Raw genomic sequence first — 52,419 nt, forward strand, 5'->3', positions numbered from 1 at the left:
ATTAAAAAATAACATGTGGCATTGGGCCCCCAAAATTATATATAAAAAAAAAAAATTGTTTAAAATCATCTCAAACACATTTTATATCTAATTATTTTTAAAAAAAAATGAAAATGTCAACCTATTCTACCTAACTCCACCCCTACCCAACCCCATTTCATCTTCATCTTCTTCTCTAAACACATTCTTTCTCAAATCACAAAACCTAATTTATTTTCAAATAACTTGAAGATTAACTTTTCAAAAAAATATATATTTTCATACTTAGAGTGAAGAAGAAAGAAAATTTTGTCACCGGTTATTCATTTCTACATCGATGACAAAAAGAAATTGATAGCTCAAAAATTAATTCTTTCAAATTTTCGAATATCATTTGTGATAAATTTAATGGGTTTATATTTGAATTCGAGTAAAAATATTTGTTCGCAAATTGTGATAAACAAATATCGGCTAACTTTTTTTATACATAAAAATCATTTTATCTTCTTTCTTCTTCTTCATATTTGTTCCATTATTTTTATGAGATTTGAAATAAATCATACGAAAGAAAGTCTTTCTTTCAAATCTGAATCGTATGATTTCTTCAAAGTTGATTTTCATTTATCTTCAAATTTGGAAAAATAATATTCTAATTTTTTTTAATAAAAAAGAAAAAAAAATAATGTTGGAGCAAAAATGGAGAAAGTTTTGCAAACTAAATTATGAAGGAGATGACTAGTAGGCGGTGGGGGTGCTATTCTCTTTTGAAAAAAGTCTAAATGAAAGAAGAAGAAAATGCCTTCTAAGTTAATTATAGTGCCAAGTGTCAATAAAAGAAGAAAAAATTCCAAAAAAACACTATTTTGAATTGTTTCACGCGCTTCAGGGAAGTGGAAAACACAATTTTTGCCATATCAACGTTTTGAACAATTTAGATGTTCAATAGGTATAAGTCCTACTTAAGGTGTCCAAGTGAATTATGCGGACAACTTTAAGGGGCTGTCGATGACTTAAGCCTAAATAAAAGGTTCATTCTAGTAAGCATTACAAAATATCCATTGATGATAGATAATTCTATACGACAAGTGAAAATTGAAATAATATAAAAATACTCTTATATTTGTCTCAAAATTTTCAATTGCACAACTAAATTTTGGAGGGTCTTATAACCAATCGACCTCTCGCTACTTCCCCTACTCTTCTGAATAGCTATAAAATTCTTAAGCGCATCTCCTGAAAATATAAGAAAAAAAATTAGAATATATATTGATCGGTTGAATTAAATACTAGATAAAAATAGCTTGATTTAAATTCTGTTATACCTTTTCTTAAGTTGATCCAAAATATCAATAGTATATTTTTATATTAGAGACTCTTTAATTCTAATATTTTGGTTTTATTTTATTAATAGAGAACCTACCGATTTGAGAAATAAAACATTTTTCCGGATCCTTTCTTCCTTCTCACGCTTGCACTCTGCACACCAGCTAGAAAAATCGGTTTGGTACTTCCTCATTTCTCTAAACATGGAGCTGCAAAAATTATAGTAATTATAAATTCTCAATAAGATAAATGCTATTAGTGTAATATGAAAATAGTAATTAGGTATTCATAAATGCATAATCACGACATTATTCTCTTCTATTTCTTGCAATTGCGTTCATAGCTCTCTAATAATGTGATGAAATGTATTATACTACCTCCTCTTCTTTTTTTTAATGTAATGTTATTTGATCAGATACGAAATCAAGTATGAAAAGAGAATTTTTGAAGTTCGTGACATTAATACCTTCTGCACCATAGTATCAAGTTGGTCCTCCTTCCTGATGTTGTCGCTCTAGCACCATGTCTATGGCGACCACAATGTAGAATTGCATGCCCCGCAACATGAGAATAATCAAAGATCTCCTATTAAAAGAATAATTACTTTGATTAATTACTAAATACAACTTTTCACTACATTATAGAGATTCTAAAATAGTATTAATCAACTATGACAAAATAATTGAACCATTATATGTAACAATTACCTCTGGTTGTGTTTTAGTATTTACATGTTTCTCACATCGCACACCTCGAAAGAACAATTCTCCACCATCAAATTGTTTTCCCAAACACACATTCAAAGTAACTTCGGCATCATCAACATGAAAACCTGATAACTAAAGTTGTTAAGATATCAAAAGAAAACAATGTGTGAAAAGAAAAAAAATTGTTTGACTCTTAAAATCGGTGTCTAACATACATACCTAAGTCAACATCTCTATCTGTCCCATATTCAACGACAAAACCATGATGGCTATCGAGAGTTGATCCACCAACTTCAGTAAATAGAACTGCACGATTATATCAAAGAATAATTAAGATACATTTCCTTAATTAATATTTAGTTCATATAATTAATTAGTTGTAATTACCTTTTGAAATAGGACGTATAAAATCCTCCATAAATTTCTGAAGCATGGTTTGAAGGCCAAAGTCATCAAGAACTGCTCCATATTTGTTCATTGAGTTGGGACGCATGATTCTGAATTTTGTTTCACGAATCCATTTTTCAAAGTTTTCTACCTAATTAATTAACAATTAAGAAAACAGAGAAAAAAATGTTATACCTAACAAATATGTTATTTGGAGCGTTGCGTCTTTTTTTTTTTTTGGTTTCCCACCCAGTGTCCAGAGCTCACAATGGAGCTCCGACTAAATTCAGATCATGCTCTGTAGGGCCCATTCAGGAGGTGACGCTCCCAACAGGATTTTCTCCATGCCCAGGGCTCGAACCCGAGACCTCTGGTTATGGGTGAAGCACTCCCACCAGTGCACCACAACCCATGTTGGTATTGTGTTACCTCTTTCAGGTATCAAGTAGCAATGGAAAAACAAATATATAGTGCGTACCTCCTCCAACATCATCTCACAAAAACGTGGTTGAAGCATTTCAAATGTTAGAACACCCGGAGAGGGTTCAGACATTATATTTCTGAAGCTTTCTTCGGTGCTCTCAGAGATCGCCTTAAGAAATGAAGGCAGAAAGAAATTTGTTGGGTGCATGGTATATAATACCTTGTGTAGAGGCTGAAAGACAATCAAGATTGAGATTATATATTTTTTGTTGTCACAATTCAACTTGAAAATTCACAATATTTGACTATTTGTTATGTACGTACCTGATAATTTGATGTGATCTTTTGTCTATATTCTCTATGTTTATGCGTCTGCAGTAGCAACACAATTAAAAGATATAATTAGCCAAAGAAAATAAACAACTTACAATATAGTAAGAAAAATAAAATATACCGGATAAGTCAAAAATTAAACTCAAAAGGAGGAAGGGGCAATCGTTATTTACATGTATAGAGTAAATAGTGGTTTTTGTTCCTATAGTATTGCAGTTTGATTCATGTGTTAGAGCTTAAGAGCTTGTTTGGATTGAATTTTGAGTAATTTTAAGTTAAAATAACTTTCAAGTATTTGAGTAAATTTTAAAAAATGCTTATAAGCAGTTGAATTTAAGCTAAAATAATAAAAAGTTTAATACATAAATGTGCCCTTTAAGTAGACACATGATGAGTCCTACGTTACGTGTCATACGTGTGTCTTTGTGTACAGGTTTAAGTGGAAGGGCATAAATATGAGTTGATGCTAAATTAAATGACATATTTATGTATTATGCCATAGTAAAAACAAAGAACATAGAGATAAGTTGAATTTTGTCTTATAAATCAAAAATAAAAAATTAATCCAAGCATGTTCACTTTTAACCTTAAACAATTAATTAACGAATTAGCAACCTTGTCTCCCGTCACCCAGGTTGAGTAAAGTCTAGCAACAATGAAATTAATGCTAAGTAAAGTCTGGACTTAAAAATAACACGTAAAAGGTTAATTATGCTATAGATGGGTAAAACGTAAAAGTCTAGTTATATTTTGAATAACTGTAGTAATTACTTACATGATCGCGCTCAGATGGAGGAGAGTAACCAAGGAGAATTTCATTCATGTATTGAGCTTTAACGAGTCGTGATGAATTAAGGAGGTTATCTGGAAGATAACGCTCAAGAGAACTGTATAAAAGAGGATCGAATTCCAATTCTTCTTCTAAATCCTCATAGTTATCCGCCTTGTGTTCTAAACATGGCTCGACTCGCAGAGTTGACTCCTCCGATGAACCGTCGTTCCGACTCCCGTTCCCCATATTCTCATCCATGTTCTATTTGTTCTATGTTATTCCCTATATATAGGAATAGGGTATAAGGGTAGAATTCAAAAGTTTACCTTCTTTTAGTGTTTCTCTAACTCATACTTTGACACCAACTAAGCAACTACTTACCTTATATACAACAACGCTTTTTATTGTTCAAAAAAAAGGAAGAAAAATAAAATATATAACCGTTGTAGACATTGAAATTTTGTGGGACTCTACAAGACGTGTTCAATTCGAATTGTGACTCTAGAAGGTGTGTTCAGTTTCAATTCTTTCTATTCATATATATTACTAAGAAAAATGGATTTCTATAGTGTTGTAGCGTAGCAAGAAGCCCCAAGTACTAAATTTCCTTAAAAGGAATCTCGAATATTCCAAAAAAGTCATGGAATATTTATATAGATCGGGTCAAATCTAAATCATATGAGTTCGAGAAGAATAGAATTGTACCCACAATCTTGATGAATAAAATTATGTTTTTTCATATTTTATTTGTGATTGTAATTTATTTTCTGTCACTTTAAAATTTGTTGCAAACAACCATGTCGACCTACAAAAATTTATATCTTGTACCATGACTCCATGAGTAGTAATTAAAAATAGAAAATCTATTTCTAAAATTTATCATTAATCAACAACTTATGCTCTTTTTGTTCCTCTTTAATTGTTATGGTTTCTTTTTGACGTAGAGTCAAACGATGTATTTTTTATATCTTGTACCATGATCTAACATTTTACGATGTATTTTTTACATCTTGTACCATGACTTAACAACTAAAAAGGGACGGAGGGGAGGGGAGTATATGCCACCAATACTCCACTTACTCTAAAAGGATTTAAATAATTATTCAAAACTACAATATTCAGATTTTAAAAAAAATTATATTCAATTCAAAATTATAATATCGGTTGAGAATGAAGTATTCAAACTATCACTACAAAGAGAAAATTATAACATTTAGATAGATAGTTCAATATACAATTCAAAATCACAATATTCAAATAAAAAATAACAGTATTAAAAAAACTATAATTTCTGAGTATTAAAAAAATTAATTAATCAATTTTCTAATAGATATTAGAACAACTACCATATTCACTTACAAACTACGATATTTAATACTCAAATATTGAGTCTGGAAACATTGAGGAAATACAGAGGAACTAGTTAAAGGTTTTTGCCGAATTTGTTGAAAAGACATGTACGTAGTACTAGATGGCTAGAGCCCGTGCCCAACAACAATAATGTGCGGTGGATACATAAATTTCTAACATAAGCACCCTTTGTAGGAGTCCTCATTCAGGCAGTTTAACTCTTAGCTTAATCAGAAGCTTGATTTGCAAGATGGTGATAGATTACATATAGGTTATAAGTAGACATGAAGAAAATGGTAGTCAAGACATGGCTAACTTTCATATCTATTCTGTTTTCACTTCACATCCCCAAAAATAGATTAGAATGAAACAAGTGTAACCCAAGTTGGTGCCTTTATGAATACAATTCACAAACTATGTTGCATGCATAATAGTTACTGCACAGCTGCACTAACATGTGTCTAAACACCTGAACAATAAAATGAATAGAGATGAAGGGTGTGTTTGGTATGAAGGAAAATATTTTTCGAAAAATGTTTTATATTTTCCAAATCAACTCATTTTCCTCAAATTTAAGGAAAATGACATCCCTTCAAAACTTAAGGAAAACATTTTCCAACTTCAAATTACAATTACTTTTTTTGTTGAAAGAATCAATTTATTTTGTTCCTACCCTCAAATCAGCCCCCCCAACCACCCCCCCACCCCCAATAAATAAATAAATTTTAAAGCTTGTTTTTAGATTCAATATTTTTACCCCACCTTCACCCCTACCACCACCCCCTATCACCACCCCCTCCCAAAAAAATATTAAAAATTGTATTCTGATTTAGTAAGTGATTAAGTAAATATGAGATAAATATTTTTAGTAAGATGCTCATCTAAACATGGGTCATACATAGTAATTATTTCAACATTTTGTTCTCTGTTTTTTACTTTCTTGTGTTTAATTTTTGTTGAAGTTTCCTCTCTCCTCCCTCTCTCGCCTTTTTCCTCTTAATATGTATTCATTTTCATATAAATCAACTTGTATTTATATATTTTTTCTCCAAAATTCGTGAAAAAATGCACTCTCTCCTCTTTCTCCTAGATCTTGCTCATTCTTTCCTCGCTCCTCCCCTAACATTTTGTTATTATTAGTAATTAAGCAAACTATAACTATAACGTGCCTAATATTTGCTATTTATAGCCATGATCATGGTTAAAGTACTCATTTTGGAAGATTCTTGAGGTGAAACTTAGATTAGAAAGATAACCTCTATTAAACACGCTTAATAAAATAGTTTGAATCTAGTTTTTATAGAAAATTTGGAAAGAGTGTTGTTTAGACTTGCTGAAAATTGTTCGATGAGGTAAACCATCTACAAAGTTTGAAGTTATTGGAGATTTGAACTGATTTTGAATAGGAATTGCAATATTAAATTCTAGAAGGAGTTTGGCACTATAATGATCAAACTAATGATACAAAATTGAGAGGTGAGCGAGAGAGGGCAGAGAATGGAGAGAAGCTAATTGTATTTGTATATATGTCATATAATTGTGTATATATATATATACATAATTTGAATTTGTATATGTATAAAAGAGGACATGAGACGTAATTACAATTAAAATTAAGTTGTGAGTTGTAATTAATTTAAACTATAGCTATGTTAGCTAATTAACTACTATATGTTTGCTTATCCTAATTTCCGCATAAATTATTTATATAAATATTATACGAGTGTATAAATATTAATACAAAAATAATACTATTAGTTATATTGGTGTAAATAGGGGTGTTCGTGGTTTGGCTTGGATCAGTTATTGATTAAAATCAAAATCAAGCCAATCTAGTCGTTTTTTTACATTTCTAAAATCAAACCAAACGAAAAAAATAATCGTTGCTTTGGTTATTGTCGGTTTAGTTCGGTTTTTCTGGTTTTTTCGGTTTGAAAGTAATAAATTTTTTGAGGATATACGTATCTCCATAGATACAAACACATAATGCATGAACTAATGAGATATAATCAGTTGTAGTAGAGTGTAGGAGAGTTAGATAGTTAAAAGTAGTAAAGGACAATAGTGTCATTTTAGCTAAATTTGTTATAACTAACAATCAGAAGGTTAGTTACTAGAATAGTTACAAAGTGTGTGATTGTGAACTATAAATAGATGATCATACTGCTGTATTACTCAACCTTTGAGCTTAAATCAATGGAGCTTCTCTTCTTTTCAAAGCTTTACAGTTTATTTCATGGTATCAGAGCTACACACAGTGTTTAAACTGTGGCAAGCGATTTGGTTTGACGAGCAAAAGATTGTTTTTGCTGATTCGCATAAGCAATAGTTGCAGATCTAGATTCAAGTGCAGCACAATTCCATAGCTAATTGAGTGAGGTTTTGTTTTTGTTCATTCCGCAACAAAATTCTGTCAACGATTCAGTTACAATGCCAAGTGATAGATCAACTGAGGATCAGTCTCAAGGTTGCAACAATGGTGAAAATATGGGTGGATCTATGCCTGTGCATGCAATTTCAAGCATCAGTCAAGGTATTGATTACAATCACCATTTTTTTCTTAGTCCTACTGATATAAGTGGAGTTAGTCTGATTTCGTTTCAATTGCTGGGAGTTGAGAACTACACGTTATGAAGTAGATCTATGACTCTTGCTCTATTAGGAAGAAACAAAATAGGGCTAATTGATGGATCGTGTAGAAAGAAACTGTATACTGAAAGTTTGTGGGGGCAATGGGAGAGGGTTAATGCAATTGTATTATCCTGGTTGATGAATTCAGTTTCAAAGAGTCTTCTCAGTGGTATTGCATTTGCAACCAGTGCTCTACAAGTCTGGAATGACTTAAAAGAAAGATTTGACAGGGTAGATGGGTCAAGGACCTATAGTCTTTACAAAGATATTACATCTCTGCAGTAGGGCACATCCTCAGTGTCTGTGTATTACACTAATCTCAAAACCTTATGGGATGAGTTTGAAGCTTTAGTTCTTGCTCCATGCTGTAATTGTGATAAGTCAAGGGGTTTTGTAGCTCACATGAGCATGCAAAAACTCTATCAGTTTTTTATGAGACTTAATGAATCCTATCAACAAACTAGAAGCCAAATTCTGATGATGGATCCATTGCCAACCATTAATCATGCATATGCTATGATAGTAAGGGATGAAAGTCAAAAAGCAGTGGTGTCTCACACCAGCAGTATGGGGCTGAGTTCAGTAAGTATGGAATCTATGGCCATGTATTCTAAAGCTGGCACTACTTCAAGTGTTAACCAGAGGTTCAAGAAAAATTCATTGCTGATTTGTGACTTCTGTAAGTGTAAAGGTCACATCAAAGAATTTTGTTATAAAATAGTTGGCTATCCACCGGATTTCAAGTCTAAGAGAAAGATACAAAGTGCTTCTTCTGGAAATTCTGGTCAAGCTCACTTCTCTTATGGAGGTAATACTAATGTACCTGCACTAGGCTGGGTAGAGAAACTTGATATAGCTCAGCTTCAGATTGAACCTGGTGAGAGTTCAAGTCATCATAAACAACAAGCGAGTCAGGCTGAGTTGGAGGTCAAGCAGTTGCTTAAAGGTTGTACATTCACAAATGACCAATATGATCACATTCTTAGAAGTTATCAGCACAAGAAAGAGCCTGGCTACAAAACCACTATTGCTGCTCACACTGCAGGTAAAACTTTCTGTGTATCTGCAAATGATAGTGTGTGGATTATAGACACTGGTGCTACAAATCATATGATCTCTAATTTGGACATGTTCATTAAAAACTCTGTGACAAAACTAGAGATCCCTAAGACTGTATATCTGCCCAATGGTGATACCACTCAGGTGACTCATGTCGGCTCTTGTGTCCTATCAGACAACAATGTTATTTCAAATGTATTCTACCTACCAGAATTCAAGTACAACTTAATGTCTGTAAGCCAACTAACTCAGGAACTAGGTTGCTCAGTCACCTTCTTCCTTAACTTCTGTATTTTCCAGGAGCTTTATAGTGGGAAGGTGAAGGAGGTTGGTGAAGAGGAAGGATGCTTGTATACAAAGATACATGCAGTTGGTCGAAAAGATAGTGCATTAGCTGTAACTCAAATTACTTCTGATATGGAGCTATGGCATCAAAGATTAGGACATGTGTCTTCTATAGTATTAGCTAAGATCTTTGATATGAATAAACAAAGTCAGTGTGAAGTGTCTAAGTGTCTAGTCTGCCCATATGCTAAACAGACTAGACTTAGTTTTCCTTCAAGTAGTATTAAAAGTAGTGCTTGTTTTGACTTGATACATGTTGATCTTTGGGGTCCCTATAGTACAACTACATTTGATGGCAACAAGTATTTTCTCACTATTGTTGATGACTTTTCAAGAATGACCTGGTTGTTTCTACTTAAACATAAATATGATGTGTATGTGTCTTTACAAGTGTTTTTCCAGTATGTTAAGAACCAATTTGACAGATCTGTTAAAGTCATAAGAACTGACAATGGCACTGAGTTTGTCAATTCAGTATGTGATAATATGTTTAAGGAGTTGGGGATGGTCCATCAGAGAACTTGTCCATATACTTCTTAGCAAAATGGAGTTGCTGAGAGAAAACACAGACATCTTCTTGAGGTAACAAGGGCACTGAGACTTCAAGCACATATTCCTGTGAAATATTGGGGGCATTGTGTACTGGCTGCTACTTATCTCATTAACAGGGTTCCTAGCAGTGTCTTGAACTATCAAACTCCCTATGAAAGGTTGTATGGTAGTAAACCTTTGTTGTCACACTTAAGGACAATTGGATGTTTGTGCTTTGCTAAGAATCTCACTGAACATGACAAGATGATGCCTAGATCCAAGCCTGCAGTGCATATGGGTTATTCAGCAATACATAAGGGATACATTCTATTTGATATGACTACTAAGTCTTTTTTTGTGAGTAGAGATGTGATATTTCGAGATGATATGTTTCATTTTAAACAAGAGATGGTTTCTGATAAGCAGTTCTTATTCACAGACATTCTACAGGTCTCAGATGTGTGGTGTTCAGAGTTAACTACTTTAGATCATGTCTCAAACAGTAGTGATGCAGAGGCACATGATCCTATTAGTGGTTTTCAGCCCTCACAGGATACAAGAGATAATATTTGTGTTGATATTGGTTCTTCAGAGATTTCTGATTCCATAGTTTCTTCTACTGATGATCCCATTCTTGAGGAACCAGATCCTATTGTACCAGCTGCTAACAGAAGATCCACAAGGATTAAAGGTACACCCTTATGGATGAAGGATATTTTTGTATCACATAAATGAGTAAAATATCCTATGGGTAACTATCTGAGATATGACCACTTATCTCCTTCCTACGAGTGTTACATTGCTGCTACTTCTTCCATTTATGAACCTACCACATACTCAGAGGCTATTACAGATCCTAGATGGATAGAGGCCATGCAGGCTGAAATCCAAGCTCTAGAAAGCAACAAAACTTGGGAAATCACTGACTTGCCACCAGAGAAGAAACCCATTGGTTGCAGATGGATCTATAAAGTCAAGTATAAGTCTATATGTGAGGTTGAAAGGTTCAAAGCAAGGTTGGTTGCTAAGGGTTATAGTCAAGTAGAAGGTATCGATTATAAAGAGACATTTTCCCCTGTTGTTAAGATGGTAACAGTGAGGGCTATAGTGTCACTTGCCGCTTCAAAGCATTGGCATATTCATCAGATGGATGTCTTTAATGCTTTCCTTCAAGGTGATCTGGAAGATGAAATATACATGCAGCTTCCTCAGGGTTTTTTCCGTCAAGGGGAGAAAATGTGTAGACTGACAAAGTCATTATATGGCCTAAAATAAGCACCAAGACAGTGGAATCACAAACTAACTGAAGCTCTCATTCAACTCAGATTTAAACAGAGTCAATATGATCACTCCTTGTTCATTAACAAGTCAGAGGCAGGAACTATTATTGTGCTTGTATATGTAGATGATATGTTGGTTACTGGTAGCAGTCTGAAATTAAAAAAAGAAACTAAGGAGGCACTTCAAAAGGCTTTCAAGATGAAGGATCTAGGTGAACTAAAATACTTCCTAGGTATTGAGTTCACCAGGTCTGCAGATGGCATTTTAATGCATCAAAGAAAGTATATTCTAGAGCTTATAACAGATATGGGAATGTCAGCTGCCAAGCTTGCAGGAACTCCCATTGATGTGAATGTGAAACTTACTTCCAGACAATATGATGAGCAGGTGGAAAGCAAAAAGATTCCTGAGGATCCGTTAGTGGATCAGATAATGTATCAGAAGCTAGTTGGAAAGCTTTTGTAACTAAACATGACAAGGCCTGATATATCTTTTAGTACTCACACTTTGAGTCAATTTTTACAGCAGCCAAAGAAGTCACATATGGATGCTGCATTGAGAGTAGTCAGATATCTAAAAGGACAACATGGACAAGGCTTGTTATTTGGGAGTTCATCTAATAGTTTGGTTACTGCCTTTTGTGATGCTGATTGGGCTTCTTGTCCTCTTACTAGAAGATCTGTTACAAGGTATGCAGTTAAGATAAGTGAGTCTCTTGTGTCATGGAAAGCAAAAAAGCAGACCACAGTGTCTAAGAGTTAAGCTGAAGCTGAATACAGAAGCCTAGCCTCTACTGTCTCAGAATTAGTATGGCTACTTGGAATGTTAAAGAAGGTAGGAGCTGAAGTTCAACTACCAGTACAAATATATAGTGATAGCAAGGCTGCTATACAGATTGCTGCAAATCCAGTGTATCATGAGAGAACTAAACATATAGAAATTGATTGCCACTTCATAAGGGAAAGACTACAACAAGGCATGATCCTAATCAACTATATTCCTACACAAGAACAACCTGCAGATGTTCTAACAAAAGAGCTGTGTAAACTACAACATGAATACTTGCTGTCCAAGCTTGGAGTACTAGATATTTTTGCCCCTCCCAGCTTGAAAGGGAGTAATGAGATATAATCAGTTGTAGTAGAGTGTAGGAGAGTTAGATAGTTAAAAGTAGTTAAGGACAATAGTGTCATTTTAGCTAATTCTGTTATAACTAACAATCAGAAGGTTAATTACTAGATTAGTTACAAAGTGTGTGATTGTGAACTATAAATAGATGATCCTACTGCTGTATTACTCAGCCTTTGAGCTCAAATCAATGGAGCTTCTCTTCTTTTCAAAGCTTTACAGTTTATTTCATGAACAATCCACATAAAAACTATTGTTGGTCCAATTAAGCAATACTAGAGTTATCATTACACGAACAAAATGATTCAATTAAGAGAAAATGTGACTATTTTATGTGAGGTAGCGTAGGTAAAGACTAAAGTAATAAATTTCGATGGACTTGGACTTAGGATTGTAATAGTTAGGCTACAATTTAAGTATTGAGCTTGAGAAAATAGTAAAGTTAAAGATTTAAGCTAATTAAAATTTAACAAAATATATTTTTTAATTTATGAATAATATATAAATAGTTATAAATTTATATATCTAATTTATTGGTCCGGTTTGGTTATTTTTGCAGTTGTTTTTTAGTAAAACAAAAACCAAATAAAATAGTATCCGTTTTCAAAATTTAAAACCAAACCTAACCAAACCAAATCACATATCGATTTTTTAATTGATTTGGTTCGAATTACGATTCGATTTGATTTTTAACCATAACCATGAGCAACCCTAGGTGTAGATTAGAAAATATCATTACTTTGATGCATATATTATGTTGAGCTTTATATTTCTGCAAAGAGCCTGAATCACTATCTTTTGCAAAAATAGTAATTTAGCTAACGTTTGATCATAAATTTTAGGTCAAATTTTAATGATATATCTTCTAAAAATTTATTTAGTCATGAAATTTAATCAGATTTTGGAAAAATTTATTATAAATATTTTCAAATTCTGAAAAATGTGCTCTGATCAATTTTTGAGATTTTCACTCATGAAAATTATGTATATAACATACAAACGCAACTTCAAAATCTATATCAAAAGGAGAGGTTAATTACAAGTTTAACATATAACGTTTCTCTACTAGACTAGATAATAAGGCCCCCTTTTGCACCGTGTCATAATTCCTAAACCAAAGGAAAATTTCGAAGTCTTTTTCTCTGCTTCAATTCTATTTTTTTTCGAATTTCAACAAAATCATATCCAAACACTTACTTAAAATTTGCTGTTCGTAAAAAAAACAACAGATCTTAACTTTTGTGACAGTAAATTATACTTGCCATAAATAATGTTCCATTATTTGTAAATGATGAAGTTAGGACTTTACAAATAAAGGCTTGACCATTAATATATATTTAAGTGAAATAACAGTCTTTGCTAACAAAACGTTAACCTTTTCTCAAATAATATGATATTGTGTAATTATATTATAGTATAATAAACGAAAAATATAAGTTGAGCTGGAGATAGATAGGGTATTGGGTAATTAAGATTTTAAACTGATAAATCTAAAAAGTATTGTTCCAAAAAAGGAAAAAATATTATACCTAATGTAATTATATGGTACATGTGTTGAGTTGAGATTTATGTTTGTGCAAACTGCAAAGAGCCTATGGAAGAAAAAATAAATATCACTATTGTGTTTGCAAAAATAATAATTTAGCTAGCATTTAGTTATTGATTTTAAAAATTTCATCATTAAATATTTTCAAATTCTTAAAATTTAACTCTATTTATAAAATTTTATTTTTAAAAAATAAAATACATATACAAATTATAAACGTAGCTTAAAAATTTATGGTTAAACGAGAGTTTAATTATCAAAGTCTCACATATCACGTTTCTCTAGTAGACTTTACTAGATAGGCCCTTTGCGCCGTGTCCTAAAGAAAAAACCAAAAGGAAAATTCCGCAGTCTTTTTCTCTGCTTCAATTTCTTATCAAACTCGGAACGAATAATTGCAATTTGTGAATAAAAAGTTCCGTCTTCCTCCCAACCCACCAATAATTTGGAACAAAAAAGCATACTCTTAACAATCGGAATATTTTTCAATTTTGTCGGCGGACGATGGATATTGATCCTCGGCAATACGAAGATATTGTAAGTTCTTTTCTATTATTACTTTAATTTATGATTAAAGTTGTTTCCTTTTCATCTTCTATTGATGAAAGTGTTTTTGATTTTTGATTTTGGCTAAATACTATTGCAGCCTCTTTTGTTCAAATCTTTTGAATCTGTAATTGCTAATAATTGACTTTGAGAGTTCTTCTTGATAATTGACTAGTTGTATCTGTGGCATTGTTGGTTTTTATATATGGGTTATGAATTTGATGAATAGACAACAGGAAAGGGTTTTGAAACTTGTTAAATTTGGTATAGTTCTTGCTTTGGTTGAAGGAAAGGAGATTTTAAGTAGGATGAGAGTTAGAGGAGAGCTTGTTGTCTTTTACTCAATAACTACAATAAAACATTAATTATGTTACTCAATAACAACAAGAAAACATTACATAACATTCAGAAGACAAGCAATAGTAACTATAGCCGAATAATGTGATAACCGAAGCATAAGATAACATATAATAACAACAATCGTATGACAAAAAACTACGAGAGTAATGCTGCTACTACTGGTATGATCTGAGAAACAAGTAATGTGCACCAAACTACCACCAAGCCTATCCTGCAGAAAAGTGAGACAATGCTTAACTACTTATTAACCTTCTATCCTATCCACGACCTTTATATACTCCTATCTAAGGTCATGTTCTCATGTCCTTGGTAAGTTGAAGTCTTGAGGTCCTGTCTAATCACCTCTTCCTAATACATCTTCGGCCTATCCTTATCTCTCCTTAAACCCACCACATCCAACTTTCACACCTTCTCATTGGGGCATCCGGTCATCTCCTCCTCACATGCCCGAATCATCTCAATCTCGCTTCCCTCATCTTGTCCACCATAGAGGTCACTCTCACCTTGTCCTAGATATCTTCATTTTTAATCTTATCTCTCCTAGTATGCACACCATCCACCTCAACATCCTCATATACGCAACTCTCATCTTTTGAACTTGAGAGTTCTTAATTGGCCAACACTCCACCCCATATAACATAGTCGGCCTAACCACCACTCTACACACTTAACTTTAAGTTTTGGTGGTACATTCTTATCACACAATACTCCATAGGTGCTTGCCTCCTTCCAATTTTTGCTTTTGGAGGATCAATTTTATCAGTTGTTGTAGCCATCTAAGGCATGGGGTAATGTGTTTGTTGAAAATCAGACTGAGATTGAGATTATGTAGAAAGAATACTACAAGTTGCAACCTTTTCCCATTTTCAAAATAATGAGCAACTATTATACTTATAGCTGTAAGCATATGCCATAACAGTCTGTTAAAAAAATGTGTGTCACTATTATTTTATATGAACCTTTGAAGTGAGAAGTGGAAAAGGGGAGTATATTATGCATCGGGCAACAGGTGGGATATTATGATGCTCGAAGGTACTAAAAAAAGACAAGATAGACCTAAAACATGAGGTGTTGTCTCAGGATACCTATAGTCTCTTGTAATCAATGTAGGTTCAAGGGCAGAATACAATACAAGAAAATGATATATAGACGATACTAGTTAGGATTAAGATTTACTAGTTATTATTATACATGCATTAGGTCTGGTGTCTGCTAGAAGACTTGTTTGTATGTTAGTGTAGGAATAAGAGGGAGATTTAGATAACTTGTTTCAGAGATCCTCTAATTTATCCTTAAAGAAAAAATGTTTAGTATTTACGATGAAATGGGTTCAATCTGTATGAGTATGGAGGATTCAAGAAGCCGATCCCGACTAGTTTGAAATATAGCCAACTCCGTCTGATATGGGATTGAGGAGTAGTTAATTGATTGATATAGGTTTAAAAGTTGAGTGTAAGATCGATAATAAGAAAAACTGAAAATAACCTATTGTCAGAGAAGTTTGTTTTGTTTGTGGACTCTTTTTCATTGTTTTGTCTTGGAAGACTTTAAAAAATTAAATGATCTATGCTTTAAATGGATCTTGTACTGTGTCTAACTTGTGATTTGCTTATTGTGGGATTCTTCCATAGGCTGTCAATGACAATGATGTTCACAGCATTGTCATGTCATATCTCGCGCATAGCTGCTTCACAGACACATTGGAATCATTTACTACCTCCACGGGCGTGAAGCAGACTGCGAATCTGGAGGATATGGAGAAGAGAAAAAGTAAGTGATTGTATTCTTCAGGCGCAGATTGCTTCTGGAAGCTTGTTGTTTCTCATTCTTTTCATTGTGTTGCAATCTAACATTAACACTCCTTAATCCACTTTTTTGGGTAGTGGTTTACTTCTAAGCTTTAAGAATAGTTTTCCATGATAAGTATACCCCTTTCCCCCTAATGAGTACTTTTGTTTGAGAAATAGCCTTGTTTGTAATAATTTTTTTCTTTTTGATATCATGCTATTTTTCTGTTGGTTTTCTGGCACAGATATCTTGCATCCCTACTGTCTACTATGCATATCATATGTTAAAAGCCTACTATAAGCTTGACGATTAGCTGTGTAACACAATGATTGAAGGAAGGTGTTAAAAGGAGACGAGATAGACCCAAAATAACATGGAAGGAAGTCTATAATCTCTAAAGTCCATTTGACTTAGCATAAGAAAAATATAATAAGGTTTGGTCATTGTTGGTACATGTATATAAAATCAAGTGTTTACCAAGAATATTTTCACAATGGTTTAAGAATGGTGTGTCAATGTTAAGATAAGTGTGCAATGTAGAGGATATTTGTTCTTAGAGAAGCTCTAGTAAATGACAAATTATTGAGTATTTGAATGAAACAAACCCTAATGGAGCAAAATGAATATATAGAATTTAGATAATCAACCCAATTAGCTTGGGATTGGAACAGTGTTGTTCTATTCACCTGCAATGCATAGGAACAGTAGATGGTTTTATCTATTACTAAAGAAGGAACAAATTTGGTAATGTTAACATGAGACTATTTTGTTTCTTTTTTTTCCTTTCCTCTTTATAATTTAGTTTACCCACTCCACATTGAGCATTGGCATGATGTAAGATGGAGTCGTTTGGATTCTGGTCTTCCACTTATTAGTTTTAGGCTTTTAGAAGTGTTTGATTGATGGTCCTGATGACAAAGTTATATCCAGGGATTTATCATTTGGCATTAGAGGGGAGTGTTTTGAAGGCCATTGAACTTACAGAGCAGTTCGCTCCTGACTTACTAGAGAAAAATAAGGATCTACATTTTGATTTGTTGAGCCTTCATTTCGTTGGACTTGTCTGCTCAAGAAAATGGTGAGCACCGTATGCCAATGGCTTATTTGTCAAATACAACTTACATTTTCTGACTATTTCTTCCTGTGGCAGCACAGAAGCTCTGGAATTTGCGCAGGCGAAGTTGGCTCCTTTTGGGAAGGTGCAGAAATATGTTGAAAAACTTGAGGTATATTTCTTCCCTAGTGAATCTCTTAGATATTCTCTTTCAAATCCCTTGTACTTGTCTAATTGGACCTTTGTGGCAGGACTTCATGGCTTTATTAGCTTATAACGAGCCAGAAAAGTCACCCATGTTTCATCTATTAAGCTTGGAGTACAGGCAGCAAGTTGCCGATAGTTTGAATAGAGCAATGCTTGGTGTGTTTTTACGGTCTTTCTGATGTCGTGATTCCTAATGATTTTAGTTTCCCTCCTCTCACTCATTTTTGATGTCATGCTGCTGGCAGCGAATTCAAACCTCCCCAGCTATTCTGCGGTTGAAAGGTTGATGCAGCAAACAACTGTCGTAAGGCAATGCTTAAGCCAAGAATCCAGTAAGGTTTGATCTTAGAACTTTTTTCAGTGAATTGTGGCTTAGCATTCTGTGGATAGGGAACATAGGAGGTGAAAAAAGTGTTAAAAGAGACTCTTGAGATAGGAACCACTTGTAGTTTATCCTAGGAGTGACACAATTTTGCACATCTGTTAGCAACCCCTTCCCTAGACATTCATGCAAACAGTGGTGCAGTTAGAATTCTGGCAAGGGGATTCAAAAACATACACGAAGGCCACACATGGGAAACTGTGACCTAAACTATCTTCTTGACCACATTTACAACTACAGTAGAAGCTGCTCTACCGTTAAGGAGATTCAACATTTTTATTTTTATATATGCCAAAACAAAATTGTTTTTATCCTATTTGCATTGTATAGAGGCTCCACTCCCTTCCAAATAGTTAGCTCCCACATGCATGCAAGGTTTTGCCAACATGCTGTTGGACCAAGACCACTTGAAACTTTGGTAGTTCAAGATTCTTGATGACCGGATAGAGTTGCAATACTAACCTTCTTTTTTAATTACCGAGAAATCCCGAGGTCCATCATGGTTCAAAACTCGTTGATATGGGCCTGCCCTACCCTTTAATTCCCACTTAAATACTAACTTTTGATGACTGTCATGTTGCAGGAAGGGTATCCAGTATTTGCTTTGAAAGACTTTTTGAAGAGCTAGAGCCTAGGTGAGCCAATTTAGGGACATGTTTCCTGCACTCGGAGTAGCAATTCTGCACCTTGAAGTCGTTTGGCAGCTAGATTTGCATTGCCTACTTTCCGAAAGCAAAAAAATGGCATGGCTGATCATGGTTCTATGACGTTTTTAAGACCTCACGAATTAGCCTTTAGGGCAACTTGTGGGAGTATTTAAGTTTTACTGAATACCACAATAGCACTTGTGGCGATTTGTTTATACTTAAAATGTCATAAGTGAAAATGCTAGTCAAATGCTTTGTTTAAATGAAAATTCTTAAGCGTTCCATATGAGAAGATTGGCCTATTGTCTCTGTCTTCTACTTTGATTGAATTTGTTGCACTTGCGCCGAAGGTCTTTTGGAAACAACCTCTCTACCTCTACCTCCACCTCCATAAAATAGTGATAAAGTTTACGTATATTTTACCCTCTTAGTCCCCAGATTTTACTAGGTATGTTGTTGTATGAGAAGATTAGCCTAATTAAATGTTGTTTTATCCCTATTTGAAAATAGAGATAAAATTAATTCCCAGTTGCATTTGATTTTGATTTTGATTTGATTATATAATAGAAGTACTGCCATGAGCAAATACATAACTTCCCAATTTTATAATTTTCTTGTATAAACATGTGTAGTTTCAGAAAATAAATGTATTATTGTTGGACACAAATTCTTTCCATACAAACCCCTACAACAATTTCCCTAAAACAAAATTCAAACACTCATTAAAAAGGAAAGAAAAGAAATTTTTATTATTAAACATAAATTATTCACTCTCTTTTTATGTTTATCCAAACCAAATGCTACTACTATTTTTTTAATTGGGCAGGATAGATATAACTTTTAACTTAACTTTATTTTACATTTATATTTTTTAATTTTGAATGTATATAAATAGACATTTAAACTTATATAAAATTAAACAAATATATACATAAGTTATACGTGACATAACACATATAAAACACTACGTAGGACAGTAATTATCAGATAGAACGTGTGTGCCTATTTGTGCACGTCCTACGTATAAGTTCAGTATATCAGGGACTAAAATTATCCAATTCCCATACATTAGGACCATTTTAGCCATATTATAAAACAGTTTTTAAAAAAAAAAACAATTTCCCTTTTAATTCAAAAGAAAAGAAAAACAAAAAACAAAATAAAAAATCCTCTTCTTCTATCCTGAATCAAAAAACAAATTTTACTACAATGGCGTCTATGGTCTCTCACAGCTCTTCTTCTTCCTTTCTCAAGCTTAATTTTACCAATGATTCCTCCTTTTCCTTCTCTGCTACTTTATCCTTTTCTCGCCCACAATTCCCAAATAGGTACAATTTTCTCCTTAATCTCGTAATTTCCGAAATTAAATATGTTTTTGTCTTCTTCATTTAGTTATATGAGCTAGATATATTCATTGAGCTTGTATGAACTTTGATTTAGTTTTTTACTTAAGAATTGCAATTGCTTTTAAATTTTGTACCATTGTAAAAAAAAAACTACTCTTAATACTTAGAAGCTAAAATGTGTATACTTAGATAAAAGTTGTGAATTTCAAAAGATTACAATTTGTACAGTGTTTACTTTTTCTTTGTTTTGAGATAGTTAACAAATTTATATATACTTCAATTGTGTTTACATATAAGAGTCATTCTGTTCATATTTAAGTGTTTTAGTTTGACTGAACACAAAGTTTATGAAATAAAGTAAGAGGTTTAAATTTTGTTATGTTAAATTAAAGATGTGTGTAGTACTTTCAATTTTGTGGTATGGAAAACTTAGAGACGCCTTTTCTGGAACAGACTAAAATGGAAAGTAAGACACTTAAATTGGGAATATTTTGAGAATGTACCTGGTGAGAGGTAATAAACACCTCGTGAAATTGGTCGAGGTGTGTGGAAGCTGGCCTGGATACCATGGTTATTAAAAAAAATCTTTAGTCCTTTTACCTATTAGCGCAATGAAAAACTACTTATAAAAAAATAGAGATTATGCTTCAACTTTGTTAAGCAGTTAAGGTGTATAGTAAAACTTCCGGAGGGTTATTCTGTTTGAGTATTAGCGAGTACTGATTTATCATTTCATGGATTTGGTTGTTCCTGTGATTGTGTTCCTATTACATTCTTGTTGCTATAATATACATATTGGTCTTGCCTTTACAGTGCTTCTCAAAAAAGGAACATTAATGAAAATTATAGAGGCTATACTGTAAAGTGTGCACTTGCAAAAACCAGAATGCCTCCTTCGCCCGCTTCTGATGCATACATAAGAGAACCCCACAAATATTTTGATGAGGTGGTTATAACAGTTCGTGCTGGAGATGGAGGGCATGGTGCCGTTCTTAGTATGCCTAACAATAAAGCTCCATCTAAGTCACAAGGAAAATTTGACAGAGATAAGACAAAGAAGAAAGCCTCTTATAAAAGGGACTTTGATGGTTCAATAATCCTTCCAATGGGGGGACATGGTGGCGATGTTGTCTTATATGCAGATGAGAGCAAAGATTCACTGTTGGAGTTTCACAACAAGAGTAAGCACAAGGCGAAGCGTGGGGGAAATGTTGATTCTATGGGTGTGTTAACATCTCACATGCAAAATGGAGCTGCTTCACCAACATTGCGAATTCCCGTTCCACTAGGTTTGTTCTCCCTTTGTCTCTTTAGTGTAATAGCTCTAGCATGCGTGGGAAATTCCAGTGACAATTTAGACTTATCAACTCATATTTGAAGCTGTTTATGAATTATGATTTTTTGTATTTTGAAAGGTATAAATTGTTGTGTGATGCCTACATTTTTCATTTCATGTTTTTCCATATTTTCCAGGTACTGTTGTCAAACTTAAAAAAGGAAAGTTTTTGGCAGATCTAGCTAATCCAGGTGATGAAGTTCTTGTAGCGAGGGGAGGACAAGGAGGGGTGAGAAATCTTTGGGTCTCATATATAACTACCATGTTTGGCGTTTTGTGCTTCTATCTAATTTTGTAGTCAGTATCTCACTTCTACACCGTCCCCTACCAAATATAAGAAAAAGGAAAAAAGAGAATTATTTTCTTTTTTTATGTGTTTTTTGGTGTTTGAAGTATTTCATTGTGAGTAATAGATACGGTATCACTTATTTGGAACTGCATGCCTGGTCTTTAATTTTGCACTACATGGTTGTGGCAGATTAGCTTGTTGGAAGTTCCGGAGTACAAAAGGAAACAAATGACGACTTTAACAACAAATATAATGAGAGATGCCACTGATAAGGTTTGTATAGGCCTTATCTTTAAGAGACATCTTATTTTCATATAATCCATTTGTCGTGTCTGCTACTATGCCAAAGAACCTTATGATGCATAATAAGGAGCTAAGAGAAAGAGATTTATGCACTTAGCTGAATTTAATGTCACTCTGCTGGCAAAAGGTCTCTTTCCAAGTGATTGTATCTTGATGAGCTAACGTGCTAATCTGACTTATGTGAACAGAAAAAAATGTGCTGGAACCAACAAATGCTTTGATAATCTAATCAGAATTACTCAAGTCCAGTATGAATATTGCTAGTAGTTTTTGGACTTAACATACTGTACCTTTGTTAAGGAAGATTGACAGCTTTCCTGCATGTTCCCGGCTGACTGGTATTGATCTGTTTACTTTCTTGCAGGTTTTATCTTTTGGACAGTCTGGAGAGGAAGTTAACCTGCAGTTGATACTGAGAGTTGTTGCTGATGTGGGTCTTGTTGTAAGTATCTTTATTAGAAAAACTTTTTCTGATTCGTAGATATGTGTATTAACATTCTGATATCCATGATTCACTTGACTTGTACTAATATATGCCAGTATACGCTGTCAATTGATATTTCATTTCATCAATTTGCACATTTAGCTAGGTCGTTTACTCAATTAGACTGCACATTTTCTTATTACTCGGTTCCTCACATTGTTAAATGAAATTATGTACCTTTTGAATGTTGTATGGAAATTTTTTGAACTGCTGTTAGTCAAATTGGAGGCTTCATTGTTGTAAGGAAGGGATTTATCAATGTTTGTGGCATATCTTTTAGAAACTTTTAAATATAACCTTTGAGAGCATCCAAGGTTTACCTAGCTGTCAATGAAGTGAGATGACAACCATGAAAGGCCAGATGACCATCTTTTTAAGCCTTGGTGGTGGGCAGAGATATCCGGTACCTGTTTTGGTGAGAGGTAGCAGGTACCAAGTAGAATAGTCGAGGTGCCTGCAAATTGGCCTGACAGCTTCACTATAAAAGATAAATTGTTGAGAAAAAAAAAAGATTAATTTTAGAACCATTATCCCCTGAATTAATTTAAGCATTCGTAATTGCTAACATTGTGAGCCTATATGGTTGGATGCTATGCATGCTCAGATGTCTATGCATCTTTGCTACTGTTAGAATTGAAATGATCTCTCTACCTGAGGCCACAGAAAAACACATTGCTTTTCGGTTCTTGCTCGTTTGCGTTTGACCTTCTTTGTTTTTTTTTAATATGCATGTTTGTTATGCTTAAGTGCACGAACGACAGTTTTTTAGTGATTCTTTAGCTTTTAGATGCCCAAAGACATATTGTGTCATTTTTGGGACGAGTACAATAAGTAATAACATATAATATGTGGATTATAATGGTGGATAGTAAATTTATTTGTAGTGATACATCTAGATGCTATAACCTGATTGGTTCATCACACTAAGTGATCATATACACACGTAATTCCATCTATTATTCTTCAGTTATCTTCAGACTCTTTGACTTTGCTCTTTCAATTTTCCTAAGGGACTTCCAAATGCTGGAAAATCAACTCTATTGGCTGCTATTACACATGCAAGACCCGATATTGCTGATTATCCATTCACAACGCTGATGCCAAACCTTGGACGTCTTGATGGTGACCCAAGTTTAGGAGCAGACAAATATTCATCTGAAGCAACTCTAGCAGATCTGCCTGGTCTAATAGAAGGTGCACATTTGGGAAAGGTATTTGTATTATATTCAGCAATCACTTCACTAATTTGACGCCTCAAAACTTGTGGTTTTCTGTTTTACTTATTTTTCTCACAAAATGAAATTTAGCTATGCATGTGTCCCTAATTATCTTATCAGGGTCTAGGGCGTAATTTCTTGAGGCACTTGAGGAGAACAAGATTGTTGGTACATGTCGTTGATGCAGCTGCTGAAGACCCAGTTGGTGATTACAGAACTGTAAAAGAAGTAAGTCTAAGCACAATCATCTAATATATTTTTTGTTATAATTAATTAGTTATAACTCCTTAGTTGTACCTTAGCAGAAGAAAATAAGTTCGGAATCACAGAGTTTTGACAAGAAAATAACAACTTTTAAAGTTCTTTCAATTTGACCAGTTTGCCACAAATGCATCTTAAGGTGAAAGTAACTCTTGATTACTATTATAGCATTACATAATGTACAATTTGTTCCTATTTAATTCCGTAGAATTATTTCACCATGCAAGTTTCTTTATCTTCATTTTTGTATTGCGGCATGATTTTTTGCTTAATCATTTCGGATTAAGCAAGCGCTAAGGTGGACAAGGAATAAAGTATAAGTGATGCGTTGCATGATTCCCTTTGTCCATCTTGTTTATTGGTTACTGAGTTGTTATATATAACCTCTTTTTCCAACTAAGAAACATTTTACTTTGCAGGTATAATAACCTTTATATATTAAATTCTCTTCTATAACCCTAGAGATCCAATTTGTATGCTCTCTAGCTCATGCCATTTCATTAGTAACCAACTTAGCACTTGAGTATATTTAACCTTGGTCTTTTTACAACGCCATAAAAATGCTTGTTTCACGTCATTGTTTTGTAGTTTGCCTAGATGCTATAGTATATTTTTGCTGGAGATATAGTTGTTTCCAAGCTACTTCTGTTGTAGCCAACATTGCTTGCTATATTTATCCAGTCTCTCCGTATCATGCTTCACCTTTCTGAATAAGTCGTCCGGCCTAATGACCTCTTATTTGCAGGAACTGCGGATGTACAATCCTGAGTACCTTGACAGGCCGTACCTTGTAGTGTTAAACAAGATTGATAAACCTGAGGTATCTGGCTCTTATCATCTCTGTCGTGCTGTCAGATTCCTTTTGAAACAATTTGCTTTCACCTGCAAAACTATTGTGTCTTGGGTCCGTTTGGACATGATTTGAAGTTAAAATTTTGTTTGGTTATGCAATTTGGATTTCTTAAATTGTAATTTTTCTCATAAACATGAAAACCCTACAAATTGTGAAAAATAACAAAATTTACCCAATTTTTATACAATCTTACCAAATGAGCAAACCATAGTTCATAAACAAGACATCGGAATATCCTAAGGTTCAACATAGATAAATCAGATATTTCCATTCCCTTTATAAATAAACCTTTGCTGTTACAAACTTTCAAATATACAGTTCTATCTTTTTTAACCAGGTAACATAAATATACTGGTTTATAAAATTCAACTAGTCAACAATTGTAGTAACTAGTTATTCTTTAATATATTCCTTGCGTAAGGTATGGAGAATCTCTTAACGCCGAGCATGCGTCTTCTTTTGCAAAATTTTAAATGATTGGTCTTTTTTTTACAAAATATAAACTTATGGGTCAAGTTTTACATTTCAAAATTTTGAAATCAAATCCTTTTTTTTGAAAAATTTGGGATTTGAAATATGATCCCAAATCGCATGTCCAAACACCTACTAATAAGCATCTCGTCATGGATTGTCAAGTTTGTTATATATGAAAGATGTGATTATCGCTTTGACAGGCAATAGACAGACTTCCTACCTTGACTGAAGAAATACGGAAAATTGGTTATGAGAGAATATCTCCCAAGCGTGACACAAGCTCTGGAGCTGTGGCTGAGTCCATTTCTGTTGACGAGAGCCAAAACAGTGAGCTTTCTAACAGGTCATCTTCCAACGATCAGAAGGTTAAAGAACTTGAAGAGTATCCACGCCCTCTTGCTGTTGTGGGTGTTAGTGTACTGTAAGTTTTCTGTCATCTCTCTTTGTCTGAATTTACGAACATTCAAGCCTCAAAAATCATACATAAACTGTGTGATTTTTTAGGTGGTATGACCAATGTCTTTTCTAGTTGGGTTTTAACTTTAAAGAATAGTTCGTAAAGCTCACCTAAACCCGTCCACTGAAGTTTAGATTTCATGTTTATATTCAAAAGAGTTTGGTAGCTCAATTGTCAAAGCTAGTAACACATACAAAAAGTTATGAGTAACGAAAGCCTTTGTTTTCTCTCATAATTCTTATAAACCCCTTGCATAATATGTAACTAGGAAGTGTATAAATCTTATGTTAACCCTGGAATAAGGCATAACTAGGAAGTGTATGTGCTGCCTGATCTTTGGGGGTGACATTCCTGTAGACACTAATATGTCCCTTCATTTTGGGAAGTTAGACATGCATGTGTGAGAAGGGGAAGTTTGGAGTAACTGGTAAAGTTGTTATCATGTGATTAGAAGGTCACGGGTTCACAGCCTCTGGCAAAAATGCAAGGTAAGGCTGCATACAATAGGCCCTTGTGGTCGGGCCCTTCCCTGGACCCTACACATAGCGGGAGCACTAAATGCAAGGGAAGACTGCATACAATAGACCCTTGTGGTCCTTCCTTGGACCCTGCGCATAGCGGGAGCTTTAGTGCACTGGGCTGCCTTTTTAGACATGCATGTGTGACTTTTTGCCTGTAGAATAAGTTTCTTCGTCCAAATTATTTGTCAGGGTTGCTCTCACAGAAAAGTATTTTGGGAGATACTAATATGATCCTCCGGTTTGGAACTTTAGATATTCCTGTAATACTTTTTTTCTGTTTAAGACTAGTCTTGATTGTCCAAAAAATGTCTGGTTCATAATTTTCGTTTATAAGGTTGATGCTCAGGAGTCAGGGGTGGCTCAAAGGGGAGGCTAATGAAGCTTTTGCTTTACGCTCCAAAATATTTGAGCTCCCATAATTTTAATTAATAGTCAATTTTACGATTTTATTTTTGCTTAAAGAATATAAAATTTAAGATTAAAAAAATTATACTCTTTATATAAGATAATATTCTAGAATTTTGAATTAAACTACTCACATCTTCATATTAATAAATAAAATTTTATTCAACATCATCTAACAAATTGTATAATAACAACAATACAACATACACAATGTATTGCAAATAAATGACTAACATCTGTTAACTTGAATTAATCTTGATCAGTATAAATACTAATAATAATATTACAATGTAAAGTTAAAATTGTTATGTTCTTTAACAGTACTAATTATAAATACGAAGTATGGGAAAAAATAATGAAATTTAGACTTTTTATTAAAATTTGATTTATATTACCAATTTTATTGAGCTAACCTTGATGTTGTCATATCAGTTAATTACGTGATCATTCAAGTCATTTGATATGCTGTCAAGAAGATATTTGAATTAATTTTTTGTTATTACACCAAATAAAGAGGGAAAAAAATATTTTTAAAAAGACTCTTTCATTTCTATAATTTATTTTGTGATCTATTTGACAAATACAATATGTTATTCTTAAAGATAAAAGAACAAAGTTAGACTCTACTTTCAGCCTAACCTCTTCACCCAATATAAATCTACATGTTATTTTGAGTGGCTAACAGTGAAATTTCTGTTATGTTTGTTGCTCGTAGGAAAGGGATTAAAGTCAATGAGATGTTAAAGGCGATAAGGGCGGCGTTACGGGAATTCCTATGATACAACCTTGCTACTGTCAAGAGTTCTTTTTTAATATGGAGATTTTTTTTAATACAGTTTTTTAAATCATTCAAATGATTGGTTGACTTAACATATCAAAAGGCTGCTATAATTACATATATAATTATTCTCTATATATATTCCTACATTTTTGGATACATTATTGAGTCTCTACCCTAAGAAGATTATGTGACTGCGGCCTATTCCTATGTTGGAAATTATATAGCGGCCGTGTATATGTGAATATTCTTGTGGCCCTCTTTGACTCATTTCTCTAATGTATTTATAGATTAAAAAAATATTTTATTTTGGTACATGTATCTTTCATGTTGTAATATTAAAATGTCAATTATTTATGTGTGATAATATAATATTATGTTGTTGGGATTAATATTAGCTTGATATTAAGTTGAGACGATTAGTAGTAACTTGTTTTGAGATTGAGACGTAGATAATTGAAATTTGATATCATAAGCATATACACAATTTCTTATAGACTAAGGTTTTCGTGATACCTTGACTTACTAATTGTTATTTTTTTCTTTCAATTAAATTAACTTATGCTAATAGCTTTTTGACTGTTTTGTCTTTTTGGATTTGATTGTGATTCACATTTCATATTTTGGTTCTTTCCTTTCCGATTTTCTTTTTACACATCCCATGATTTGCCTCTATGATGACCGCGGACTTACCTCGTTTAATATAATACTTATTTGCATTCGATATTTATATTAAATCAAGTAATTTAACCTTATTATATGTGAAAGACATACTTTGATTTTATGGAGTATTGATTTACTATACTCCCTTCCCTTCGTCTCAAGATACTATAAACGTGCGTAATTTTTTAAATCTTGTTATTTAAAACTTGCCACATAGAATGTTAAAATTTGAAAATTTACTAAAAACAATCCTTATTAAGTAAATTTTTGAGACTTTTTTCATAAATTAAAATAAGTGATATTTTTAAAGATCTAGAGAATTGTTGGGATAATTTTTCATATTTACCCTTCATTTTAACGAGGTTCTTATCTACTTTACATTTTCTAAGAGAATAGTTTAGGAATAATTAAAAGGATAATAGTGAAAAGTAACCTATTTTTGTCCTTAAATATTTTTCTTTAAGAGATCATTTGATAGCTAGTTAGAGTTATACAAGTATTAGTAATTTAAGAATTAGTCATGAGTAAATCTGAGATTGCTTTATGCATCTATTATTTATTTCACCTTCTATCATGCATAAAAAAAATACATAAATTTCTTCATAATTTATACATGTATTAATTATGTAGGTTTCTAAATTACAAATTAAACACCATATTAAGTTTATACATAACAACAATTAACTTATGGATTAGAGGAAATATAAAAAGAGAGACCTTTCTTTCTCTTTTTTTGAAACGTATGGAATATAACATAAGATGCATATAAATTTGTCATTTAGCTATATATTTTTATAGGGAAATGTAGCCAACCCAAAGTATTTTGTAAGTAGCGGGACACAAAAGTCCGACAATACAACATAGTTTCCTCGGACTCATTCACAAGACTAGTGTGAACGTAAAAAAAAAAAAAAAAAACTCCTCGTAAACTTGCATTTTAGTTACCCACAGAATTGAACTACTAAGTAGTATTTTGTTTCATTAATTAGTTGTGGATGGTCGTATTTTCTGGTATTTGGTACTATGTGTAAATGCTTTGAATGAATCTGAACTAACTTCCAATTATGTACAACTGTATCCTCTTCATTTTCTTATAGACACGTATAAAAATGGGAAATACTAAAATAGCCAGCTTGTTCTTCTTTGTCTATTTCTTTAGTTTTTTGTAGTCAGACGTACTTATCCTCTAAAACATTTTTTTCTGGAAAAGAAAAAATGAGCTAAGCATTTTTTTTATTCTTTGTTTTTGTTTACTATACATGCCAGTTTTCATTCATTAAAAGCAAGAAAAAATGGGTGATGATTTTTTATGAGCATTAGTTTGAATTATGTTATAAACATTGGATTAGGAGCAAATATGAGACAATTTTGCTTATATTGGAAATTATGTTCACATTATTAAGTAGTGGTTGTAATGTTTTGTAGGGGTGTTAAATGGACTGATTAGGTTGAATTAATTTGAGCAGGTTAAAATGAGTTGAGTTGATAAATAGATTGGGCTGAAATTAACACAAAAGCTATTAATTAGGTTGAAATTGGTTGGGCTGCTAAAACTGGATTGGGTCATGATTCGCCAATTTTATTGAATGGTCCACTTTCCTCCTACTAGAACCCTAACTCGGAATTCAACTCCATTTTAGGCCCCTTGACCTAGGACTTGATCTTGACTCGAGACTCGAGCTGTCACTTGACAACCGAATCAACCCTAACCCGAGACCTAATCCCTGATCCTGATCGGGGACTTGATTTCGATTTGAGATCTAATCCTAACTTGGGATTCGAGGCTCAAATTTACCCTAAATTCAAGACTTGATCCTTGACTCGGGACCTAATCTCCAACCCTTTTTAGGGACTCGAGTCGAGACCCATCCTGACCCAATGCCAGCAATTGAACCTAACACAGGACTCGAGATCCAACCTTGTCCCAAAATTTGAGATTCGATCCTGACTCTAACGTGAGATATAAGCCCTAATTCGGACATGAGATTTGAGATCCGAGTCTCGATCCATAGAAAAAATCAAAGTAAATCTCAAGTAGTAAATTAAAATTAAAGTAAATCTTAAATATTAATATGAGTTGTGGATTGGAGAGACAATCATTCTTTATGATATTGACTTGGGATCATGGAGGATGATTTTTAATTTTTCAATGAAACTTTTTAGTCCTCCATGATACCATCACATTATATCTATATACTGATATGATATGGTGAAGGATTGATTCAATCATTCAATAAGACACTTATCATTCCTTCATGATACCATTACAATATATACCAACATAATAGCATAGTATTATGGATGACAACTTTCAGTTATTAAATGAGACATTCCTCAGTCTTCATGATATTATCATAGTATATCTATATACTAATATGATATCTTTGAGGACTACTTTAATCAATCAACGAGACACTCTTCGGTCCTTCATGATACCAACACATTATATGTACAATTACATTATATCATAGACGACTACTTTAGTCCTTCAATGAGATATTTTTCAGTCATCTATGATAACATCATAATATATATCATATACTGAGATGATATCATGAATGACTACTTTCAGTAACCACTGAATGTAAACACACAACAACTAATAATAAAAGTATGTTTCCATTAACTTAGATTTTAATATATATAAGCTAGTAACTTTAGTTATTTATGATATTCACATGATATATATCATACATTGACATGATATCATAAATATTGATTTATTTTTCAAAAAATTATATTTTCTATTAAAGAAAAAAGAGTTCAGTCGTATATTATCAATCTAGTATATTTTTATACTGACAGAGTATCATATCTGACTAATTTATATGTGTGATCATGTTGATATCATGCTCTTGCACAAAAAAGAAGGATGTGCAAGCCTGTACTTAGTTTAGACCGAATAAATATTGAGAAAATAAGTAAGAGAGGATAAATCACGGTAATTAATTTACTTTTATGGGATAGTTTATATAATTTCCTTATTGAAAATCACTTTAAAAATGAGTTATGTTGGATTAGATTAACATTAGGCCAATATAAAATTATCTTACACCAAATCCATAAAAGTTTAGGCAAATTAAGTAGGCCATCAGTTTTTGGGCCATAAAACCCCCCAAACCCCAATATTTTGTTGGAAAAATCACTTACGTGTACACTTTTAAAAAAATATTTACGATATTTGCCAACATTATTCTTTTAATCATATGTAACAATTTGACTGAATGACAACACGTTTTGCTAAGTTTAAAGGAACAAAATTGTTTAAGTAAGTATTGCTAAAAGTTGACAAAAATGGTAATAAATTAAAAGTATACTTAAAAGTGATAATTATTAAATAAAAGGCATTCACTTATGTAATTTTTCCTATTTTTTTTGTATACTGTGGAAGTTTTTTTTGACCCTTTCCTCAAAAAATAAAAAGGAAAAGAAGAAGAAAACTATTAACTGTATTCTGAGCTGTAACAATTTCTTTTGGACACCTTAGCTTCAGAACAAAATAAACACATAAGCAAGCACTTGTATAAACTAGACACACAAATTAAAGATGATCATCTTGAAATAAATCTGAAAAAAATAATAATTAAAGAAGAAAAAAAAGATAGAAATATGATCAAATGTTACACTTGACATGTATCATAAAGTTATCCATGTAAGCAGCCACGTATCCTATAACAATTCCAATATTTAGGCCAAACTTCCAGCTTCACTCACCTATAAATACCCTCTTTATCTCTCTCAGTCCATTTTCATTTCAAAACAAAATTTCCTTTCTCAATTCTCATTTTTCAATATTTTCCTCTCTTTTTGGACAATGTCAACAACCTCCAAGAAGTTGATCCCAGCTACATCCCGCAAGGGATGTATGCGTGGTAAAGGTGGCCCCGAGAATGCAAGTTGCACGTACAAAGGTGTACGGCAACGCACCTGGGGCAAATGGGTAGCCGAGATCCGCGAACCCAATCGCGGAGCTCGGCTTTGGCTCGGCACCTTTGATAATTCTTATGACGCTGCTGTCGTCTATGACGCTGCAGCCCTTAAGCTTTATGGTGCCGAAGCCAAACTCAATTTGCCCCATCTGTACAGCATTCCGGCCCAGGATCAGTCCCAGGCCCAGTCCCAAATCCAAAACTCTAGGCCCATTACTATCATGAGCCCATCTCTAGCTCCCGTTTCAGCTACTGCTCCAGCTTCAGTTCCTGCTCCGCCTGTACCTTCCGTTTATAATGTGGCTTCGCCATCAACTTGGAGCGTAGGAACTGATTCTTCGCTTTATTTCAACGATCATGATTTCGGTATCAGCAATTTTTCTGCTAATGATATTCCATCTGCATTTAATTTAATCGACATTAATAAAACAGCTGATGATCATCCTGACGAATTCGTTGTAAAAAACGATAATGCTACTAACAATAATCAAAGCAGTCAAGGACTTGGTGGAGAAATGTTTAGGGATTTAAACATGAATTTACCAGAAATTGATGATTCATCAATTTGGGAAGAAGCTAAGGCAACAACTTCATTTCAAGAAGCCGTGAATGATCCAGGAATAGGTGGATACAACTTGGATGATGGCCTTAATTTTCCTCCATGGTGTGGTTAAATTATTATTATATGATGTGTATTTATATATATATATGGTAAAAAAAAATGCATGCATTATATATGTATACTTGTAAAGGTATTAGAGCATGCAAGTGGATAAGGCATGTTGAAGTTTATGTATATAGAAAGAAGCTACTACTAAAAGTGTGTAAGTCATTAATATGACGTGTAATATAGTTAGTGTGTTGAGAAGCAGTATATATGTATATGGACTGTAAAAATGTTCAACTTGTATTTAAGTTACTGTTTAAGAAAAAAAAAATATATAATATAGATATATGTAAATATTTTGTATAAATCTACAAGTTTAGTAAGAGTAGTTTTCTATGGTGTTGTTGTGGTTGTATGTTTCTTGGAGTTTTTTTTTTTTCTGACTTTTGATTGAGTTCAAGTGTTTAGAATAATCGATATTTATATTGTGCTATAAAATTTATATTAGTATTTTTTTTTTTTAATATACAAGTCATATTCTCACTCTTTTTTGTGTTATTAGGAAATCAATATAAAATCTTTTAAAATATATCACGTGAAAGTTATCACCATAAAGTAAATTAAAAAAACAATCATTTGCTATATATATATATGCTTTCTTTACTAAAATATAGGAGTATATATATAGAAGAAGATAGTCAATTAATTAAATAATTAGGTGGGTGCTCAATCTTTACAATAATATTTAATACCTCATCTTAATGTGAAATATGTATTGGACATACATAACGTATGAAAATACGTAAAGTTATGAATGTCTAATTTATATTTTGTCCTTATCAAAAAGAGTGAAGTTTCGTGCAAAACAAGAATGCACTAGCTATCCAGTTTTAGCATATTTTTGGCGTATTATTTTTGTCCTCTTTAGACACCTCATCTCTACCTCCTCCGATCATCTCCCTCATTCTTCTGATCAGACCACCACATCGTCGCTGCCATTGCCACCACCACTTCCTTCTTCTTGAGACTCAATCATACACCACCTCCTTTTTCAGATTTGACTATCATTGCCTTCTTTTTTACATTCGATCATCACCACCACCTTCTTCTTCGTTTCTGACTAAATCATCATAGTCGTTGCCACAACACGACTTCATTTCTTTTCAGATTCGACCACAACCATCATCATCCTCTTTTTTTAGATTAATTTCATCCGTCTGTCGATAAAAAGTAGTGTGTGTTTTGATCTGGGGCATTCTTTTGTGGAGATCAAAGTAGATTGCTTTTTTTTTTTGGTGTCTCAATGACTTTTTCTTTTATTGAATCATTGTTATTATCAGAGGCGTATCCAGGATTTTGAGATGATGGGTGCACTATTATAAGAAGGTTGATCTATGATATATATTAGATCGGTTCGACGTTTAGATTTTTCCTACTGAAAATCGTTAAAATTTTAAAATTATAGGTCTAAAATTAATTATAATATATATATGTTGAATTAATTAAAATGCAACAAGTGCTACCAATTACCACTTAGAGAAGTGTTATCTAATTTTAGAAAGAAAAATAAAATTCAAATTTCTAACCTCGCGGAGAGAGGTGCACCCAGTCATAATCACATTATGTGATACTATGAGTGAGTTCACACATCTATATTTCAATATTTTTTAAAAATATAGCACTATTATATATGATATCGGGAGGGGATCATGGGTTCACGTGAACCCGGTGACCCCCTTAGATACGCGTCTGGTTGTTATCGCCACCACCTCCTCCTACCACAATAACTTCGTCCTAGCTCCTAATCCTCGATCTCTCTTTAGATCCGTCCGCCACCACCATTTTCTTCTTCTCCTTCTTCAGATCCGGCCATCACCACCACTCCCGTCTTCCTTTTTTTTTTTTTTTTTTTTTTAAATCATGATCGCCATTGTTATTGCTGTTGTCACTAGGTGATTTTGGAACTATAAATTACTTAAAGTAAAACAAATCAATTTCAGAAAAATTATATTTGGAAGTGTTAGAGATCGTCAAATTTACTCCGATATATTATTAAAATTAATTTCACTCTCCACATGTATTTTTCTAAAGAATTACTGTTTTTTTTTAAATACTATTACATTTTACTTTACTCACTTGAAATTAATAAATAAATAATTAACACTCTATGAGATTGTGTTAGTTAATTGATTTAAGACTACTGCTGATTAAATCAAAATATTTTTCTTTCCTAAATATCTCTTGCGATTAATTAATATTTCTATTCTTCACTGAATTTGATTAGCACAATTTAGGAAATATTCATTTTTTTCGATTCTATTTCTTTTGAATCAAATCTCCTCAATAGTTTAACATCTCAATTGGACTATTTTTATTTTATTGTACTGATATTATCTTTTCAAACACTTATGGGTTTAATCTTGGGACTATGGCTCACCTATTCAGTATTTTACTCTTTGCATTGGAGACAATTCATTTCTGATGAGAAATAATCTTATATGTATTGAATCCTTTTGCATAACATGTGTTATTTTCATAAATAACTGAACATCTTGCTTTTCATATTTCCCTAACAAATTACTAATGTAGAATAGTATGATAATGTCATTGTTAGTTTACTGATCTACATTCTAAGTTGTAACTGATCTACATTTTAATTTTCATTAGTAATAACATTATTGTTAGCTAACACATAATTAAAATCATTTCTATGAATAAATAGATAAGTGTGACAATAATAATAATTGAAGAAAAGCTACTATTCCATAACAATATGGAGATGTAGTTTTAGGTGAAGCATACATTAAAACTGAGATAGTATTATAAATATATATCAAATTTTATCAACTATACTAACGGAAAGAAATTACTCAATTATACAGAAAAAATAAAAACAAATAAAGAAATTAAAAAATAAATTGTCATACAATTTTTTTTTTATATGCGACTATGGACTCCTTGATCAATTTTAAATCTTGTTATATTTTCACATGTTGATGTTTCCTTGTTGCAAGTGTGAAGACAATAAATGCAACAATCGTTTTGTATTCATTTTCTTGTTTTTTAACCTTTTTTTTTTGTTCGAACACTTTTCTTCCTGTAAGAGCTATTAGATATGATGTGAGAATATGAATAATTATTCATGTTTTTTTTTTAAAAAAATACTATAATTTATTTTTATATAAAATTACATGAATAATTTATGTCCTATCGCTAGAAATTGATAACTCCACATTTTTCGTCAATGACAATATAAGTTAAGCTTTTAGCTTTTTACGAGCTGAAAAAAGTAAAAATCACATGCTTTTATACGTTACTAATTGTCTTTAATGTGGATATACAAAATTAAATATATTTCCTAGAAAAATGTGGTATAAAAAATTACTATTCTTAAAATTGAATCAGACAATCATAAAGCACGTAACTTGCACAGTTGCACATACGCTACAAATAATTTTATGGTTATGTTTAAAAATAAAATATCATAATATTTCACACCTTACTTTTGAATGAAACATTTATTGCACATATATCATTGCATACACGTATTAAACACAATTTCATTATGTGTGAAACCATGTGATGCTCACTTCTTTTCAATTCATAAATGTCTAACTTATATTTTGTCCTTATTGAAAGAGTGAAGTTACATGCAAAAATAAATAAAAATTAAACGATTATATATCACTTTTAGCCCATTTTTAATTTATTATTCTGTCTTAGCCACCTCGGCTCAAGCCCTTTTCTTACGATTTACGATGATTCATCCCTTGTTCGAGCCTCCTCCGATTGTCCTCCTCATTCTTCTGATTGGATCATCTTCTTTTTTTAAAAATTAATTATGATCCATAGGTCATTTCTATATAGATTGAGATTTCAAAAGTCTACAAAAGTAAATAAACAAAAAAGGCCCAACGAGCAAATGAAAAAGAGACTAAAATTAAAAAGAGGAATTTTTACATGTAGCCACTCAAAAATAGCCTAATTACTCTCCATAGCTATAGTTTGATAATTACAATTTGTAGCTACATGTTATAGGGAGGAGAGAGGCGAGTGATACTGGGAGAGAGAGGAGATAGGCGAGCGAGAGAGGGCAAAGAGTGGGAGAGAGGTGAATTGTATATGTATATAGATTAGATAATTGTATATTATACATATGTATTTGTATATATATCAAGTGAGATTGGGAGAGGGAGGAGAGATGTATATTATACATATGCATTTGTATATATGACAAGCGAGATTGGGAGAGGAAGGAGAAAGGCGAGCGAGATTGGGACATTTGTATATATGGCAAGCGAGATTGGGAGAGGGAGGAGAGATGCGAGCGAGAGAGGGCAGAGAGTGGGAGAGAGGTGAATTGTATATGTATATCGGTTAGATGATTGTATATTATACATATGTATTTGTATATTCTGGCGAATTATACATATACAAACGTGGCTAATTATACAAACTCGAAGTCAGCCCACGTAATTAATGTATAATGTTAGTCACGAGTGGTAATTATAACAAAGTATAGCTATGATAAGTAATTAAGTAGTATAAGTTTGCTTAACCGCGTAATTTTTCCAATTAAGAATAAATGGCTAGTCCAATCCGGCCCAATTGGAGTACTCTTTTAGATGGGCTTATGTTGTCCTCTTTGACTAAGGAAAATTCTTAATTTGGTTAAATATCTGAGTTAGAGGCTTTTTATTGACTTCAAAAATCTGTAACAAAATGGCCCTACGAGCCCAAAAGAAAAACTTCCCCTCCTCTTTATTTCTTCTGACTTCTCTTTCTCCTTTTGAAATGGTTACCAAAGTGGTTTCAATAGAGGTGTCTCATCTTATATATATATATAAAAGTATCAAAACTTACTATTTCCAAAATTGAATCACTCAGAAATGAATCATGATTTATCATTAGGCACGTAACTTGCACAGCAGCTGCGATTGCTTGAAAAATATCAGTTGAATCATCAGGCGAGATGAAAGGAAAGAGTGTATCTGCGCCAGTCGATGATCGGATATGCAATCTTCCAGCTTCAGGAGCTTGACCAGGATTCGAGGATGCTCCTTGGCTCTTTTACTTCTTTCAAAGATCATATCGAATCGCTCTTTCATACTCCTCATAGGTCAGCCCTGGTACATTACAATTTTTTTATTATGAATGTTACATCCAAAAAATATCATAATATTTTACACCTCATTTTTGTGTGAAACATATTGGACAGATATATCATGGCATAAACATATTACATAATAAAGAGTACAGTTTTATTATGTGTGAAACATGTATACTCTCTTTTTTTCAATTTATAAATGTCTTACTTATATTTTATCTTTTCCAAAAAAATGAAGTTCCGTGCAAAACAAAAATTCAAGAACTATCACTTTCTCAAATAATATATGTCATTGCGTACTTTTCATTTAAGGGTTAAAGATAACATTTTTCTTATCCACTTCTTGTGTTAGTGATTCACTATTTGCAATTAACTTAAGCGAAATATTCAAATAACTAGCAATAACTTATATACTTTAATTTATGTTTTATAACTAAACTGTCTTTACAATATGTAATATCTAATTAAAGATTATCATTTTTGGATATATATTTTCTAAGAAGTAAATTGAAATAATGCACGTGCTACTCGCGTGTCAACATTAAAAAAAATTGAATTTACACTATATTATGTGTTTTCACACATCACCAACTGTATTCAATGTGGGCGCACACAATATGATATCTACTCCGTCCGTCCCAATTTATATAATCACGGTCCACGGAGGCTGCTTTGGCTAGGCACCTTTGATTATTCTTATTCTGCTGGTGTGGCCTATGTTCTTGCCCTAGTACACCTACCATACTCATACTTACTACGAATGTGTTCATCAGATATCTAACTTAAAAATCTTCTGTTTAGACCGGCAATGATAAAGAAGGAGATTTATGGATAATGAGATATAGAAGTTAGATGCGACGATTAGCTGAGTGAAAACAGCCAGACAAGTCAGTTGTCATTAATATGATATGCAAAATTTAATATTTTTTTTTAAAAAAAAGTGTAAAAAATAACTATTTCCAAAATTGAATCACAACTGCATCATGATTCATCATTAGGCACGTAACTTGCACGTACATTACCAATATTTTATTATGAATGTTACATCCAAAAATATCAAATATTTTACACCTTATTTTTGTGTGACCACTCAATTAGGTAACAATCTTTTTTGACACCTCATTTTTTATGTGAAACATGTTGAAGATTACCCATGGTTATCCGCATTAAGCTTCAGATCGGGTTACGTCTTGGCTTGTAGATCTGCATTGGAAGAACGACTTTATCCATAACAACACCCAAGTCTAGACCTCATAGATTACCGATTTCAGTATCATGAGGATGAGATTCAAGTCCGTGAAAGTGTGTGCGTCTTCAAAATACAAAGATGATTAAACAAAACATTTTGTCTATAATTGTAGCATAAAGTACAATATTTTCAGTATTCTACAAGTCCAGATTTACACATATGATCACTCCCATATATAGTGTAAATGACAAGCTTCATTTTTTGCATACTTTCCAAGAGTAAATTAACATTTGAGTAGCCTTCTATAAAATTACGTCGAAAACATCTATAATACTGCTAACAAGACGATTTTCAGTAACGCGATAAAGGGACTATCTCATTTCATGAAATAAGCTACAGAGGATTCCTCCAATTTCCAGTATCTGTTAAGAAGCCATAAAGAGTCTGCTTCAATAGCCAATCCATCATGGTTACGATGCCAGCCAAAATAGGCATGAGTTCTGTTCTTGATATCCAGTATCCCGTGCCCAATGCTTGCTTCTCGATAGGCAGAATACCTTGGTTGTGGTTGTGTCATCCTGCAACAAATGAAGCCAGACATTATTTTTTTTTTGAAACCGACTAAAAAGGAAAGTAAGACAAGCAAATTGAAACGATGAAAGTATACTCTGTAGCTAATCCCTCTTGATTCCCTCCATCTCCAATAGTAATATACACCGGGGCAGACTCATCCTTAACTGGACTGCATTTCGCATTTATGATGTTGTAGGCAACGTTTGATACACGCTCCTAAGATGCAGATAACAACATACATAAATTAGATTGAAAGATTAAAGCTGTTAAATTTTAGGCTGTAACTACATATATGGTAAGCACGGATACTTACTGATCATTCATAGGCATGAACGTGACCAGCAAAGACAACGTCCACCTTGTACTTCACAAACCATGGTTCATATATAACTCGCATTGTTTCCCCTTCCATATAGTGATGTACATAACTACTGTACATTGGACAATGCATGAGTACAGTGAGCCATGGTGTCTCACTCCTGTTAACTTTAGGTAACTCGTTCATTAACCATTTCCACTGAGGAGTGTATTTACCTAGTAAAAAAAGACATACAAAGAAACTAAACTTATAGCACGACGATATTTTACAACTTTTTAAACAGATGCTAACTTCTTACCAAAAGCTGAGTAAGAAGACATGACGATAATATAGGCTGAAGCTCTCTTTATAGAGTACCAAAGTGGAGAAGTACTTTGTGATTCTCTGTAAGGCGTAGAAAATCGATGCTTGTAAGGTACAAAAGGCTTAGATTCACCCTGCAAGAAATTGACTATGCTGAATAGGAATAACTATAGCACTATCAAGCTACTACCAGGAGCAACAAATGTAAAAGATAAGCTAGTTATCACTGTTAAAAACCGTCATCTTCCAGAATAGTTACGAATAGGATGCTTACAATTTCAGGAACAAAATCAAGTTCATGATTTCCGGCAGTCCAAATCCAAGGTTGATATGCTGCACTTCTCTCGATAAATCTCCCCCATGTATCCCATCGTATGTTGTCATGAAACGGATAATTATCAGCATAAGAGAGGTCTCCAACGAAGAGTAATGTCTGGCCTTTTAGAGGGCTCAACTCGTAATGAGTCAGTGTGCTATTTGAGTCGTATGTCTGACCAAGATCCCCTGTTCGATAAACAGAACGAGTCGAAAAAGTCTATAACTAATGTAATTAGTCCAAGCTACATGCTCTTAAAGAAAGATATATAAACATCATCGTCTCGAGGGACCTTAAGACCGGGAAAAAAAAAGTGAGCAGTACTTTAGACATTACCAATTAGACCAAATGTATAAGGAACATCAGGTCCAGGTTTTGGAGGAGTTACAAACCAAAACTGTCTAGTTGTATTTCCTAACCCCACTTCATAGTAGTACTTTGTATCAAACTGCAACAAGATCATCAAAATATTGTTTTCTTAAGCATTTCTAATTGTTCAATACAAACATTACGTGCCCAAATGAAATTACATTGTATGTACCTCCAGATCCTTGATGGTACAGTGATGAATATATCCAGACGTGTAATTATAATACTTGTAGCTAACAACAAAACCATCCGCGAAGCTCTTAACATTACTATTTTCAACCCAATAGAGGACTGCATTTGAGCCAGGTTCATCAGTTGTAGTCCAAGAAACAATCACACCGTTTCCTTCATGATCACCTTGTGTTATGTAAACCTTCAACATTCATTTGACGGGATGAGCTAAACCAAAATACACAAGGTGGCACCATAGAAAAGTAACATCAAGTACTACATAATTTCACAAAGGGTGTCCAGAAATAGCACAATAAAAGCTCTTTTCAAAAAGTAAAACTACTGAGATTTGAACACACAAGCACTACCTCATTCTAAGGAGGTGAAACCACTAGGCTACAATAGTTTGTTGTTTTAAGGGTGTCCAAAATATGTTATTTAATCATTTCGTGTATCATTTTACTTGTATATGCAACATCTTTTTCCGACGAAGGGTGTCCATGTGGCTACGCCACTGCGTGTGGATGCTAAACACAACAAAGCTGTGCTGAATTAGAATCAACTAATAGAGACATCTATATGAAATTCTGCTCCAAAATGCCAACAATATTAGCAATGAGAGAAATACACTCCTAAATTCTCATCAAGTTTAGGGTGTTTTCAGCACTCCTCTCTGCTTTTTATTAAACCCCATCTTGCTACGAGAGTTTGAAACCATTTGTTATGCCATGTGGTAGATCAGAGTGTAGCTAAGGGGATGAAACTCATAATTTGCGCCAAGTTCAAGGTGTTTTCAATACTTAAAAAGACAGAAATATATAAATTAGAACCAATGAATCAATCAATTACACCTCAATTCCAGATGAATTAGAACTCTTTAAAATCAACTTAAACCCTGGATTATATTTTGCTACGAAATTAAACTCAAAAATTAATAAAATAAAAATCAGAAAAAACCTGTTGGGGAGCATTGTAACCAGTTGGCACTCGAAATACATCACTGTTCAATGACATATCCACATTAGAATTATAATTTCTTACATAATCACTGCTAATTCCACCATAACACAACTCAATTTTGGTCCTCAAAACTAAGCCTATAAGTAAACACACAAATCCAGAATAAACCTCTTCAATAACCATTTCTTTGATTTGTATATATTCAAAAAAAATAAAAATTGTTCGTTTTTTTTTGGGGGGGTCAAACAAAGATTTTATTTATAGCACATTAAGGTACCATTACTAGAAAGAGCAAAAATAAAAATTGTTCGGTTTGATTTGTTATGTTTATGGTGTTTAATTGAAAGGGGCTCCACGTATAGGCAAAAGTGTCAACACTAATTTATTTTACATAGTGATTGATGTATATATCTGTATGATGTAAGGACCTGGAAAGAATATTCATTATTCCTCTGGAATAATGATTTATTTCATTATTAGTACAAATAATTTGATAAAATAATCTCGAGACATCAAATTAGACACGAGATAACGTTAATCACAAATATTAATTCTGACTAAAGATAGTTATTTTGGTGTGTCAAACAATTTCATTTATTTGGATTTTTAAATTATTCTAGTTATATAAAGTGATTTTTTTATAATAATGTATAATGTAAATTTTATATTATCAACCAAGAAAAAAATTATATCTGATTTTGAGATGTAAATTACAGTTTAATCCTTTCTTTGTTCTTATTCTTGTGCGCTAAAATACCAAAATGAATTTAACCCAATTATCTCAATGGCCTTGGTATTCACTTTCGAACCAATTATAATCCAAACCATAGATCCAGCCCAAGCTGTTTCCCATGTGATACTTGCCCATTCAAATATGGAGAGAGTTTGGTTGTAAATTTAGGATTACTAGATAGAATACTAAAAACCGTAGAACTAGAGTCTAACTTACTTCAGAATATGTGCTCACGCTTCAAGAGATAATTCTCGTATTAAATTTCAACAAGTTAATGCATTCTAGAATGACCATATAGGTGAATGGTTTAGCTAAAAATAAGATTTGCTTTTGCTTTTACAATAGTTGTACTATATCTTTCAGATCAATTATTAATGTCAAATTTTGCAGTAAAAGACCAATTTCACCTTCACACACATTGGAAGAGAGGGAGTATATGTGTTGAAATTCCAGAGTAAGAATACTTGGCAAATGTTTTCATATATTTAAAATAAAGTTGCAGTTCATGTTACATTTCATTTCAACTCTTATTTCTCATTCCGGTCGACTAATGCTGGAAAAAATATGCCAAGTAAAATCTGAGTGCATATTTCTCATACCGGATCGACAAATGCTTTCGATAAAATGATCTGCCAAAGTTTCTCATCTACTCGTGGTACTCTCCTTACTTACACGGCTCACAACCACCATTTTACCTCAACAGCACTTCCAGAGCTGTGTGTGTAAGCAACAGAAAAGAAAACAGGATCTCATATTTCTCGTCATCAAGTACACTACTGAATCTTTTCTTGACACATTTGGAACAAACCTGTCCTTCATGATTTATTTTGCAGTTATCTTTTTGCAATATTTGACCTATCCATGACTAAAAATCTGAATGATACAGACAAACCAAGCTTGAATGTGTTACGGGAGAACGACAAAGGGGACATTCAGGCTTTTCATTGCACCACTCCATTATGCAGTTCCTACAAATAGTGCAAATCAAACAAAAAGGTAAGAGCATTATGTCTTTTTTCCTCTTCTTTCTTTCTGGTTTTCCGGGGAATGAATTGTTAACCAAAATAATGGGCATAAAGAGAAACAGTCAGGAGTCAATACCAGCAAAATACATGACCACAAGGTGTGGCTGTTGGATGTTGGCGGCTGCTTAGGCAAAGCGTGCATTTGCTTGGACTGTTTCCTTGAGACTGAAACAGCATTAAGAGTAATTTGTTCAAATAATTAAATTTAAGCAAAGGATGTTTATCACTTCTCTCTAGGTCAAATAACCTAAATGAATTACGTAGAACACTTAACTCTTGAAAGTAAAACAAAATATACCTCTGAAGTTGATGTGGATTCAGCAACCAATCCATACTTCTCAGTTTCGGCAGTTATTAGATTGCCTTCCTCATTTAAAACAGGTAAACCTCGGCCTAAAGATACACAGAAAAAATTACAGCCAACAATTGAAAAAGATTGACCTACGATAGACCGGAAGAAAGGAAAAATTAACAGAGAGAGACCAAAATGTTGATCTACTAGTGCATAGCTACAGACCGAGAAAAGGTACATGACTGCAAAGACACAAAAGTAACCTTGAAGACCAAAACCAAATTTTGTGACTTCATGAAGCATAATTACTCTTTCTGCCATGATCGCATCTTCCAAATCATAGAAAACTGCATTTTGAAATTAAACTCCTTCTCTCCTCTATTGGTGTCAAGCCTCAGTCACACACTCACACCCTTGGAGCATATGATGGAAGTCCATAATGGGTACAACTATTCTTTTTCTTCAAACAATAAAATATTTTGTACTTTGGGGTGACAAACATAAATAAACATTTAGCGCATGATACTCAGAGAAAGTCCTGAGCATAAGTATATGCAAAAAAGTTTCACCTGCAGAAGTTCGATAGGTTCCAAAGGGTGCTTGTTGAGCAGAAGTTGAAACGGATGATAAACTACTACGTCTCAGACCTTCAGCAGCAAGAATACATAATTGAATTAGAAGGAAGACCCCCAGTATTTGATATCTGCACGACAAGAACAGTTTGAGCAGCCAATAATGTCCAACTGGGATCTTTATGAAGACAAGGAGCCAAAAAATCACTATTTCAGAAATGACTATGTGCCAGACATAGAATCATCCACTACTGTGAAGTTTGATACAGAAAACGTTTTAAACAGTACATGAAAGTGAAATATCTGACTACCCACATCCCAAGGCACATAGAGTAGAAGACACGTCCAATGCGCAATATTTTTGGCAAAGCTAAAGAGTCTTTCCTTTTGAAGACCAGTACTCCCAATATTTCCTTTAAAATACCAGAGAAAAAGCATTAAAAAAATTATTTAAAAAAACAAGAAGCAGCTGGCAGAAAACTAATAAGCACTGATACAAAAATATTTTGTCCCAAGGTCAATGAGGGACGTCATCTTTGTCAAATGAAAAGACCATTTTTGTGCAACTTTCTCCTTCACAAAGAAATGAACACAAAAGAAGATTATATAGCCAGCAATCTACCAAATTTTGTCAGAGGGACAAGAAGTCATTTTTCAAAGAGCAGATATCTGATGCGAAGAGTTACAGACCATACAACTATTTCTGCAACAGAAGCTTGAAGCAATTTACCTAGGTCGCTGGTTCATAGGTTTTCCAATGAACACATAGTGTATGCCCGCAGCACGTTTTGATATATGATAATAAAGTCCTGACACACAGAATTTACTGACTTTTAGCATGTGTTTCAGAAACTAGCAGCACTTAATTGGTTTATTGAGTGGCAAATAAAGTCACCTTCAAAATAAAAGAACATGAGATTGGTCCGGATAACCAATTGCAAGATCTCACGAGCAAGGGGAAGCATCTGCAAGAATCAGCAAGAATGTATGTTGTTTTACAAAAAATGGAAGTGAAAGATGATGGAGAGTTCACCAAATGTGCACTACATACTTTTCAAGGTACTTCCCAATTATCTCTACATGTCAACTATGTCTTGGCCACTTTGGCAAGCTACACCAAAATAAAGGAGTTGAACATGACAGTCAGCAGCTTTGGCAGCTCCAAGGTTAGCCATCAGTAAATAGGGTTTTGTCATGCCACAAGACATTCTACTAGGGTGGAAGTAATTCTAAACCTTTGTCCTAGGTATATGGAATATCACAAATATTAGCTTGCAGTAATGCTCCACGAGGACCTCTGGACTTGACAATTGGTGAGTGCACAAGATCCAGAGAGTTAAACACCAGCCAAAAGTCTAAAAAGTGTTGCAGGAAATCCGGGGAGTCGTAGATGCTTCATAAGGTTCAAGAGAATGTCCAAATTGCAGTATAATTTTAAAAAAACAGATTTCCAACTCAGAAGAAATCCAGCTTAAGATTTAACTGAAGCAACTTTATCCATTGAGTTTTGTGGATAACATCTATGACAAAGAGTTATATATACAAGTGAGAGAGAAACACATAATTTAATGCCCAGGCTTCGGCAATCTGTGATAACAAAAGCTTATGAAGAAAGGGGTGTACCGAAGGCCACCTTCGAATTGTATACAACCAGAAATCCCTTATCTTGGCTTTCAATCTTGAAAGAGCTGAAATTGATGGAGCGGATGTTGAAGATGAGTGTATCTCAAAAGTAGGTGACGCCTCAGCTTCGTTGCTTGAAGTAGGATCATCCCCAAATGCATAATCCGCCATTGAATCAGCCAGGGTGATGTCATGGGAAGCTGCTCTAGAACTGAAAAATAATAAATCATAAATAAAAGGCAATTAATATTGGTGGTTTGCAAAACCATACAATAATAAATAATTGTTCCAAGGAAAAGTAAGAGGTGTGGATATCTTTATATGAAGTCTCCGAGAAATGTAGATGAACCTGACTCTTTCTGCAATATATGGAACAGCTGACTGATAGAAAATAAAAAGAGCACGTCTTGCAGGTGTTGGGGAAAGTCCATATGGTCCTGCAACCTGTAATACCAAATTGTGATTCGATCATAGATACTTTTGCACAGAAGAACAACAAAATTTGCTGATGCAGTAAATCAAATGGTAAAAATCATATAATTTAGAAATGTAGCCCTGTTTTTGAATTCTTTGTATAAAATATTTTAGACCAAGACTTGTTACTTATCAGAAAGAAAGAATGTTCTAGTCTAGCACACCATAAAATTTCTAGTTTGTGTTGAGTTAAATTCAGCAACATAAACTAAAGGGGAGAGAGTAGTGAACATGAGTAAAGACAAAATCCACAACAGGAGAAAAGCCAAACGGCTCAAGACACTTAGACACGATGTAGAAACAGCAAAACATAAATTCATTCAACCTGAGTGATATCACAGTATTCTTCTCCTAATGTTTGCTTCCCTGCACCCGTTGTCAGCATATAATAGAGCATCTGCCCTAAGAGTTTTGCCTGAAATGAAAAATGCACCAACTCTAGTATTAGGAAGTAATGACTATCCTTGCAGTATAGATTCTAGGTTAACAACTTATAAAATTAGAACTGTTAGGCTTCACAAGTAAGACCTGCGGGCTATCTCATGTCATTTTGGCTCCACAAAAGAAAAGGAAAGGGTAAAAGAGGAGAGAACTGATACAATTAGTTTTGAGGTCAGGCATGGTTGGAAGAGAAAAACATAATTCTTCTTTCCCATCTAATTTCTACAGCAAAGAGTAGAATTATGAACAACCACTAATTGATAACATTGTCGGTCATCTTCATGATAAGCCGTCAAGATAAGCAAGTTGCTCTTGCACTATAATATCACACTGCTCTCGTGATGCCAGGTCATTCTAATCATTTTCACTTCTTTAAATTGAAACTCCCAATATAAAAGGAGTACACAAAGTTTTCATCTGACTAATACCTACAGTCATTTTCAGATTGTCACTTATAGTTTTCATTTATTTCATGGATATCCTAAGCCATACAGAACTCCAAACTCTAACCACCAGGTCTTACCCCAGCCAAAAGAGGATCAGAAGAAAAAAAACATTCTACGAAAGCTCACAGTAAGAGATGAGGGTGATTCTTGCTGAAAAACTCCCCATTGCAGTTTTCTCAATGATTCAGATTTTTCAATACCTCAATTGGAGTAAAGTTCATTTTGATTAGTAATACATCACTTGGCAAATGGATTTTGCCATGAAGTTCATTATTCTACTAAACAGAGCAATATCTCAAGGTACATACAAGGTCCCTTATCCACTATCAACAATAACAAAAATTGAAAACAAAAAGAATCGGTTTTTCCAACTCTTAAGCAACAAAACTCAGATAAAAATTAAATATTTTTCTCATTAGTTAACAACTCATACAGAAGCAAGTAAGCTTAACAAAACGAATTACCTCATTCTGGTAAGTTACAGCGACTCTTGTACCTGAAAAACAACAATTTTAAGTTTTACGAAAGATACATAGATAGGTAGTGAAGCTAATCACAGAAAGGGTAGTAAGAGAGACCGAAGAGGTGACGAAAAGCATCACGGCAAGCTTCATAGACAAAGGAGGCATACTGGTCATCTTTCTCAGCAGCCCTCATAATCTCCGGCTGCGCCGCCAGCGGAAACCTCTTGACGCTGCTGCCGGAAGTGGAGGCGCCACCACCGTCACTGTTTCCGACATTGGTTGAAGTTCTAGAAGCTTCTCCCAATCCCATGGTTCAGAATTCAGATATGCAAATCGGTGCTCAACCCTAAAGCAGTGGCCGTAGGCCAAAAAAAATAGGGCTCTCAAAATTACAAATCCTCGAAAGAAGCAAAAATCCCCAAATTCAGTTCAGGCAAGATTTAACGAAGAACCAAAGCACTGAGAGAACACAGACAAAAGAGGAAGGAGATAACAGCATTGGAAGGACCAAAATACCCCCAAGTAGAATATAAAAAACTACTTATGCATTTATTGTTACTGTTAATTTTTTAAAAAATAGGTCAAACACATATGCAAACCCTTAAACTTGTTCCTAAATTTCATTTTGGCACTCCAACTCAACCTTGTTCCATTTTAACCCTTCAACTTCAATTTTTATGTTCCATTTTGGCACTTTTTTCCAAAGAATCAACAAAGTGGGATGTGTGCACTTCACATGTCATTATTGTGTTAAAAAATAATATATGAACATCGTTTTTTAAAAAATATATTTATTTTAGAGTTTCTGTACACTATTGTGTGAAAAAATAATCGGCGAAAGTGTGTTGATTTTTTTTAAAAAAACAATTAGTTAATTTAAATAACATCACATATATATTTTTTTCATATCTAGTCTACTTGGACTAACTCAATTATCAGCTTTCTAATTTTTCATTCAACTAACTACGAGTAAAAAAAACTCATGTCCATTGCTAATTAATAACACTACAAAAAAATGTTGAAACTCGATAGACTTCGTTGGGTTGTCATTGAATTTTTAAGAAAGAAAATCGACGTACTTTCGTCGGTTATTTTTCACTCAAAAATATAGAAAAACTCTTAAAAAGAAATTGTTACTTTTTTTATTAAAAAAAAAAAACAATGACAATCCATCAGTTTTAATTTTTTACAATAATTAACGGATGATCATTGATGTTTAAAATGCAAAATTGCAGTTGAATAACATATATAGAATAAAGAAATCATAAAATTAGTATTTTGTGCTAAATGGTACATAAAAGAAATAGAGTTGAAGGGGTAATCTTTTTATTATTTTTTTAAAAAAAATACTTTTTTTTTTGTCTTTCACTCTCTTAGAGAATGTGTGATGTACACTCTCTGCCACATCACTTAGAAGTGCCAAAATGGAACATAAAGTTTGGAGTTGAAGGGTTAAAATGGAACAAGGTTGAGTTGGAGTGTCAAAATGAAATTTAGGGACAAGTTTAAGGGTCTGCATATGTGTTTGGCAAAAAAAATAATATAATTTTGTTAGTAAGTTCTTACCGATTATTATGCACATATTTTCAAAATTTTACTATTCTTGTACTCCCTCCGTCCCATTTTATGTGAGGTACTTTGATTCGGCACGAAGTTTAAGAAAGAAAGGAAGACTTTTAAAACTTGTGATCCAAAATGAAAGATAGAAATTTGTGTGGCTGTAAATCATTTCATTAAGGGTAAAATAGATATTTTATAGTCAAATTGTTACTTAATATAGAAATGTGTCATTCTTTTTGGGACTGACTAAAAAGGAAAGTAAGTCACATAAATTGGGACAGAGGGAGTTATTAATTTCGTATGTCGATAAGTTAGCATTTCTCTATGATAGATTGAGAGGCAACTTTGTTAAGAAAAAAAATGTTAAATTTAAGTTTTTATTTCGAGTCCGCTTACACATGTCTCAAGCTGGACTGTCAAAAAAATTTATTGGCAAAGGATTTTTGAAAATTGAATAAATGAGGTGAAAAGGATGTCGAAATCAATCTTTTTTGTCACGTATCTTACATTCATTATTTGCCTTTTGATTCACAAATGGATTATAATTAATCCGAAATAGTTTGTCAAAAGTCATTCATTTCAATTGATTTTGAGAATGATTAACTATAGCTAATTGTATTGTGATGCCTTGTGTGGTAATATTATAATTGTTCTTGGTTATGCATATTTTTTAGAACTCGCCATCAAATGTGTGAAGAAATTTTTTAGATGTGGCTTGACTTGGAAAATGTCCTTAGACCCTCTTTGAATAGTTACTTTGTCTAAATTTTTCCTTTCCTAACATTTACCTTAGTCAACTCCGTTGAGCTTTAACCTATTCATTGGAAATCATGTAGCACCTTCTTTAATCCATTTTCCTAACACCCCCCACCCCCCAAATTGTTAGTCATGAAAATGTACGTTAAAAGCCTAAGTTTGAGAGTGTGCGCATCAAATAATGACATAGGAATGAATTTCAATGTGTTAGGTCACCATATGCTTCAATCAAAAGTGTTTAGTTGAGTCTATGGATAAAAGAACAAAAAAATTGGGCTTCAGAGAAAATGAGTCTTTTGAAGACAATGAACAATTAATAGGACGACAGAAAGAGTAATACCTTTGCAAATAATCAAAACATTTTTTTATTAAAGAATTTAATCGAATCTTATATCAACTTATATTGTTTGTTTTGAATGGATATGACAATAAAACGAACAAATTCATAACCCAAACAACAATGTAAGACTATAATTAATGGGGTAAAAACACAAAGTGAATATGTATAAGGAATTTTATACCAATTTCTTAAAAGGTGTGACTTGTAAATTAGAAACTAAAAATTTCAAGAATAATTATATCATGAAAAAAAATTGAATCGAGAAAATCCAACTAAAATAAAGTCCTAGAATATATATCCTTTGATATTTGAAACTCGTCGGTATTATACTTCCGATCCCTTTTTCCTTTTTGAAGAGTTAGCTTAAATAGTTGTTCCTTAAATGATTGAACTAAACATAGTTGATAAACGTATAATATATGTATGATTATGTATAATTTATATATATATATATATATATTGATTAAAAATAAATAAAAATTATCGAACTATTTAAATGAAAAATCCCCTTTTGAGTGGTTTAAAATCGAGCGGAATAATATATAGGTCAAAGACACATCTTACTTGATTAGACATATACGTTTTATTTTTGCTCCTTTAGTTTAATTTGTTCTCACTTTTCACACAAACTAGACAAAAAGCAAGAAGGCAATAGTAATTGTTCTATACCATATAGTATGCTTTTTCTATCTCTTTCTTTCTTTTTTTGAAAATAACTTTTTAATATTGATCGATATAAATTGAGAAATCGTGAAAAAAATTAGATGCATGGGTGGATTTATGTATATAAAGGATGGCACACATCAGAAGTCACAAAATGTCATGACCCAGACGGTCGTGATTGGCACCCACACTAACACTTCAGTGTGAGAACCACTACTACAACCCAACCAAGCAAATAATCTAAAAACTAAGGCATTTAAATCAAACACTAAGGAAATAAAAATAGAGTTCCCATAAAACTCTAACAAAAGTCTAACAATAATAACTAACAATGCGGAAGAATAACGTAGAACCTGAAAGTCAATGTACCAAAACATTCTAACAATGAACCAAGTCTAAACAAGAAGGGATACAACCCTATACTAATGAACTAACTAAACAAAGGTCTAAGTCCGGAAATGGTGGACATATACGAAAGAGAATTCCATGGCAGACCGGAAGAATTGACTCAACCTTGAATTCAAACGATCACTACTCTTCTAAACGAGGTCTGTCAATAGCCGCTTGAAGATACTATGTACTCAACAAAAATAAGAGCAAGTGCAGTATCAGTACACAACCACAGTGAACTGGTAGGATCACGCGGCTATCTCACTAGTGCAACATAAACAAGTCAAGACAACAATATATTCACATGCATATATATCAACAGTATCAACATTTACGAACATGATCAGTTTCACATTTTATATCAAATCATTGGTCCTCTCATGGAACTGAAACTCAAACAGTTAGCAAGCTGGAACGTGGCAACCGATCACATTTTTATGCCGGAACGTGGCAACCGATCCTATTCACACACCACAATCACAATCACAAGTATATCATCAAGATCATACATTTAAGTCATGATTTCATGGCAATCATCATTCATCTCTCTCGTTTGCAACAAGTGTGATCAACATTGCAACATTCATACATATATAAGTATCATAATGAAGCAAGAACAAAAATACATCAC

At 33.2% G+C, this 52,419-nt stretch overlaps 5 protein-coding genes and 1 pseudogene across 6 annotated transcripts; 3 read left to right on the forward strand and 3 right to left on the reverse strand.

Moving 5' to 3' along the window:
* Positions 1–1,188: 1,188 nt before the first annotated feature.
* LOC102599765 (uncharacterized PKHD-type hydroxylase At1g22950-like) lies at positions 1,189–4,182 on the reverse strand. The gene is made up of 9 exons (XM_006342164.1): positions 3,928–4,182; positions 3,144–3,191; positions 2,875–3,051; positions 2,397–2,547; positions 2,229–2,315; positions 2,010–2,134; positions 1,769–1,887; positions 1,400–1,511; positions 1,189–1,212 (listed from the first exon to the last, which is right to left on the reverse strand). Exons 1-9 carry the CDS (start codon positions 4,180–4,182, stop codon positions 1,189–1,191), a joined length of 1,098 nt encoding a protein of 365 aa, XP_006342226.1.
* A 9,913-nt stretch (positions 4,183–14,095) lies between these two features.
* On the forward strand, positions 14,096–19,082 carry LOC102579052 (glucose-induced degradation protein 8 homolog). Of its 2 annotated transcripts, none has more exons than XM_006341929.2 (7): positions 14,096–14,332; positions 16,333–16,471; positions 17,420–17,567; positions 17,640–17,715; positions 17,795–17,906; positions 17,996–18,087; positions 18,716–19,082. In XM_006341929.2, the coding sequence occupies exons 1-7, from the start codon at positions 14,300–14,302 to the stop codon at positions 18,758–18,760; spliced, it is 645 nt and encodes a 214-aa protein (XP_006341991.1). In that variant the 5' UTR covers positions 14,096–14,299; the 3' UTR covers positions 18,761–19,082. The 2 variants fall into 2 exon arrangements, with proteins under 2 accessions (XP_006341991.1, XP_006341990.1); XM_006341928.2 differs by having other exon boundaries at positions 17,996–18,082.
* An 866-nt stretch (positions 19,083–19,948) lies between these two features.
* On the forward strand, positions 19,949–27,818 carry LOC102579590 (probable GTP-binding protein OBGC2). The gene is made up of 10 exons (XM_006341930.2): positions 19,949–20,107; positions 20,939–21,414; positions 21,599–21,690; positions 21,940–22,023; positions 22,418–22,495; positions 23,548–23,748; positions 23,875–23,982; positions 24,761–24,835; positions 25,543–25,763; positions 27,441–27,818. The coding sequence occupies exons 1-10, from the start codon at positions 19,989–19,991 to the stop codon at positions 27,502–27,504; spliced, it is 1,518 nt and encodes a 505-aa protein (XP_006341992.1). The 5' UTR covers positions 19,949–19,988; the 3' UTR covers positions 27,505–27,818.
* A 4,162-nt stretch (positions 27,819–31,980) lies between these two features.
* LOC102600099 (dehydration-responsive element-binding protein 2A-like) lies at positions 31,981–32,769 on the forward strand. The gene has a single exon (XM_006342165.1). It carries the CDS (start codon positions 31,981–31,983, stop codon positions 32,767–32,769), a length of 789 nt encoding a protein of 262 aa, XP_006342227.1.
* Positions 32,770–39,140: 6,371 nt separating this feature from the next.
* On the reverse strand, positions 39,141–42,325 carry LOC102579914 (purple acid phosphatase 2-like; annotated as a pseudogene).
* Positions 42,326–43,179: 854 nt separating this feature from the next.
* Positions 43,180–48,586, reverse strand: LOC102580244 (peroxisome biogenesis factor 10). Its single transcript, XM_006341931.2, has 11 exons — positions 48,194–48,586; positions 48,080–48,111; positions 47,054–47,143; positions 46,604–46,698; positions 46,255–46,465; positions 45,527–45,596; positions 45,362–45,440; positions 44,629–44,762; positions 44,066–44,160; positions 43,844–43,932; positions 43,180–43,710 (listed from the first exon to the last, which is right to left on the reverse strand). Exons 1-11 carry the CDS (start codon positions 48,387–48,389, stop codon positions 43,608–43,610), a joined length of 1,194 nt encoding a protein of 397 aa, XP_006341993.1. The 5' UTR covers positions 48,390–48,586; the 3' UTR covers positions 43,180–43,607.
* Positions 48,587–52,419: the final 3,833 nt, after the last annotated feature.

This window comes from Solanum tuberosum, unplaced genomic scaffold (assembly GCF_000226075.1).
Source record: "Solanum tuberosum cultivar DM 1-3 516 R44 unplaced genomic scaffold, SolTub_3.0 scf00032, whole genome shotgun sequence".
In the NCBI taxonomy this organism is placed as follows: Eukaryota; Viridiplantae; Streptophyta; class Magnoliopsida; order Solanales; family Solanaceae; genus Solanum; species Solanum tuberosum.

Excerpts from the sequence above, each read along its gene's own strand:
- LOC102599765 (XM_006342164.1), bottom strand. The coding sequence starts at position 4,182 with ATGGATGAGAATATGGGGAACGGGAGTCGGAACGACGGTTCATCGGAG. Across the intron at positions 1,512-1,768 it reads TTGATACTATGGTGCAGAAG|CTCCATGTTTAGAGAAATGA; the intron begins GTATTAATGTCA and ends TAATTTTTGCAG. Across the intron at positions 1,213-1,399 it reads ATGTTTTATTTCTCAAATCG|GAGATGCGCTTAAGAATTTT; the intron begins GTAGGTTCTCTA and ends TTATATTTTCAG.
- LOC102579052 (XM_006341928.2), top strand. The coding sequence starts at position 14,300 with ATGGATATTGATCCTCGGCAATACGAAGATATT. Across the intron at positions 16,472-17,419 it reads GGATATGGAGAAGAGAAAAA|GGATTTATCATTTGGCATTA; the intron begins GTAAGTGATTGT and ends AGTTATATCCAG. Across the intron at positions 17,568-17,639 it reads CTTGTCTGCTCAAGAAAATG|CACAGAAGCTCTGGAATTTG; the intron begins GTGAGCACCGTA and ends TTCCTGTGGCAG.
- LOC102579590 (XM_006341930.2), top strand. The coding sequence starts at position 19,989 with ATGGCGTCTATGGTCTCTCACAGCTCTTCTTCTTCCTTTCTCAAGCTT. Across the intron at positions 21,691-21,939 it reads CGAGGGGAGGACAAGGAGGG|ATTAGCTTGTTGGAAGTTCC; the intron begins GTGAGAAATCTT and ends TGGTTGTGGCAG. Across the intron at positions 25,764-27,440 it reads GTTGTGGGTGTTAGTGTACT|GAAAGGGATTAAAGTCAATG; the intron begins GTAAGTTTTCTG and ends TGTTGCTCGTAG.
- LOC102600099 (XM_006342165.1), top strand. The coding sequence starts at position 31,981 with ATGTCAACAACCTCCAAGAAGTTGATCCCAGCTACATCCCGCAAGGGA.
- LOC102580244 (XM_006341931.2), bottom strand. The coding sequence starts at position 48,389 with ATGGGATTGGGAGAAGCTTCTAGAACTTCAACCAATGTCGGAAACAGT. Across the intron at positions 45,441-45,526 it reads CATGTTCTTTTATTTTGAAG|GACTTTATTATCATATATCA; the intron begins GTGACTTTATTT and ends TCTGTGTGTCAG. Across the intron at positions 44,763-45,361 it reads CCTATGAACCAGCGACCTAG|ATATCAAATACTGGGGGTCT; the intron begins GTAAATTGCTTC and ends CTTGTCGTGCAG.